The sequence below is a fragment of the Triticum urartu genome, chromosome 5A, assembly GCF_056163025.1.
Source record: "Triticum urartu cultivar PI428250 chromosome 5A, HENAU_Tu73, whole genome shotgun sequence".
In the NCBI taxonomy this organism is placed as follows: Eukaryota; Viridiplantae; Streptophyta; class Magnoliopsida; order Poales; family Poaceae; genus Triticum; species Triticum urartu.
Genome location: NC_141877.1, coordinates 109,388,178 through 109,460,266, shown reverse-complemented (window position 1 = coordinate 109,460,266; position 72,089 = coordinate 109,388,178).

Genomic DNA, 72,089 nt, shown 5'->3' with positions numbered 1-72,089 from the left:
TTCACATTAAATAGGGCACCATCTAAATCCGTTGAGACGACACCGTATGAACTATGGTTTGGCAAGAAACCTAAGCTGTCATTTCTTAAAGTTTGAGGTTGCAATGCTTATGTGAAAATGTTTCAACCTGATAAGCTCAAACCCAAATCGGAGAAGTGCGTCTTCATAGGATACCCAAAGGAAAATGTTGGGTACACCTTCTATCACAGATCCGAAGGCAAGATATCCGTTGCTGAGAATGGATCCTTTCTAGAGAAGGAGTTTCTCTCGAAAGAAGTGAGTGGGAGGAAAGTAGAACTTGATGAGGTAACTGTACCTGCTCCCTTATTGGAAAGTAGTTCATCACAGAAATCTGTTCCTGTGACTACTACACCAATTAGTGAGGAAGCCAATGATGATGATCATGTAACTTCAGATCAAGTTACTACCGAACCTCGTAGGTAAACCAGAGTGATATCCGCACCAGAGTGGTACGATAATCCTGTTCTAGAGGTCATGTTACTTGACCATGACGAGCCGTACGAACTATGAGGAAGCGATGGTGAGCCCAGATTCCGCGAAATGGCTTGAGGCCATGAAATCTGAGATGAGATCCATGTATGAGAACAAAGTATGGACTTTGATTGACTTGCCCAATGATCGGCGAGCCATTGAGATTAAATGGATTTCAAGAGGAAGACGGACGCTGATAGTAGTGTTACTATCTACAAAGCTAGAATTGTCGCAAAAGGTTTTCAACAAGTTCAAGGTGTTGACTACGATGAGAGTTTCTCACTCGTATCTATGCTTAAGTCTGTCCGAATCATGTTAGCAATTGCCGCATTTTATGAAATCTGGCAAATGGATAAACAAAACTACATTCCTTAATGGATTTATTAAAGAAGAGTTGTATATGATGCAACCAGAAGGTTTTGTCAATCCTAAAGGTACTAACAAAATATGCAAGCTCCAGCGATCCATCTATGGACGGGTGCAAGCATCTCGGAGTTGGAATATGCGCTTTGATAAGTTGATCAAAGCATATAGTTTTATACAGACTTGCGGTGAAACCTGTATTTACAAGAAAGTGAGTGGGAGCACTACAACATTTCTGATAAGTATATGTGAATGAGATATTGTTGATCGGAGATAATGTAGAATTATTCTGCAAAGCATAAAGGAATGTTTGAAAGGATTTTTTCAAAGAAAGACCTCGGTGAAGCTGCTTACATATTGAGCATCAAGATCTATAGAGATAGATCAAGACGCTTGATAAGTTTTTCAATGAGTACATACCTTGACAAGATTTTGAAGTAGTTCAAAATGGAACAGTCAAAGAAAGAGTTCTTGCCTGTGTTACAAGGTGTGAAGTTAAGTACAACTCAAAACCCGACCACAGCAGAAGATAGAGAGAGAATGAAAGTCATTCCCTATGCCTCAGCCATAGGTTCTATAAAGTATGCCATGCTGTGTACCAGACCTATTGTATACCCTGCCCTGATTTTGGCAAGGGAGTACAATAGTGATCTAGGAGTAGATCACTGGACATTGGTCAAAATATCCTTAGTGGAATAAGGATATGTTTCTCGATTATGGAGGTGACAAAAGGTCTGTCATAAAGGGTTACATCGATGCAAGTTTTGACACTGATCTAGATGACTCAAAGTCTCAATCTGGACACATATTGAAAGTGGGAGCAATTAGCTAAAGTAGCTCCGTGCAGAACATTGTTGACATAGAAATATGCAAAATACTTACGGATCTGAATGTGGCAGACCCGTTGACTAAACTTCTCTCACAAGAAAAACATGATCACACCTTAGTACTCTTTGGGTGTTAATCACATAGCAATGTGAACTAGATTATTGACTCTAGTAAACCCTTTGGGTGTTGGTCGCATGTCGATGTGAACTATGGGTGTTAATCACATGGTGATGTGAACTATCGGTATTAAATCACATGGCGATGTGAACTAGAATATTGACTCTAGTGCAAGTGGGAGACTGAAGGAAATATGCCCTAGAGGCAATTATAAAGTTATTATTTATTTCCTTATATCATGATAAATGTTTATTATTCATGCTAGAATTGTATTAACCGGAAACATAATACATGTGTGAATACATAGACAAACAGAGTGTCACTAGTATGCCTCTACTTGACTAGCTCGTTGATCAAAGATGGTTATGTTTCCTAACCATAGACATGAGTTGTCATTTAATTAACGGGATCACATCATTAGGAGAATGATGTGATTGACTTGACCCATTCCATTAGCTTAGCACTTGATCGTTTAGTTTGTTGCTATTGCTTTCTTCATAACTTATACATGTTCCTATGACTATGAGATTATGCAACTCCCGTTTACCGGAGGAACACTTTGTGTGCTACCAAACGTCACAACATAACTGGGTGATTATAAAGGTGCTCTACAGGTGTCTCCGAAGGTACTTGTTGGGTTGACGTATTTCGAGATTAGGATTTGTCACTCCGACTGTCGGAGAGGTATCTCTGGGCCCTCTCGGTAATGCACATCACTTAAGCCTTGCAAGCATTGCAAATAATGAGGTAGTTGTGGGATGATGTATTACGGAACGAGTAAAGAGACTTGCCGGTAACGAGATTGAACTAGGTATTGAGATACCGACGACCGAATCTCGGGCAAATAGCATACCGATGACAAAGGAAACAACGTATGTTGTTATGCGGTCTGACCGATAAAGATCTTCGTAGAATATGTGGGAGCCAATATGAGCATCCAGGTTCCGCTATTGGTTATTGACCGGAGACGTGTCTCGGTCATGTCTACATAGTTCTCGAACCCATAGGGTCCGCACGCTTAAAGTTCGATGATGGTTATATTATGAGTTTATGTGTTTTGATGTACCGAAGGAGTTCGGAGTCCCGGATGAGATCGGGGACATGACGAGGAGTCTCGAAATGGTCGAGACGTAAAGATCGATATATTGGACGACTATATTTGTACTTCGGAAAGGTTCCGAGTGATTCGGGTATTTTTCGGAGTATCAGAGAGTTACGAGAATTCGCTGGGGAGTATATGGGCCTTATTGGGCCATACGGGAATAGAGGAGAGAGGCCAAAGGGAAGGAGGCGCGTGCCCCCCTCTGGTCTGAATTAGACAAGGGGTGCAGCCCACTTTTCATTGTTCCTCTCCCCCTCTTTCCTTCTCTCCTACTCCAACAAGGGAAGGAGGAGTCCTACTCCCGGTGGGAGTAGGACTCCCCCCTTGGCGCGCCCTCCTCCTTGGCTGGCCACCTCCCCCCCCTTGCTCCTTTGGGGCACCCCAGAGACACAACAAGTTGATCTTCGTGATTGTTCCTTAGCCGTGTGCGGTGCCCCCTTCCACCATATTCCACCTCGGTCATATCGTAGCGGTGCTTAGGCGAAGCCCTGCGTCGGTAGCAACATCATCACCGTCACCATGCCGTCGTGATGACGGAACTCTCCCGTGAAGCTCTGCTGGATCGGAGTTCGCGGGACGTCATCGAGCTGAACGTGTGCTGAACTCGGAGGTGCCGTGCGTTCGGTACTTGGATCGGTCGGATCGTAAAGACATACGACTACATAAACCGCGTTGTGCTAACGCTTCCGCTTTCGGTCTACGAGGGTACGTGGACAACACTCTCCCCTCTTGTTGCTATGCATCACCATGATCTTGCGTGTGCGTAGGAATTTTTTTGAAATTACTACGTTCCCCAACATCAAGTTCTCTACAACCGGACGTTTACAAATTCCCATCTGCCACATAACCGCGGACATGACTTTCAATAGTTCAAATCCTGCAGGGGTGTCCCAACTTAGCCTATCACAAGCTCTCACGGTCAATGAAGGATATTCCTTCTCCCGGGAAGACCCGATCAGTCTCGGGATCCCGGTTACAAGACATTTCGACAATGGTAAAACAAGACCAGCAAAGCCACCCGATGTGCCGACAATCCCGATAGGAGTCGCACGTATCTCGTTCTTAGGGCAACACCGGATCAGACAGGCTACGAGTAAAACCAGCCCCCGAGTTTCCCTGAGGTGGCCCCGCAGGCGGCTCGGATCGGACCAACACTTAGAGAAGCACTGGCCCCGGGGGGGGGGGGGGGGGTTAAAATAAAGATGACCCTCAGGAGTGCGACTCCTAAGGGAAAAGTAGGTGGTGGTGAGGCAAAAGGTAAAACCAAGGTTGGGCCTTACTGGAGGAGTTTCATTCAAAGCGAACCGTCAAGGGGTTCCCATAACACCCAACCATGCAAGGAACGCAAAATCAAGGAACATAACACCGGTATGATGGAAACTAGGGCGGCAAGAGTGGAACAAAACACCAGGCATAAGGCCGAGCCTTCCACCCTTCACCAATTATATAGATGCATTAAAGTAAAATATACAATAATGATATCCCAACATATCCATGTTCCAAACATGGAACAAACTTCATCTTCACCTGCAACTAGCAACGCTATAAGAGGGGCTGAGCAAAGTGGTAACATAGCCGAACAACGGTTTTCTAGGAAAGGTGGGTTAGAGGCTTGACATGGCAATATGGGAGGCATGATATAACAAGTGGTAGGTATCACTGCATAGAAATAGGGCGAGCAACTAGCAAGCAAAGATAGAAGTGATTTCAAGGGTATGGTTATCTTGCCTGAGATCCCACAAGGAAGAAGAACGATTCCATGAAGAAGACAAACGGACGAAGTCGAACGAATCCTCACAACTCCGAAACCGAAGCTAACGAGAGAAGCAACCTGGAAAGAAACAAGCAACATAGTAAACAACCATAAAATAAACATGGCATGATGCACAACCAAGTATGATGCATGTCCGGTTTAATGAGGCATGGCATGGCAAAGTGGACAAGCAAAACTACAAGTTAAGTGGAGCTCAATATGCAATGAGTTGCATATTGACGAAACACCACACAACTTATTTAGTTCTCTCTCGTTTAGGTACCCAACAATATTAAATGTTGTTAAACATGGCAAGAGGTGAAGCATATGAAAACTATCTATCTAGGCAAGTTTAAATGAGGCGGGAACAACAAGCAACAAGTCTAGAAAAATCCTCATGTGAATATTTTATATTTGGTACTGTTCTGCCCTAAACCATATTTTAGAGTTTTTAAACATGCAAAGTACTGCCACCATGTTAAACTAGGCATTTTTCTACCCCATTTACATATAAAGTTTATTAAATTCGGAGCTACAGTTAATTAGATATGAAATAAACCATTTTAGCATGGCATTTGAGCAAAATATAAGCAAACATCATTTTTAACATTTCAAACATGGATGAAAGTGGCATATTATGAAACTAGATGAAATTCTAGTCATTTTTCATATATAAAACATTTTAATATGTTGCACGTTTCATCAGTTATTAAATGCATGAAGTAAGAGGACTTTTCTGTAAAACTGGTGGTCTCTGGATAATGCTAAAAATGCAGATCTGAAAAAAAGTAAGCGGGCCGAATCTGGCTGGCCCGATAGAGAGAAGGGGCTGCTGCTCACATGGGCTGGCAAAACACACAGAATTGGGCCGCGATCGCGCTGGGCCTTGGGAGAGGGGGCGCGCTGGGCCGACGGGGAAGTAGCACGGCCCACCGGACCTGACTAAGGGAGTCCTGGATTAGGGGGTCTCCGGACAGCCGGACTATATCCTTTGGCCGGACTGTCGGACTATGAAGATACAAGATTGAATACTTCGTACCGTGTCCGGATGGGACTCTACTTGGCATGGAAGGCAAGCTAGGAAATACGGATATGTATATCTCCTCCTTTGTAACCGACCTTGTGTAACCCTAGCCCCCTCCGGTGTCTATATAAACCGGAGGGTTTTAGTCCGTAGGACAACATACAATCATACCACAGGCTAGCTTTTAGGGTTTAGCCTCTCCTGTCTCGTGGTAGATCAACTCTTGTACTACTCATATCATCAAGAATAAATCAAGCAGGACGTAGGGTTTACCTCCATCAAGAGGGCCTGAACCTGGGTAAAACATCGTGTCCCCTGCCTCCTGTTACCATCCGCCTTAGACGCACAGTTCGGGACCCCCTACCCGAGATCCGCCGGTTTTGACACCGACATTGGTGCTTTCATTGAGAGTTCCTCCGTGTCGTCGCCATCAGGCTTGATGGTTCCTTCAATCATCGATAGCGATGCAGTCCAGGGTGAGACTTTTCTCCCCGGACAGATCTTTGTATTCGGCGGCTTCGCACTGCGGGCCAACTCGCTTGGCCATCTGGAGTAGATCGAAAGTTACGCCCCTGGCCACCAGGTCAGGTTTGGAAGCTTAAACTACACGACCATTATCCGCGGAGACTTGATCTTCGACGGATTTGAGCCCCTGCCGAGTGCGCCACACGGACTCGATGAGCATGATTTAGCTCTACCATCGGACAGTGTTCAGGAGATCGCACCGGCAACTACTCCGACCTTCAATTCGGAGCCAATCGCGCCATCCATGGACGGGTCGATAGACCCCGCCACAGAGGCCGTACTCTCAACGGTGATCGAGCCGAGGATCAACCTTACCCTTCATGGGAGCCGTGACGCCGAACTACCAGATTCTTCCCTGGCCACGGACTCCGAACCGCCTGCACCCGTGCCTATCGAATCCGACTAGGCGCCGATCATGGAGTTTACCTCCGCGGACATCTTTCAGCACTCGCCCTTCGGCGACATACTGAACTCATTAAGGTCTCTCTCCTTGTCAGGAGAGTCCTGGCCGAACTATGTCCGACAGGATTGGGATGCGGATGACGAAGAAATTCGCCGCCCACCCACCACCCACTTAGTAGCCACTGCCGACGATTTAACCGACATGCTCGACTTTGACTCCGAAGACATCGACGGTATGGACGACGATGCAGGAGACGAACAGGAACCACTGCCCACAGGGCACTGGACGCCCACTTCATCACATGACGTATACATGGTGGACACACCCAAAGAAAACAACGACGAGGAACGGAAGGACGCAGCGAAGGGTTGTTCCCTCGAGAAGCAGTCAAAGCGGCGGCGTAAGCGCCGCTCCAAATCCCGCCTCGGTAGAAACAACGATCACATAGACCCAGCGTTAGAGCAGGGTGAACCATCGCCCGACCACGGCAACACGGAGAATCAAACCAAACAACCCAACCCCGTCGAAGATAATAGTCCGGACGACGTCACACCGGACAAGCACCCGGGGCAACAGAATGCCCATCAAAGGCTGGTTGCCACTGCGAGGAGTCTGAAAAAGCAGAAGCAAAGGCTCAGGGCTGCACAAGACACACTCAAAATCAGATGGAGTGAAGTACTCAACACTGCAGCGAAGTACGACAGTAATCGCCACACCAAGAGCTACCCGAAGTGAAAGTTGCTACCTGAATTCGATGAGGAGGCCTTAGATCCTCCGCAATTAAAAAATAAAACGGCCATGTGGTCGGATAGACGACCTCGAAGCCAATATAGAGCGGCAAACGACGCCGCACATAAACCAGTACGCGATCCGCGTAAAGGCTCGCGTCAACAGGACGACGCAACCAGATCCATCTACGGACCATGCAAGCGTGCTCCAGCATGCAATGCAACACAACAAACATCCGAACACCACGGTACACCCAAATACAGGGGTGCCGCACACCCCCTATGTTTCACCGACGAGGTGCTGGACCATGAATTTCCAGAGGGATTCAAACCCGTAAACATAGAGGCGTACGACGGAACAATAGACCCTGGGATCTGGATTGAGGACTACATCCTCCATATCCATATGGCTCGAGGAGACGATCTCCACGCCATCAAGTACTTACCCCTCAAGCTCAAAGGGCCAGCTTGGCACTGGCTTAAAAGCCTCCCCGAAAACTCTATCGAAAGCTGGGAAGAGCTCGAAGACGCTTTTCGGCAAATTTTCAAGGGACCTATGTCCGACCACCGGATGCAAATGATTTAAGTCATATAACTCAACAGCCCGGTGAGTTAGCCCGAAAGCTTTGGAACAGGTTCCTCACTAAAAAGAACCAAATAGTCGACTGTCCGGACACTGAAGCCTTAGCAGCTTTCAAGCACAGCGTTCGAGACGAATGGCTTGCCGGACACCTCGGCCAAGAAAAGCCGAGAACAATGGCAGCATTAACAAGCCTCATGACCCGCTTTTGCGCGGGCGAGGACAACTGGTTAGCCCGATGCAGCACCAGCGACCCAAGTACATCCAAAGTCAGGGATGGAAACGAGAAATTATGACGCAGCAAAAATAAGCGCCGGAATAAAGAAGACAACCCGAAGAGCACGACGGTAAACGCCGGATTCAGAAGCTCTCGGCCAGGTCAGCAAAAGCCGCCCTCCAAAGGCAACAGAGACGAACTGTCCAGCCTAAACAAAATTCTGGACCAAATATGTCAGATCCATAGCACCCCCGATAAACTTGCAAATCATTCCCACAGATAATGTTGGGTCTTCAAACAGTCCGGCAAGCTCAACGCCGAACACAAGGGGCAGGATACACCAAGCAAAGACGAGGACGAGCCTCGCAAGCAAAGCATAGGGGAACAGAAGAAATTCCCTCCAGAAGTCAAAGCAGTCAACATGTTACACATGATAAAAGGGAGAAACAAAGCGGCACCCCTAGAGAAACATGCCCCAGGGCCTATCACCGCAGAGCTCCGCCACCGGTCGTCCCAACTGATCACCTTTGAGCATCGGGATTAGTCGGCAATTATCCAGCGTGCAGGATGGGCTGCCTTGGTACTAGATCTAATACGGATACCAGTTCACACGAGTCCTGATGGACGGCGACAATAGTTTAAATCTGATATATCAGGACACAGTCCGCAAAATGGGGATAGACCCAACACAAATTTGCCGCAACAATGCTACCTTTAAAGGAGTAACGCCAGGCCCAGAGGCTCATTGCAAGGGCTCCCTGCTACTAGAGGTTATATTCTGCTTCCCGGATAACTTCCGCAGCAAAAATTTAACCTTCCACGTCGCTCCGTTCCAAAGTGGCTATCAAGCACTACTCGGACGCGAAGCTTTCGCTCGCTTTAACGCAATACCGCATTACGCTTCCCTCACGCTTAAGATGCCCGGTCCATGCGGCATCATTACAGTAAATGGAAATATTGAGCGCTCCTTGCGCCCCGAAGACAGTGCGGCCGCCTTGGCAGCCGTACACTAAACGGCCTCACCAACTCAAGCATTTGACAGGTCATTAAGACCACGGACGCGGTTAGACGAGTCCGGCGCAACTATATGTAATTAATACAGGTTTGATGGCCATACCCCTAGTACAAGAGAAGGGGCTCAACGTGTGCAAACAAGTGGCAATTAGGCTCAATCTTACTCATCTTGAATTGTACATGGTTTCTTTAGTATAACCTGCTTTTTTTACATGACAACTTTTTCAACTAAGTTCCTCTCTTTTACAGATGACCATCGTGCTACACCCGTCCAGGATACGGCACAATGGAGACACAGGCGCATACGTGCAGCAGGGACCCGTTCCAAGGATTCTTTTTAGATTAAGACCCTGTGTAAAACTTTTTTACTGTCTCTTGTTGATACACATCCCTCGAATTCTCAGTGCAATTGAGAAGGATGCTGATGTCTTGGCATGTGGCCATGTCAGAATAATGCACGTACCTGGACACTAGGGCTTATTACAAAGGGCACTGTTTAGGCCCGCTTTACACCATAAAGACCGAATACCTTAGGGAGTGTTTGGCGTCGCGAGTTTGGCCTTATATGCATCAGCTCCGAATCATGTCTTTGGTCAAATGTTGGGTTTGCCCGGCTCCTGTGTTTTGCTACCTTACGTTCCGCTCTATCGGCTAAGGTGGCACCAGGAGAACTACTGCGATTGTGCCCCGGTTCATCCGGACGAGCACCTCAGTAGAGAAAGCCGAAAACTGACTGTCATGATATAGCGTGAGACTGGTCAACCACTCGATGACCTATTGGAATCTTCGGGATTCCTCCACCTTAACGAAGGGCCGTTTCCCGGCCAGGCATGTACGCACCCCGAATTCGGATGAGTGCAAAGCCACCAGGGGCTATATAGTAGCCCCACTGTCGAACTCCTCTGGCTAAGTGAAAGTGTTAAAGCATATAGTCCGGTTGCCTAGTTTGCTGCGCTATCACCTTCTTAATGGACCAAGACATTGGATCAAGTGTGAACACGCATCTTTTGCGAACACCCCTGCATTATATGCGTGGGGGCTGAAGCCGACGACTGCAATCTTTCAGGTTATACACATGTATACATAAACGGCTGCACATGAGGCATCATAATTCTTTCGGGCAAAAGTATAAATACAGCCTTGATAAATTTAATAAAACATTGTGTTTACAATGGGAATACATGTCACTCAAACATAATATTCTTCAAGAACTGGGCCTCTATCGAACGAGCACCTTCAAGAACTTCTTCAAAATAGTGCTCGACAGCCACTTGGCCTATGGCCGAACCCTGCGCCGCGACAATGGTGGCATCCATCTCCGCCCAGTATGTTTTGACACGGGCAAGGGCCATCCGCGAGCCTTCTATGCATGCCGACCTCTTCATCGCATTAATGCGCGGCACCGCACCAAGGAACTACTGCACCAAGCTAAAATTGCTGTTCGGCTTTGGCCTTTCCGGCCATAGATGATCCACAACAGACCTCATGGCGAGTCCGGACAATCTATTCAGCTCGGCCCATTCGGCAAGCTGATCAGTCAATGGAAGCAGACGCTCTAGAACGTTAAATTGCGACCCGAATAGCTTGTCCACTTCACGATCTGTTTGATCTCGGAAGTATTCGACCGCATCAACAGCACTCGCCGCCAAGTCCAGATATGCGTCTGCCGAACTCCATAGCCGATCCAGAGGGGCATACCGAAGATCTCCAAACTTCGTCCGCAGCATAAAGGGCTTCCCAGCCACAATATCCCCGGCTTCATGCAGTTCCTCCTTCTTCGCTCTCATTGGAGAGCGGGTGTCCTTGGTCGCCATCGTGGCCTTTTCCAGGTCCGTCGCCTTCGCCCGGTTTTCTTCTTCAAGAAGCCGGCAGCGTTCGGCAGTATCTTTTAACTTTATAGTCATCTTGGCCATTTTTTCTTTGCTCTTGCTATGCATGGCCTTCTCGGCTCTTAACTCTTCGGCCGCCTTTAAAGCGGCCGCATTACTACTCCTTGCTTGCTCCTTGGCTCGGGCAAGCTCCGCCCGAAGGGTCTCCACGGTGGCAGCTCCATCTGCAGTCACAACATATTAAAGATACTGGCATCACACTACTCTTACTATGTGACATTCACCAGAAACATCACCTACCCTGTGCCTCGTCAAGCCACTTGTTAACAAGCTCGATGTTGGCATCCGCCGCATCCAGTTGCCGCTTTAGTTCGGCAACCCCATCAGTCCGGCTAGCCACCGGAGCTTCAACCACCTGCACATCAAGGCGGTCTGGTTATTACCTGGGACTACGATCCTCTGTTTGCCGCCGTTCTTGACGACAACCAGAGTCTTAGTGGCTACTATCTACAGAGGGCACACCTAAAAATGTGCGGTACTATCACAAATATATATCATTTCACGTACCTCAGAACCCATCAGTAGACTCATAAAGGCTTCGTGCAACCCGCTTTCGGCAGACAAAATCCTTTCAATCACCGTATCCATCAACGTACGGTGCTCTTCTGAGATAGTCGCTCGCTCTAGCAGACCCTTCAGTACGTCCGACCGCATACCAGATGGTGCCGAACTCTTTTGATTGCTCTCTTCAAGAGCTGGATACTGGGGACTTCGGGTGGCCATAGGATTACCTTCTAGCCTTGCCAGATCAGGAGAAACCCTCCGTGACGACACTTCAAGGTTGCCCGCTTCTTGAGCTGGGGAGTCCGGGGGAGGCGTTTCGGTCTCCATCATCTCCAGAAGAAGATCCCCCGAAGATGAGCTCTGCTGAGAAGGGCTAAGATCCGAACTGCATGATAGATGCTTCGGTTATTTTCCTCAGAGGTAAGGTAGAATATCTTCAATATTAAGTACTTTTTGATTACTTACAGCTCGTTAGAGGGCTGATCCCCGCGCGGAATTTGTGCGGCAAGAGCACCCTCCGAGGCAGGACCCTCTGGTGGAGATTTCTTCTCCTGTTTAAAAACCTTGGTTTCCGGATCTTCAGAGGTAGTCCTCTTCCTTCCCCGAGGCGGGAGAATGTCATATTCTTCCCCTTGGTTATCCTCCCTCATGAAGGCACTCATTCCCTCGGTTGAAATAGGTAGCGGTGGAGGCCCGCTTTTGCCCTCTTTATTCCCCCCTTCATCTTCCTTTGAGGGCACTGGGCGAGGTGTTGGCTCGAGCATCTTTTCTAGCACCGGATTGTCCAAGCCTTCAGGAAGGGGGGCCGAATACCGGATCATCTTCGCCTTTGCTACCCAGTCCTGGTCAAAGAGCGATTCTTCAGAATGATGTCATGATAAATAAAAAGACAGTGTGTTTGGCTAGGGGATTACTTACTTGGGCCGCGGTGCGGTTGCTTCTCAGGCCCACGTCCTCGGTAGTGTCCGGACACTCTATTTGGGGTCCGAAGAACGATTTGTACATCTCCTCGTGCGTCAGGCCGAGGAAATTCTGAATAGTGCGCGGTCCTTCCGGGTTGAATTCCCACATGCGGAGTGGCCGACGTTTGCAAGGCTGGACTCGACGAACCAGCATAACTTGCATTACCATAACCAAACTGAAATCTCCCTCGAAGAGATCTCGGATGCGGCTCTGCAGTATGGGCACATCCTTGGCTGGACCCCAGCTCAGTCCCCTGCTGATTCATGACATCAATTGTGGTGGAGGGCCCAAGCGAAAGGTGGGGGAAGCTACCCACTTGGCACTTCTGGGAGCTGTTATGTAGAACCACTCCTGTTGCCATAATCCGGACACCTCTGGAAAGGAACCCTTTGGCCATGGAGCACCAACGATCTTGCTTATTAATGCGCCTCCGCACGCTGTGTGCTGCCCCTCGACCATCTTCGGCTTCACATCAAAAGTCTTGAGCCACAGGCCGAAGTGAGGGGTAATGCGGAGGAAGGCCTCACATACGACAATAAATGTCGAGATGTGAAGAAGGGAATCCGGGGCTAGATCGTGAAAATCTAGCCCATAATAGAACATCAGACCCCTAACTAAGGGATCCAGAGTGAGGCCTAGTCCTCGGAGGAAGTGGGAGATGAACACAACGTTCTCGTTGGGTTCGGGAGTAGGCATGACCTGCCCTCGGGCAGGCAGCCGATGCGAAACTTCGGCGGTCAGGTATCTAGCCTCCCTCAACTTCTTGATATCCTCCTCCGTGACGGAGGAAGGCATCCATCGTCCTTGAAGGCTGGATCCAGACATGATTTAAGGTCCGAAGCACCTGACCTGGGCTTTGTGTGTTAGAACTCGAGGCGGGGGAAGGATTCGATTGAGCGCGGGAGGGAAAAAAAGTAAAAGCCTTGTCCCTTTATAAAGAGGGTGAATATCAAGCGTCCTCCTCGTGGCCGTTTGGGACTTGCCTAAAATCTAGGAGTCCTAGGCACGGTTGGGTTACCCACGTCTGTATTGATGAGAATCCCGTAATAAGGGGAACACGATCTCTGCTTTGACAAGACGTGTCAAGAAACCGCCTCGCATTATGTGTGGGGCTGGTTAAGGAAAAACGGTTCGAATAATTACCGAGCCATGGCGTGATGTCATGCTGCCGAAACATGTCAGCAGATTAGATTTGTGGAAATATTATTCTCTCTACGGTGGTATGTGGAACTTATTTTTCAGGGTCAGACACTATCCTTGTATTCAAACTCTTCTGTGGTGTATGCGGAGGAGGAACCCGCCTTGCAATGCCGAAGACAACACTGCGCGCCGGACTCATCGTCATTGAAGCCTGGTTCAGGGGCTACTGAGGGAGTCCTGGATTAGGTGGTCTCCGGACAGCCGTACTATATCCTTTTGTCGGACTGTCGGACTATGAAGATACAAGATTGAAGACTTCGTCCTGTGTCCGGATGGGACTCTACTTGGCGTGGAAGGCAAGCTAGGCAATACGGATATGTATATCTCCTCCTTTGTAACCGACCTTGTGTAACCCTAGCCCCCTCCGGTGTCTATATAAACTGGAGGGTTTTAGTCCGTAGGACAACATACAATCATACCATAGGCTAGCTTTTAGGGTTTAGCCTCTCCGATCTCGTGGTAGATCAACTCTTGTACTACTCATATCATCAAGAATAAATCAAGCAGGACATAGGGTTTACCTCCATCAAGAGGGCCCGAACCTGGGTAAAACATTGTGTCCCCTGCCTCCTGTTACCATCTGCCTTAGACGCACAGTTCGGGACCCCCTACCCGAGATCCGCCGGTTTTGACACTGACATTGACCGATGTGGTCAACGCGGATGCTCGACGCTCGACGACTCGCGCGAGCTCGATGCAGAGCATGACGCGGCAACAGCTGCAGGTGAGCTGGGCAGGCGACGGTTCGACGCGGGCAGCGAGACGACGAGCGAGCGGCTCCTGGCGAGGCTGGTCCAACCGCGGTGCGGCAGGACTTTGAGCACGGGGAGTTAATGGCGTCATCTTCGAGCTCTCTGATGGCGACGACAGCGCATGATGGGTGAGGACGGAGGAGATCCGGGGCGGCACGGTCTTGGGCATTCGGATCCACCGGCCAAGATGAGGCAAGGGAGGTGCCATGGATGAAGTTGCTCCGACAGGGCATGGGACTTTGGCAACGAGATCCGCGGGGATCATGAGGCAGGCGACGATCTTGATGGCCGGCGGCGCCATGGGGCTCCTGTGCAGAGAACGAGAGAGACTTGAACGCAGGGAGCTAGAGAGCCAAGAGAAACGAACGAGAGGAGAGGGAGAAGAAGCATGGGCAGCGGGGCACTCATCTCCGGCAATGGCAGCGCTCCAAACGGTGGCGGTGGCGCTCGTGGCTCCAGCGTGGAGGCCTCGGGCTCCTCTCGAGCGGGCACGCAACTGACTGCTGGCGGTTGCGGGAGCTCAAGGGGCTCTCTTGGCCGTTAGATGCATTATCCGGCGGTCAGGATTGATAGGAGGGGCTGGATCTGGTTTGGTGGATTGGGGAAAACAAGATAGGAAGGCTGGCTGCATGTGGGTGGGCTCAGGTGGGATCCCGAGGAAGATGCTGCTGGCGGCGGCGCGAGGGACAACTGCCTATTATCTAGGGTTTGTCTAGAAATGGACAAAGGGGACACTATATATAGCAATTCAGATCAGTCTAGGGCAGTTAGGTCCCTCCGATCGTAATCGGACGTTCTGAGATAATTAGCTTAGGAGAGTCAAAGAAGAAACCAAAGATGTTTTGTAGATGTTTGGGGATGATCCGGACCCATCGATAACGACAACCCGGGTCGGGTCTGGGACAGCTTTCGGACGCGCGCGTGAGGAGGGCCGCAGGCTGACGAGAGAGGTAGGTTGGGCTGGCGGTAGGTAGTGGACCATGTAGACGGTCTAGGGAGGAAAAAGAGGAAAGCCCGGCAATAGTTTTCGGAGACCGAAAACGTCCGACGTTAGACCGGCTATAATGCCGCTATAGTTAACCGTTGGGGTGTCAAACGGACTCCGAATACGATGAAACTTGACAGACGGTCTATCTAGACTATAATAAGACCGCACGCCAACTTTCATCCCATTCTGAGAACATTTTCTGGCCACTTATAAAATAATATTTCAGACGTGCCGCAGGCGCGTGCAAGTGTGCCTGGGCTCAGAACAGACAACGGACGGAACCGGGGGAACCCGGACGAATGCAAGTTTTGAAAACATGATGATGCAATGCACATGATGACATGGCAAAATGCAACACACAAGCAAATGACAAGGCAACAACAACGAATAACTGGAAGACACCTGGCACAACGGTCTCGGGGCGTCACACCACTCATGATAAAGTTTTCTAGGGATAGAAACTTCTAATTCTAGCTTTTCTTCATAGGATTGCATTAAGGCATCAACGATATGTTTGGTAAAAGCTTTATTTTGATCATAAGCATGAGGAGAATTTGGCACAGATTGATACAAGGAAATACAATCTATCATAGAGCAATTGTCATAATTAAATTCCTTGAAATCCAAAATAGTGGGTTCATTGCTATGTAAAGTCTTGACCTCTTCAATCCCACTTTTACCAATTTTTGCATCAAGATCTAAAAACTTGGAATCATTGGGACGCATTTTAGCTAAAGTTGACTCATCTCCGGTCCCATCATTATCAAGATTCATATTGCAAATCAAAGATTTAATAGGAGACACATCGATCACTTTTAGATCTTCATCCTTATTATTGTGAAAACTAGAAGAACACGCTCTTATAAAGCAATCTTTTTTAGCACGCATCCTAGCGGTTCTTTCTTTGCACTTGTCAATGGAAATTCTCATAGATTTGAGAGACTCATTGATATCATGCTTAGGTGGAATAGATCTAAGTTTCAAAGAATCAACATCAAGAGAAATTCTCTCCATGTTCCTAGACAACTCATCAATCTTAGGCAATTTTTCTTCAAGCAAAGCATTGAAATTCTTTTGCGAAATCATAAATTCTTTAACACTAGTCTCAAAATCATAGGGCATCTTATTAAAATTTCCATAAGAATTTTTGTAGGAATTACCATAATTATTAGAGGAATTACTAGGAAACAACCTAGGATTAAAGTTTCCTACCAAAATTGTTCCTACCAAAAAAATTCACATCCATAGATTCATTATTATTCTCAATCAAAGTAGACAACTGTATATCATTAGGATCAGAAGAAACACTCTTATTAGCAAACAATTTCATAAGTTCATCCATCTTTCCACTCAAAACATTAATCTCTTCTATCACATGAACCTTTTTACTAGTAGATCTTTCGGTGTGCCATTGAGAATAATTAACCATAATATTATCTAGGAGTTTCGTAGCTTATCCTAAAGTGATTTCCATAAAAGTGCCTCCCGCGGCCGAATCTAAAAGATTTCTAGAAGCAAAATTCAATCCAGCATAAAAAATTTGTATGATTATCCATAAGTTTAATCCATGTGTAGGGCAATTACGTATCATTAATTTCATCCTCTCCCAAGCTTGTGCAACATGCTCATGATCAAGTTGCTTAAACTTCATAATATCGTTTCTAAGAGAGATGATCTTAGTGGGAGGAAAATACTTAGAGATAAAAGCATCTTTGCACTTATTCCATGAATCAATACTATTTTTAGGCAAAGACGAAAACCAAGTTTTAGCACGATCTCTAGGAGAAAATGGAAATAGCTTCAATTTAACAATATCATTATCCACATCTTTCTACTTTTGCATATCACACAAATCAACAAAGATGTTTCGATGGGTAGCGACATCTTTACTAGGAAGGCCAGAAAACGGATCTTTCATTACAAGATTCAGCAAAGCAGTATTAATTTCACAAGATTCAACATCGGTAAGAGGAGCAATCGGAGTGATAATAAAATCATTATTGTTGGTATTGGAAAAGTCACACAATTTAGTATTTTGTTGAGCCATCGTGACAAACAGTCCAACACACAAGCACACAAGAAGCAAGCAAAAAGAGGCGAACGGAAAAGAGGGCGAATGGAAAAGAGGGCGAATAAAACGGCAAGGGTGAAGTGGGGGAGAGGAAAACGAGAGGCAAATGGCAAATAATGTAATACGAGGGATAAGAGTTTGTGATGGGTACTTGGTATGTCTGACTTGTGCGTAGATCTCCCCGGCAACGGTGCCAGAAATGGCTTGTTGACGGGAGATCAAATCTTGACTTGACTTGGTGCAGCCTCCCTGGCAACGGCACCAGAAATCTTTCTTGCTACCTCTTGAGCATGAGTTGGTTTTCCCTTGAAGAGGAAAGGGTGATGCAGCAAAGTAGCGTAAGTATTTCCCTCAGTTTTTGAGAACCAAGGTATCAATCTAGTAGGAGGTAACACGCAAGTCCCTAGTACCTGCACAAACAAACAGAACCTCGCAACCAACGCGATAAAGGGGTTGTCAATCCCTTCATGGTCACTTACGAAAGTGAGATCTAATAGAGATAATAAGATAAATATTTTTGGTATTTTTATTGTATAGATTGGAAAATAAAGATTGCAAAATAAACAACGATAGAAATAGCAAGTAGATAGGAAAATAATATGATGGAAGATAGACCCGGGGGCCATAGGTTTCACTAGTGGCTTCTCTCAAGATAGAAAATTCTATGGTGGGTGAACAAATTACTATAGAGCAATTGATAGAAAATCGCATAGTTATGATAATATATAGGCATGATCATGTATATAGGCGTCACGTCCGCGACAAGTAGACCGAAATGATTCTGCATCTACTACTATTACTCCACACATCGACCGCTATCCAGCATGCATCTAGAGTATTAAGTTCATAAGAACAGAGTAACACATTAGGCAAGATGACATGATGTAAAGGGATAAACTCAAGCAATATGATATAAACCCCATTTTTTTATCCTCGATGGCAACAATACAATACGTGCCTTGCGGCCCCTGTTGTCACTGGGAAAGGACACCGCAAGATTGAACCCAAAGCTAAGCACTTTTCCCATTGCAAGAAAGATCAATCTAGTAGGCCAAACCAAACTGATAATTCGAAGAGACTTGCAAAGATATTAAATCATGCATAAAAGAATTTAGAGAAGAATCAAATATTTTTCATAGATAATCTTGATCATAAACCCACAATTCATCGGATCTCGACAAACACACCGCAAAAAGAATTACATCGAATAGATCTCTAAGAGAATCGATGAGAACTTTGTATTGAGATCCAAAGAGAGAGAAGAAGCCATGTAGCTAATAACTGTGGACCCGAAGGTCTGTGGTAAACTACTCACACATCATCAGAGTGGCTATGGTGTTGATGTAGAAGCCCTCCGTGATCGATTCCCCCTCCGGCAGAGCGCCGGAAAAGGCCCCAAGATGGGATCTCACGGGTACAGAAGGTTGTGGCGGTGGAAATAGGGTTTCGTGGTGCTCTCGGATGTTTTCGGGGTATATGAGTATATACAGGTGAAATAAGTAGGTCAACGGAGCCACGAGGGGTCCACGAGGGTGGGGGCCGCGCATACACGCCCTAGGCGCGCCCTCCTACCTCGTGGCCGCCTCGTTTCTTCCTTTACGTCCACTCCAAGTCTCCTGGATTGCGTTTGTTCCAAAAATAACTCTTCTGAAGGTTTCATTCCGTTTGGATTCCGTTTGATATTCCTTTTCCGCGAAACATTGAAATAGGCAAAAAACAGCAATTTGCACTGGGCCTTTGGTTAGTAGGTTAGTCCCAAAAATAATATAAAAAGGTATATTAAAGCCCATTAAACATCCAAAACAGATAATATAATAGCATGGAACAATAAAAAATTATAGATACGTTGGAGACGTATCAATAACTCAAATATTCACCTCGACGATCAGATCGTAGAAACTTTATTTTCTTGTGACAATGATTTTACACTTCACTTTGAAATTCTTTGAACTTTTCAAATGTTTCCAACTTATGTTTCATTAACTAGATATACCCATATCTGCTCAAATCATCTGTGAAGGTTAGAAAATAACGATACCCATCGCAAGCCTCAACACTCATCGGACCGCATACATCAGTATGTATTATTTCCAACAAGTGAGTTGCTCGCTCCATTATTCCGGAGAATGGAGTCTTAATCATCTTGCCCATGAGGCATGGTTCACAAGCATCAAGTGATTCCAAAAGCCCATTAGCATGGAGTTTCTTCATGCGCTTTACACCAATATGACCTAAACGGCAGTGCCACAAATAAGTTGCACTATCATTATTAACTTTGCATCTTTTGGCTTCAATATTATGAATCTTTGTATCACTACAATCGAGATTCAACAAAAATAGACCACTCATCAAGGGCGCATGACCATAAAAGATATTACTCATACAAATTGAACAACCATTATTCTCTGATTTAAATGAATAACCGTCTCGCATCAAACAAGATCCAGATATAATGTTCATTCTCAACGCTGGCACCAAATAACAATTATTTAGGTCTAAAACTAACCCCGATAGTATATGTAGAGGTAACGTGCCAACGGCGATCACATCGACTTTGGAACCATTTCCCACACGCATTGTCACCTCGTCCTTAGCCAATCTTCATTTAATCCGTAGCCCCTGTTTCGAGTTGCAAATATGAGCAACAGAACTAGTATCAAACACACAGGCACTACTACGAGCATTAGTAAGGTACACATCAATAACATGTATATCAAATATACCTTTCACTTTGCCATCCTTCTTATCCGTCAAATACTTGGGGCAGTTCCGCTTCCAGTGACTAGTCCCTTTGCAGTAGAAGCACTCAGTTTCAGGCTTAGGTCCAGACTTGGGCTTCTTCCCTTGAGCAGCAACTTGCTTGCTGTTCTTCTTGAAGTTTCCCTTCTTCCCTTTTCCCTTTTTCTTGAAACTAGTGGTCTTGTTAACCATCAACACTTGATGCTCCTTCTTGATTTCTACCTCTGCAGCCTTTAGCATCGCGAAGAGCTCAGGAATTGTATTTTCCATCCCTTGCACATTATAGTTCATCACAAAGCCTTTATAGCTTGGTGGCAGTGATTGAAGAACTCTGTCAATGACACTATCATCAGGAAGATTAACTCCCAGTTGAGTCAAGTGGTTATGATACCCAGTCATTTTGAGTATATGTTCACTGATAGAACTATTCTCCTCCATCTTGCAGCTATAGAACTTTGGAGACTTCATATCACTCATCTCGGGCATTTGCTTGAAATATTAACTTCAACTCCTAGAACATCTCATATGCTCCATGACGTTCAAAACGTCTTTGAAGTCCCGATTCAAAGCCGTAAAGCATGGCACACCGAACTATTGAGTGTCATCAGCTTTGCTCTGCCAGACGTTCATAACTTTCAGAGTTGTTCCTGCAGCGGGTCTTGCAGCTAGCGGTGCTTCCAGGATGTAATTCTTCTGTGAAGCAATGAGGATAATCCTCAAGTTACAGACCCAGTCCGTGTAGTTGCTACCATCATCTTTCAACTTAGCTTTCTCTAGGAACGCATTAAAATTCAAGGGAACGATAGCACGGGTCATTGATCTACAACAACATAGATATGCAAAAACTATTAGGTACTAAGTTCATGATAAATTAAAGTTCAATTAATAATATTACTTAAGAACTCCCACTTAGATAGACATCCCTCTAGTCATCTAAATGATCACGTGATCCATATAAACTAAACCATGTCCGATCATCACGTGAGATGGAGTAGTTTTCAATGGTGAACAACACTATGTTGATCATATCTACTATACGATTCACATTCGACCTTTTGGTCTCAGTGTTCCGAGGCCATATCTGCATATGCTAGGCTCGTCAAGTTTAACCCGAGTATTCTGCACGTGCAAAACTGGCTTGCACCCGTTGTATGTGAACGTAGAGCTTATCACACCCGATCATCACGTGGTGTCTCGGCACAACGAGCTGTAGCAACAGTTCATACTAAGGGAGAACACTTATACCTTGAAATTTAGTGAGGGATCATTGAGGGAGTCCTGGATTAGGGGGTCTCCGGACAGCCAGACTATATCCTTTGTCCGGACTGTTGGACTATGAAGATACAAGATTGAAGACTTCGTCCCGTGTCCGGATGGGACTCTACTTGGCGTGGAAGGCAAGCTAGGCAATACGGATAGACATATCTCCTCCTTTGTAACCGACCTTGTGTAACCCTAGCCTCCTCCGGTGTCTATATAAACCGGAGGGTTTTAGTCCGTAGGACAACATACAATCATACCATAGGCTAGCTTCTAGGGTTTAGCCTCTCTGATCTCGTGGTAGACCAACTCTTGTACTACTCATATTATCAAGAATAATCAAGCAGGACGTAGGGTTTTACCTCCATCAAGAGGGCCCGAACCTGGGTAAAACATCATGTCCCCTGCCTCCTGTTACCATCCACCTTAGACGCACAGTTCGGGACCCCCTACTCAAGATCCGCCGATTTTGACACCGACATTGGTGCTTTCATTGAAAGTTCCACTGTGTCATCGCCGTAAGGAAGGATGCCTCGTCTCATTGTTAAAAACAACATTATCGCCTGGGGAGCCCTGGCTATCGGCCAAACCCTCCGGCTAGGCAGTTTCATCATGACCGCCCGTTCGGCTGCTGCACCGATGATGACTTCTCGGGTCATCGAAAACAGCCTCCACGTCGGCTCGGAATTCACCGAGCAGATGGATCCAATGGAGCTCTCCTCCCTAAACGAGCTCTTGGATCGCATCGCTGGCTTGGGAGTCACTACGGACTATGATCAGATTGGGCTTAAACCCGATCAAAGGGAGATTAACTCTCCACCGGTCACCCATCATATCACGGTGGTGGAGGAACAATGCGGCGATTCTCCCTCTATCTTGAGGAATAACTATGTCCGGATTCCTGAGCTCTCCGAGCCGGATACCCGTTTACAGGAGGACATCACCCAAGCCCTGAACCTAGAGTCAGGCAGTGGGCCAGACTTATCGGGCAACACTCCGGAACCCAAACTTCCAAGATTGGAAACTCCTCGGCCCCTGGGTCTCAGATCGGGTAGGGGTTCGGACTCAAATAAACCCACCCACCCAGACATAAATGATCTTTCCCACATCAGGCAAGAGCCCCATGAAACAGTACATCATTATTGGGCCAGATTCCTCCTTGTGATGAACAAGGTTAAGGACTGTCACGAGGAAGACGCAGTCTCATTTTTCTGCAATAATTGCATGGACAAGGGAATCCTTAACGCCTTAAGTCGCCGTGACATATCATGCTTCGCTGACTTGGCGTCCATAGTACGAAAGTACTGTGCGATGGAAAGCGCCTGGAAAACCAAAACGAAATTTTGGGATAATCTGGCTCGGAATATACACCCAGTCCGAAGTAAAAGGGTGCACTATCATAAGACACCCGAGTTTGTTACAAAGAAACAAAAACCCTCTACATGGCATGGAACCGTATTGGAGGGATGGCTTAACGGACCCTACAAAAACAGCCTCCATCGGGGCACAGTTAAACCCCGCCGTGGATGCCGCACTACGAGAGTTCGTGCGCAAGAATTGGGATATATTCGCCTGGGACCGCTCAGACATGCCAGGAATCCCACGCAGGCTGGCCGAGCATAGCCTCAATATTCTAAAGGGATTCAAGCCGGTCAAGCAGACTCTTCGGCGTTTCTCTGAACCTAAGAGACAAGCTATTGGAGAGGAACTAGCCAAGTTATTGGAGGCCGGATTCATTAGAGAAATAAAACACCCGGACTGGCTAGCAAACCTGGTGATGGTACCAAAGAAGGACAAATCCTGGCGCCTATGTGTCGATTTCAAGGACCTCAACAAGGCTTGCCCAAAGGATCCCTTCCCCCTCCCCCGCATTGATCAAATTATTGATGCTACCGCAGGACACGAGTCATTGTGTTTCCTCGATGCATACCCCGGCTACCACAAAATCAAGATGGCGGAGTCTGACCAAGCCGCAACGGCATTTATCACACCATACGGCCCCTTCTGTTTCAACACAATGCCTTTCGGGCTCAAAAACGCCGGCGCAACATATCAGCGCATGATTCAGACATGTCTGGAGAAACAGATCAGCAAAGTAGTAGAGGCATACGTAGATGATGTGGTCGTCAAAACCAAACACATCGACTCTCTAATAGACGACTTGAGGCTCACATTCGATAACCTTCGAACATACGACATCAAGCTCAATCCGGAAAAATGCGTTTTTGGCGTACCAGCCAGAAAGCTCATGGGCTTCATTGTCTCTAGCAGAGGAATTGAAGCTAATCCGGCCAAGATCCGAGCTCTGTCATAGTTGGCTATCCCAACGGACCTGAAACTAATCCAGAAATTAACTGGATGTGTGGCGGCTCTAAGCCGCTTTATCTCCCACTTAGGAGAAAAGTCATTACCCCTTTATCGCCTCCTTCGGTGCACCGAACACTTCGAGTGGACGGACGCTGCCACAACCGGATTGGAAGAAATAAAAGCCATACTGGCAACCAACCCAATCCTGGCCGCGCCAAACATCGGCGAACCAATGCTGTTGTACATTGCGGCAACTCATCAGGTTGTAAGCGCAGTGCTCGTCGTCGAACGAGAAACGGACGGACATAAATTCCCTCTTCAAAAGCCGGTATATTATGTATCCACTGTCCTCACTCCATGCAAATCACGGTACCCACATTATCAAAAGATAGCCTATGCGGTATTCATGGCATCTCGGAAACTGCGACACTACTTTCAAGAGTGTTCGATTACAGTAGCCTCGGAAGTGCCACTTAATGATATTATAAACAACCGCGACGCCACGGGCCGGATTGCCAAATGGGCCATTGAGCTCCTCCCGTTCAACATAACATACAAACCTCGGCGAGCCATTAAATCACAAGTATTAGCTGACTTTGTCACCGAATGGATGGAAGCCGAACTCCCTAAAGAGTACGGCGCATACTCCAATTGGATCATGCACTTTGACGACTCCAAAATGTTGGCTGGTCTGGGGGCTGGCATCGTCCTGACGTCCCCAACCAGAGATACAGTTCAATACGTATTACAGATACTGTATACAGACTCCAACAACGCAGCCTGATACGAAGCCCTGTTACATGGTCTTCGGATGGCAGTTTCCATGGGCATTCAACGCCTGGAGGTGCATGGGGATTCGAACCTCGCGATATCCCAAATAAATGGAGACTTCGATGCCAAGGATCCGAAGATGGCGGCTTATCGAAACACCGTCCTAAAGATGTCAGCTCGGTTCGAGGGGCTCGAATTTCACCATGTGGCTCGGGAAAACAATCAGGCGGCAGATATCCTCGCCCGCATCGGCGCAAAACGCGATGCGGTCCCCCCAACATCTTTTTGGAGAGGTTGTTTAAGCCATCCGTGATATGGGAAGGGGACACCGGTAACAATAATACGGACCCGGCCAAACTGCCCGATACCGAACACTCTGACATAATTGGAGGCTCTGCCACCGAAATAACACCTTCAACCCACGTAATAATGGCCATCATCGCCTCATGGACAGAACCATTCCTGGCCTACCTAACTAGGCAGGAACTTCCCGAGGACCAAAATGAGGCACGCTGCATAGTGCGGCGATCCAAAGCCTACAGGGTCCACGAGGGAGAGCTGTATAAAAAAAGCACTACTGGAGTTCTTCAAAGGTGCATCTCCAAAGATGAAGGGCGTAAGCTCTTGGCAGAAATTCACGCCGGACTCGGCGGCCACCACGCTGCAGCCTGGGCCCTTGTAAGCAAGGCCTTCCGTACAGGTTTTTATTGGCCGACGGCCCGGGCAGACGCACAAGACTTGGTCCAACACTGCGTCGGTTGCCAGCTTTTTGCAAACCGAAGCCACATGCCACCCACCGCCCTCCAAACAATCCCCATTACCTGGCCCTTTGCGGTCTGGGGGCTTGACATGGTTGGACCCCTTAAAGGGGGAACCCATAAGAAAAAAATACTTACTGGTCATGGTGGATAAATTCACCAAATGGATAGAAGCCAAACCTGTTAAAACAGCCGAATCCGGACCGGTGATAGACTTCATATCCGGGGTTGTACACCATTATGGTGTCCCCCACAATATCATCACTGACAACGGCTCGAACTTCACGGCCGACGAGGTAAAACTCTGGTGCAGCAACATGGGCATCAAGCTCGATTATGCTTCCGTCTATCACCCACAAACCAACAGCCAAGTTGAGCGAGCGAATGGTCTTATCATGAGCGGCATTAAACCCAGATTAGTGCGGTCCTTAAAGGAGTCTAACACGCACCGGGTAGAGGAGCTCGACTCCGTACTCTGGGGGCTGCGGACCACGCCGAATCGTACTACCGGATACACACCCTTCTTTATGGTGTACGACGCAGAGGCAGTTCTGCCCTGCGACATAATTCATGACTCACCTCGAGTGCACATGTACGAAGAAAGAGAAGCCGAGCTCGATCGGCAGGACAGTCTGGACACCCTGGAGGAGGAGCGCGACGTGGCAAAAGCCCGTTCCACATTCTATCAGCAACAGGCTCGCACATACCAAAGCAGAGAAGTATCGGCCAAAACTTATAATGTTGGCGAGTTAGTTCTACGCCTGCCGAAGAAGAAAAAGACCAAGCTCGAGCCCAAATGGGAAGGTCCCTTCATTATTGACCAAGTTCTGACCGGTGGAGCATACCGTCTGCGGGATGCATCGAATAATCGACTTGAGCCGAACCCATGGAACGCAGCCAGGCTCCGAAGATTCTACGCCTAGCGCCGGACTCTATGTTCGTCTCCTTCCTCTGTCCATTTTTTGCATTTACATTATCTGTCTTTTTTCCGTTTCTTTCTTTCTTTCTTTCTTTTATTCTTTCTCAAGGCCTTCAAGGGCCAACTTGTGCCTTGCTTGCACATTATTGACGTGCTAACCGCGCTCATTATACCTGGGGGCTTCTTACACAGAAGCTTAATTATTTATCTGGGCTTCATGCCCCGCACATGTGTTATTCTTCCACATGTACCTTTTCTTCGCCATTATGTGCATCGATATGACTTAAGTTTTGGCCAAGTTGGGTTGCCTGGCTCTTGTATTCATGCCCTACGTTCCCGTTAATTCGGCTAGGGCATAAGGGGAGCACCTCTGCGATTGTTACTGCTGGGTCAGCTGGATGTGTACCTCAGACTGGGTGAAGCCGAAAGCTAGCGTTCTTAAGGGAATATTCGGTCGGTGAACAAAAGATGATTTTTATTTATTTTCCATTTGTGCCCCCAGATGTTTTTTCCCGCGTTTCCTCTCGCAGTCCAGACATGCACTTTAGGGCATGCGTACCCAGGGAAAGGAACCCTTAACGGAACTATTCTCCCTGGAAGATGTTTCTTACTACCCATGTAATATAACATAACTAGTTGGGCACTTGTCTTTTCAAGCACTAATGACCCCTATGCCTGGTTTCCACGCATACCCCAGTTCTTATATAACTGAGCGGTATTCGGACACACTCCGGACTATTGAGTCCCGAGGTTGAAGCGAAAAGGTCCGCCATGACAAATGATTTACAATGCGGCTGGAAGGCATTATACATGTCACTTTAATTACATAGTCATGTAGACTGACAAAATTCCTCTTCTATACCATCCAACAGGCTGTCTAGCCTACAATCCTGTTGGGAATACTTTGCGGCTAATTCTACTTGCCCATACACTAAGCTAACGGGGATCTCTTTCCCATCGGGCCCCATAGGTCCGACCTCGGCCATGTGGTTTGGGTCAGCCTTGGTATACCGCGTCTTCACCATGGCCCAGGCTTCCCTGGCACCTTGACGGCAGGCCGATATCTTCCATAATCAGAAGCGCCGCCGTGCTCCCTTGAGCTTCTCAACAAGCTCTCCAATGCCTTCTGACAGGGAGATGGATGGCCATAAGGCCTGGGCAATACCTTGCATCACCTGCCAAACTTGTTCGTGCAGTTGTGAAAGCTCGGGTAGACGATCACCCACTGACCCAGGCATCCCCTCCGCGGGATGACCCGTCAGCATACCTATAGACATAACTCTGTTAGCCGGCTTCTTTGCCACCCCCTTTTAAGGGACCGTTCAAGCACTTACTGAAAATGCCGCATCGAAGCCGCTTATTCTCCTTCTCGGAGTCCGCAAGCTGGGCTCGAACATCTTTCAGTTCCACGCTCAGCTTGGTATTGGCGTCTTGGAGATTGTTTTTCTCCCGCCTGACCTCAGTCAGCACGCGTTCGCCGGCCTTTAGCTGTCGTACGACATGCTGCTCCTCCAGATTCTCTCTGGATTCATCTGCAACATCTATTGTTAGATCTGCAGCCACGCCGCACACTATATGGTAACCATCATTCTTTGAAACAAACGTTATCAGCTGGGGACTTTTTAGCCTCCTTCAATGCGGCAACGGCGGCCTGAAGTTGGGTCTTGCATTCCTCCAGCTCCTGTGACAGTCGAGTATTCTTCTCTGTAAGAACCTGCATAATGGATGATCCTTAAATAAGTTCCGCTAACTGTTTCAAGTCTCAGGGGCTAATAATACACATAATCGTCAGATTTGCTTACCCGTACATCCCTTACATACTAGTCCGTGGCTCTGGCTAGACCATTTTGAGCAGCACGGAGGTACGCGTCTCCAGAATTGAAGGCATCAAATGCCTCTGGTGAGAAGCAAGCGTCACAGAGTACGGCCCGACGACGCCTATGATTCATGGCGCTCTCCACTTCTGAATTTGTAGCGGATAGTCTATCCGCATCCTCTGTAGGGGGAGTATCCGGCATCCGCCCCATGTCGGCTTCCGCCTCTATGTCCGGTCCTGGAGCCCGACTGGTGGAAGCATGATCGGCAGCCTCACCGGACATATTCCGGCGAGCGTTTTTTCTGTTAAAGAAACATGGACGTCATTACATTTTGAGAAAGACGACGACCACGGAGCGGGGTTGTTGTCATACCTCCGCGCCAGCGTCTCCGTCCTGACCGCCCTCCTTTTTGGCCTACCCGGCCTCGGTGCCTCTTGTTGGCGAGTTGCTGCGGGTTCGGCACGGTGTCTTGAATGCCTTCCCTGTAAAACACCATATGTATATGGCAGGTGAAGTGTCTAAAAGGGGATCCTAGTTTTTGGAGTTGGGATTTTGGTTTTTCTTACGAGCGACGCAGGGAGCAGTCCGGGATAGTCGGCCGTAATGGCCACCATGGCATCATCACAGCTCAATTGATAGAACTGCCGGTCTATCAGCTCCACGAATATGTCCGGATCTTCTTTGAGTCCGGGACCGAGGGCCCGGTCGAGGTCCTCTGGTTGTGGAGACGGGCTGTTGACCTCCCTTATGGCTTTTCGCAGTTCCTGCCATAAAATGGCAAGGTCAGTACCTACGCCAAAGAATGTGGGAAGAATGGAAGTAAGGAGAAATAACTCACCCAATTTGGAGGGTTATACATGGAGAATCCATCCCGTGGCTTGATGCGGATGAACTCCTCTTCCTCTCCCTTGAACAGCTCGGACATGATTTTTGCTAGAGCAGCAGCGTTGTCCGGACCCCTACGCCCACAACGGGTGGCATCGTCTTCCCCGTTAAAACACCACAGGGGGTGCCCTCGATATTGAAGTGGCTGCACTCCCCGCATTATGCATATTGACATAACCTCGATTACTGTCAATCCTGATTGAGCCAGCGCTTTAATCCGGTTCATCAGGTAAAGGACTTCTCCATTTTCTTCCTCCTGGGGGCTCCGTGGGCGCCAGCTTCGGCGTTTCTTTAGAGGAGCATTGTTGAACTCAGGAAGACCCCGCCGAACAGGGCCCGAAAGGGGGATGTCCTCCATATAAAACCATTCCGAAGGCCAGTCCTCGGAAATCTTCTTCGGAGTACCGGACAGGTATCCAGTTTCGGCGATGCGCCATATTTCGGCTCCGCCCACTTGATAAAGTGACCCCTCCTGCGTGTGTGGGACGAGGCAAAATAACCTTTTCCACAGCTCGAAATGAGCCTCACAGCCCAGGAATAACTCGCAGAGGGCAACATAGCCGGCGATGTGTAATATGGAAGCAGGGGTGAAATTATGCAGTTGGAGGCCGTAAAACTCCAGGAGCCCGCGGAGGAACGTATGAATTTGAAATCCGAGTCCCCTTAATAAGTAAGGAACAAGGCATACCCGCTCCCCCGTAGAGGGACTGGGGAAGCTCTCCGCTTGCTCCCCGCCATTGTAGGTGGCGAGCCCGGCTCGGACGGGAACCATATATGCTGGAGGGAGAAATCCCTTAGTCTGCAGTTCGACTAATCGACTGTGTGGGATAGAACATCTCTCCCAATCACCAGGCTTAGGGCGAGGAGGAGCTGCGGTTGTCGGCCATGCTGGAGTGGATTTTTCCGAAGCGTGCTCCGATGGATTCTCGCTGGGGGAGGATGATATGGATTGGATCTAAGAATCCCCATCCCTTTAATAGACAATTTATTTATCTGGCTAGGGGGGCGAATGTAAAAACACCCTGGCTCCTCGTATTCATTCGACGCGTCGAAGATAGCCCTTATTGGGCACAAAAGCCAAGAGGACCAACATTTATGGGGCCGGACACTGCTTAACAAACATTCAAAATCTGGAGAAGAACCCGCCTTGCAATGCTGAAGACAATACTGCGTGTCGGACTTGACGTCATTGAAGCCTGGTTCGGGGGCTACTGAGGGAGTCCTGGATTAGGGGGTCTCCGGACAACCGGACTATATCCTTTGGCCGGACTGTTGGACTATGAAGATACAAGATTGAAGACTTCGTCCCGTGTCCGGATGGGACTCTACTTGGTGTGGAAGGCAAGCTAGGTAATACGGATAGGCATATCTCCTCCTTTGTAACTGACCTTGTGTAACCCTAGCCTCCTCCGGTGTCTATATAAACCGGAGGGTTTTAGTCCGTAGGACAACATACAATCATACCATAGGCTAGCTTCTAGGGTTTAGCCTCTGATCTCGTGGTAGATCAACTCTTGTACTACTCATATTATCAAGAATAATCAAGCAGGACGTAGGGTTTTACCTCCATCAAGAGGGCTCGAACCTGGGTAAAACATCGTGTCCCCTGCCTCCTGTTACCATCCACCTTAGACGCATAGTTCGGGACCCCCTACCCGAGATCCGCTGGTTTTGACACCGACAATCATCTTATAATGCTACCGCCGTACTTAGAAAAATAAGATGCATAAAGGATAAACATCACGTGCAATCAAAATATGTGACATGATATGGCCATCATCATCTTGTGCCTTTGATCTCCATCTCCAAAGCATCATCATGATCTCCATCGTCACCGGCTTGGCACCTTGATCTCCATTGTAGCATCGTTGTCGTCTTGCCAACTATTGCTTCTATGACTATCGCTACCGCTTAGTGATAAAGTAAAGCAATTACATGGCGATTGCATTTCATACAATAAAGCGACAACCTTAAGGCTCCTGCCAGTTGCCGATAACTTTTACAAAACATGATCATCTCATGCAACAATTTATATCTCATCACGTCTTGACCATATCATATCACAACATGCCCTGCAAAAACAAGTTATACGTCCTCTACTTTGTTGTTGCAAGTTTTACGTGCCTGCTATGGGCTTCTAGCAAGAACCATTCTTACCTACGCATCAAAACCACAATGGTTTTTCGTCAAGTGTGTTGTTTTAACCTTCAACATGGACCGTCCGTAGGCAGACTCGATTCAACTAAAGTTGGAGAAACAGACACCCGCCAGCCACCTGTGTGGAAAGCAGGTCGGTAGAACCAGTCTCATGAACGCGGTCGTGTAATGTTGGTCCGGGCCGCTTCATCCAACAATACCGCCGAATCAAAGTAAGACGTTGGTGGTAAGCAGTATGACTATTATCGCCCATAACTCTTTGTGTTCTACTCGTGCAAATCATCTACGCATAGACTTGGCTCGGATGCCACTATTGGGGAACATAGCATGCAATTTCAAAAAAATTCCTACGATCACGCAAGATCTATCTAGGAGATGCATAGCAACGAGACGGGGAGAGTGTGTCCACGTACCCTCGTAGACCGAAAGCGGAAGCGTTAGGTTAACGCGGTTGATGTAGTCGAACGTCTTCACGATCCACCGATCCAAGTACCGAACGTATGGCACCTCCGTGTTCAGCACATGTTCAGCATGATGGCGTGCTGACGGTGATGGTGATGTGATCCGCGTAGGGCTTCGCCTAAGCACTACGACGCTATGACTAGAGGAGTAAACTGAAGGAAATATGCCCTAGAGGCAATAATAAAGTTGTTATTTATATTTGCTTATATCATGATAAATGTTTATTATTCATGCTAGAATTGTATTAACCGGAAACCTAGTACATGTGTGGATACATAGACAAACAGAGTGTCCCTAGTATGCCTCTACTAGACTAGCTCGTTAATCAAAGATGGTTAAGTTTCCTAACCATAGACATGTGTTGTCATTTGATGAATGGGATCACATCATTAGAGAATGATGTGATGGACAAGACCCATCTGTTAGCTTAGCATAATGATCGTTTAGTTTAATTGTTATTGCTTTCTTCATGACTTATACATGTTCCTCTGGCTATGAGATTATGCAACTCCCGAATACCGGAGGAACACCTTGTGTGCTATCAAACGTCACAACGTAACTGGGTGATTATAAAGATGCTCTATAGGTGTCTCCGATGGTGTTTGTTGAGTTGGCATAGATCTAGATTAGGATTGGCCACTCCGTGTATCGGAGAGGTATCTCCGGGAGTTAATCTTCCTGATGATAGTGTCATTGACAGAGTTCTTCAATCACTGCCACCGATCTATAAAAGCTTCATGATGAACTATAATATGCAAGGGAATGATAAGACAATTCCGGAGCTCTTCACGATGCTAAAAGTTGTGTAGGTATGAATCAAGAAGGAGCATCAATTGTTGATGGTTAACAAGACCACTAGTTTCAAGAAGAAGGGTAAAGGGAAGAAGGGGAACTTCAAGAAGAACGACAAGCAAGTTGCTGCTCAAGTGAAGAAGCCCAAGTCTAGAACTAAGCCTAAGATTGAGTGCTTCTACTGCAAAGGGACTGGTCACTGGAAGCGGAACTGCCCCAAGTATTTGGTGGATAAGACGGATGGCAAAGTGAAAGGTATATTTGATATACATGTTATTGATGTGTACCTTACTAATGCTCTTAGTAGCGCTTGTGTATTTGATACTGGTTCTATTGCTCATATTTGCAACTCGAAACAGGGGCTATGGATTAAACAAAGATTGGCTAAGGATGAGGTGACGATGCGTGTGGGAAATGGTTCTAAAGTCGATGTGATTGCTGTCGGCACGCTACCTCTACATCACCTGTCGGGATTAGTTTTAGACCTGAATAATTGTTATTTGGTGCCAGCGTTGAGCATGAACATTATATCTGGATCTTGTTTGATGCGAGACAGTTATTCATTTAAATCAGAGAATAATGGTTGTTCTATTTATATGAGTAATACCTTTTATGGTCATGCACCCTTGATGAGTGGTCTATTTTTGTTGAATCTCGATAGTAGTGATACACATATTCATAGTATTGAAGCCAAAAGATACAGGTTTAATAATGATAGTGCAACTTATTTGTGGCACTGCCGTTTAGGTCATATTGGTGCAAAATGCAAGAAAAAACTCCATGCTGATGGACTTTTGGAATCACTTGTTTATGAATCACTTGATGCTTGCGAACCATGCCTCATGGGCAAGATGGCTAAGACTCCGTTCTCCGGAACAATGGAACGAGCAACAGACTTGTTGGAAGTAATACTGTCGGTGTCAAAACCGGCGGATCTCGGGTAGGGGGTCTCGAACTGTGCGTCTAAGGTTGATGGTAACATGAGACAGGGGACACGATGTTTACCTAGGTTCGGGCCCTCTCTATGGAGGTAATACCCTACTTCCTGCTTGATTGATCTTGATGAATATGAGTGTTACAAGAGTTGATCTACCACGAGATCGTAATAGCTAAAGCCTAGAAGTCTAGCCTGTATGAATACGGTATTGAGTATCCCCTATTCGGACTAAGTCCTCCGGTTTATATAGACACCGGGGGATCTAGGGTTACATAGAGTTGGTTACATAATATGGAATCTTCATAGTTGTTCGCCAAGCTTGCCTTCCATGCCAAGGAGAGTCCCATCCGGACACGGGTACAGTCTTCGGTCTTCATATCTTCACAGCCCATCAGTCCGGCCCATAGATAACAGGCCGGACGCCCGAGGACCCCTTAGTCCAGGACTCCCTCAGTAGCCCCTGAACCTGGCTTCAATGACAAGGTATCTGGCACGTAGTGCTGTCTTCGGCATTGCAAGGCGGGTTCCTCCTTCCGAACTTCAAAAAATAGTCTTCGTACGAAACGAATGTGTCCGGATCTACAATGCACAGCTGTAGAGGGTATAGCACTTTCATGAATCCGATTTGCTGACAACTTTAATAATGTGACGTCACGCCTTCTCGGCCTTTATTTCGAACCGTTTCTTGTCCCGCCGTTCCACGTTCTGGGGGCGTGGTTTTTACTGGCACATCTTGTCGAAGCAGGGATCGTGCCCCCTCATTGCGGGATTTTCATCAATACGGGCGTGGGTAACCCAACCGTCCTGCGGGAAAGATTCCTTAGGAATAGGCTGGTTCTTAGGCTTTAGGAGGAGGCGTTCAATACTGGAGGCCTTTATAAAGGAACCAAGGGCCATCTTTTTTACGCCAAACTTCTCCTCAGCCTTCCCAACCCCGAGTTCCAACACCCAAGGTTCGACTCCATTGCTTTCAGCCTTCCCATCATGTCCGGATCCAGCTCCCAAGGCCGATGGGTGGCTTCCTCCGTTACAGAGGAGGATATTGCAAAGCTTTGGGCAGCCAGATATCTGACTGCAGAGATCCACCATCGGCTTCCTGCTCATGGACAAGTTATTCCTACCCCCAGATCCGGCGAGAGGGTTGTGTTCATCCCCCACTTCCTCCGGGGGTTAGGGTTTGCGCTTCACCCCTTTGTCTGGGGGCTAATGTTTTATTACGAACAGGATTTTCACGACCTTGCCCCGGACTCGATTCTCCATGTCTCGGCGTTTATCACTACATGCGAGGCCTTCCTTCAAATCCCCCCACACTTCGGCTTATGGCTCAAGACCTTTAGTGTGAAACCGAAGATAGCCCTCGGGGAACAGGTGGAGTGCGGCGGTGCTACAATCAGCCAACCCGCCAACACTCCCTGGCCAAAAGGTTCCTTTACCGAGACTTCCAATTACTGGCAGCGGGAGTGGTTTTACATTACAGAGCCCCACAGTACTAAGTGGGTTGCTGCACCCACTTTCCGTCCTGGCCCACCGTCACTGCTTGCATCATGGGTCAACAAGGGGCTGGACTGGGGATCGGTTGATGAAGTGCAGACCTTACAAAGCCGCATCCGAACCCTCCCCGAGAGAGATATCAATCTTGTTAGTGTGATTCAAGTGATGTTAGTCTGCCAAACCCTGCCCTGCCAGCGCAGGCTGAGGGAGTCATGGACTAAGGGGTCCTCGGGCGTCCGGCCTGTTATCTATGGGTCGGACTGATGGGTTGTGAAGATATGAAGATCGAAGACGGTGCCCGTGTCCGGATGGGACTCTCCTTGGCCTGGAAGGCAAGCTTGGTGAACAACTATGAAAATTCCATATTATGTAACCGACTCTATGTAACCCTAGATCCCCCGGTGTCTATATAAACCGAAGGACTTAGTCCGGATAGGGGATACTCAATACCGTAGTCATACAGGCTAGACTTCTAGGGTTTAGCCATTATGATCTCGTGGTAGATCAACTCTTGTAATACTCGTATTCATCAATATCAATCAAGCAAGACGTAGGGTATTACCTCCATCAGGAGGGCCCGAACCTGGGTAAAGCTTCCTGTCCCCTGTCTCCTGTTACCATCAACCTTAGACGCACAGTTCGGGACCCCCTACCCGAGATCCGCTGGTTTTGACACCACATTGGTGCTTTCATTGAGAGTTCCACTGTGCCGTCGTCGCAGAGGTTGATGGCTCGACTTATCGTCAAGGAAAATATTACCTCCGGAGGAGCTCTGGTCTCGGGCCAAACCCTCCGACTGGGCGATTTTACCATGATCGCCCGCTCGGCCTCTAAGCCAGCGAGGATGACCTCTCGAGTCATCGAAAACGCATCTGCGTTGATTCTGAATACGCCAAATGGATGGATCCAATGGAGTTATCGTCTTTGAATGAACTCCTAGATCGCATTAACGCCTTGGGAGTCGCTACCGACTACAATCGGATTGGGCTTAAACCCGACCAGAGAGAGATTAATTCTCCACCGATCACCCACCAGATAGCGGTAGTCGAGGAGCAAGATAACCCTTCCTCTACATTGAGGACGAATTATGTTCGGATCTCCGACCTCGAGAAGCCGGACACCAACTGGCAGAAGGACACGCCTTTCCCTCTAAACTTAGAGTCGGACGGTAGGCTTCAAAAATCATAAGATACTCCGGAGCCTGGACTGTTCAGTCTGGAAAAACCTCAGGCTCCAGATCATCAATCGGGTCAGGGTTCAGATCCAATTACACCCACCCACCCAGACATAAGTGCTCTCGCAAGCACAAAACAATAGTCTCGAGAAACGGTCCACCACTTCTAGGCTAGATTTCTCCTTGTCAAGGACAAGGTCAAGGATTGCCGCGACAAGGACGCGATATCAGCGTTCCGCAATAACTGCACGAACGAAGGACTCCTCAAACGCCATTAGTCGCCACCGCATACTACACTTCGCTGACTTGGCAACTATTGTACAGAAGTACAACACAATGGAGAGCACCTGGAGAAATCACACAGTTTGGGAGCTATCGGCCCCAACTCAACCACTGGTCCAGGCAAAAAGGGTGCATCCCTGTAACACGCCCGGACCAATAGCCAAGAAATACAAACCCATTACGCGACGCGGAACCGTTCTGGAGGGATGGCTTGATGGCCCCTGCAAAATACACACCACACCGGATATTATATCAGCCCACAGCCTTAGAGCATGTTGGATACTCCAGCAGGTAGCCAAAACGGTGAGGACATCCTCACCAAGGACATCCTGGAGCAACACCCTCCAGAAGACGATGAACCCAGAGTTCTGACAGTCTTTGAGACATTCACTTCAAACAATAGGCACAAAAGGGCACTCCGCGAACTCGCCGAAGTCTGCCAGATCGCAACAATAAACCCCTGGAACGACACAACGATAAGCTTTATCGCTGGCGACGAACCAAAACACAGGACAGTCCGAGCACCAGCCTCCTTGGTTCTCAGCCCAATTGTGGATGGCTTTCAGCTCACCAAGATTCTCATGGACGGCGGCAGCGGATTAAACCTCATCTATGAGGATACAATACGAAAGATGGAAATAGACAGGAGCCGCATTGAGCAAAGCAGCACGACCTTCCGAGGAATCATTCCCAGTCGGGAGGCACGGTGTGCGGGAAAAATCACACTCGACGTGGTATTCAGCACACTGGAGAACTATCGGTCCGAAGAAATAACTTTTCAGGTGGCCCCCTTCAACAGCGGATATCACACCCTCTTTGGGCGAGATGCATTCATGCGCTTTCGCGCAATACCCCATTACGGGTACATGAAGCTTAAGATGCCCATGCCCAACGGCATAATCACTGTAGTTAGTGATCCGGACATAGCACTCCGCGCTGAGAATAAAACCGCATCCCTGGCCCTTGAGGCATTAACTGAAGCCCTCGTGGCCGAAGAATTAACCGCGCTGCACTCCACGGTGGACAGAGATGATGTGGTCCTAGACAAACGACCCAAATTCACCTCATTCAAGCCGGCAGAAGAAATAGTCAAATTCCAAGTCCACCCAACTGACCCAAAGAAGACAACATCCATAGGAGCACAACTAGACCCAATGGTTGACGCCGCTCTACGAGAGTTCCTACGCGAGAATTGGGATATATTCGCCTGGCACCCTTCTGACTGCCAGGAATCCCACGCGAGTTGGCCGAACATAGCTTCAATATATTGAAGGGACACAAACCGGTCAAGCAAACACTGCGGCGCTTCTCCGAACCCAAATGCCAAGCTATGGGGAAGAGCTTGCCAAGCTAATCGAGGCCGGATTCATTAGAGAAATAAAACATCCAGACTGGCTGGCAAATTTGGTGATGGTACCAAATGTAGCGACCAGACCTCAAACGGTCCAATCTCTGTGCTCCGGTGTCATCCCTGGATCAGTAATGCTGACACCACACATCACTGAGTATAGAACCACGACCTAAAACTCCTTAATCGTCGTCTGAAAAGCCTGCAACATTAACATTGCAGCCCGAAAACGGGTCGGCACATGGAATATGCTGGCAAGGTAACACATAGAGAGTAATGGAATGAAACAGCTGTACTATATGCATATTTGGCTGGTGGAAAGCTCTATGGTTACAATTTTGCGAAAAGCCAATTTTTCCCTACTGCAAAGGAATAAATTTATTTAACTATCATGGTGGTTGTTAAACATTGAGAATGGTTGACAGCATTCTCAATCCCAATTAAACATCATTAAACAAGCTCGTCAAACTTAATTTTATAGTAACATGTTGAGATTCACATGATAATCCAAGTACTAGCTACTCAAGATGTCCATGACGGGGACACGGCTAACCATGATTAGTTTATACACTCTGCAGAGGTTTGCGCACTTTTCCCCACAAGACTCAATCTCCTCCATTGGATTTCTCGCACTACAGGGTGTTTGAGAAACGGATGACCGAGACATAGTCTTTCAGAAGCGCTAGCACCTTACGATCGGGTAGACCGTACCACCTACATCCCCAACATCTGCTAGTCTACCACCGTAAGAGTTCGCACGACTTAGTCAACTATGCTAGAGCCCATAATAGCTTGTGGCTGCACACGGAAGTTCCTAGCATGAATAATCTCATGATCCCTTTGAGCCTGGGTGGCGGTACAAAAGAAAACAGGCAATCCTGGAATACCCAGGTACCTCAATCCACCTAGATGTGTATTTAAGTTGCCACCTTAGATAAACTATTGATTTAAAAGAAATCTCACATCTGTCATGGATATCACTCACCCAATCCACGTCTACTAGCATAACATAGCAATAGTAAGCAAACGTAGAAGTAACTCCCAAGGTTTGATAATAAACAGGTAATAGGTACTACCTCAACTACTTCCCAAACCCACAATTTAATTAGATCCTAATCATGCAATGTGTAGAGATTGATCTAATGCAATAAAACTAGGTAGTAGAAAGTATGATCAAAGTGTTACTTGCCTTGCTGATGATCCGGGAAACCTAGTGATTCGAAGTAACAAGCGGCGCACTCCGGGTACTCTATCACAAACAAACAAGCATACAATAAGTACTCAACTAATGCATAGGTAAAACTCAAATAAGAGATCTAACCAGAAAGTTCAACTTAAGAACTCCAGTTGGCAAAAAGAATCAAATCGAACGAAGCAACAAAAGACAAACGGCAAAAGAAAAAGGCTTCGATTACTATTTTGGATCTAGGGCAATTTTTACAGAAACAAAAACTTGTTTAAGTTGCTTAAACGGAAAGAGGATTTCGAGACGAAACTCCAGGTGCTTGAATTGCCTGATTCCGATAAACGAGAGAAAAGTTATACTAAAACGAAAGTCGGATCAGAAATTGCGATCAGAAAAATCACGGATTTTATCCGAGAAAAAGAAAGCGACGAAGAGTTTAACGAACGAACGTTCGTTAACTGGATCTAAATGACGAACACGTTCGTTAAAATGAACGAACGAGCGAACGCTCACTAAATAGACTAAACCGAAAATAAAACCGATCTAATAAAAAACAAAATCTAAAAAAAATAAACCGCGGCTTTTAAAAAAAACCGGGAGGTTTTCTAAAGAAAACCGCTGGCGACGGCGGCTACCTCGGGCGGCAGGGCGGCTTCGGCGAGCGGCGCGGCCGCGGCGAGGCGGCGCGGGGCGGTGGCGAGGCGGCGGGGCGACGCGGGGCGGCGCGGCGGCGGCGGTGGCAGGGCGGCGGCTAGGGTTAGGGTTAGGGCGCGGGTGGGCTGGTGTGCTGCGGCGGGGCTCGGGCGGTGCTATTTAAATGCTGCCCCGGGCGGAGTCCCGCTCGGGTATGGCCCGGAGTCGGTTCGGTCTTTTTTTTAAAAATTAATTCTGCGCAGAAAAACAAATAAAAGAAATACTAAACGGACTCCAAAAATCTCGAAATAAATTTTCCCCGGCTTCTAAAATCAAGCCGCACATGATGAACATTTATTTGGGGCCTAAATGCAATTTTGAAAAACGCGCATTTTTCCTAAATTCAAATAAAATAGCAAATAAAACCAAAAAGAATCTTATTTGATTTTTTATTAAATCCTCAATATTTCTTTATTTTGGGAAAGTCATTTTATTCCCTCTCTCATATTTTTGTAATAGAAATTATTGAAGATAAAATAAATAAAATCAAATGATCCTATTTTCAAAATTTGAGACAACTCAAATATGAAAATAACGAAATCCCCAACTCTCTCCGAGGGTCCTTGAGTTGCGAAAAATTTCTAGGATCAACCAAAATGCAATAAATATGATATGCAATGATGATCTACTGTATAACATTCCAAATTGAAAATTTGGGATGTTACACCAAAGAAGGACAAATCCTGGCGCATGTGTGTCGATTTTAAAGACCTCAACAAGGCATGCCCCAAGGATCCCTTCCCCCTCCCCGCATTGATCTAATCATTGACGCCACCGCAGGACATGACTCACTGTGTTTTGTTGACGCATATTCCGGATACCATCAAATCAAAATGAAGGAATCCGATCAAGCTGCAATTGCATTCATCACCCCATATGGGCCATTCTGCTTCAACACTATGCCCTTCGGGCTCAAGAACGCCGGCGCCACATACCAATGCATGATTCAAACATGCCTAGAGAAACAGATCGGCAAGACAGTTGAAGCTTACGTGGACGACGTCGTCATCAAAACTAGGCACGTCGTAACACTAATAGACGATTTACGTCGCACGTTCGACAACCTCCGCATGTATGACTTTAAGCTCAATCCGGAGAAGTGCGTTTTCGGCGTCCCTGCTGGAAAATTGCTAGGCCTCATCGTTTCCAATAGAGGAATTGAAGCAAACCTAGCCAAAATCCGGGCTTTGTCACAATTGGCTAAGCCAACAGACCTTAAACAAGTTCAAAAATTCACGGGTTGCGTAGCAGCTCTAAGCCTCTTTATCTCCAGATTGGGAGAAAAAGCACTGCCACTCTATCACCTTCTACGGCGAACCGACCACTTCGAGTGGATGGACGTTGCAACAGCCGGACTGGAGGAAATAAAAACCCTTCTTGCGAGAAATCCAATCCTGGCAGCACCAAACGCCGGCGAACCGATGTTATTATACATATCGGCAACACATCAGGTGGTGAGTGTCGTACTCGTCGTTGAACGAGAACATGAAGGACATAAATTCCCGCTTTAGAAGCCAGTATACTACGTATCTACTGTCCTTACACCATGCAAATCCCGGTACCCTCATTATCAAAAGATAGCATACGCGGTCTTCATGGCATCCCGAAAGCTCCGTCACTACTTCCAGGAGTGTTCGATCACGGTGACCTCCAAAGTACCACTCAATGACATTATAAACAACCGCGATGCCACGGGCCGGATTGCCAAATGGGCCATCGAGCTCCTCCCATTTGACATTACATATAAGCCACGTCGAGCTATCAAATCCCAAGTATTGGCCAACTTCATCGCCGAATGGACAGAGGCTGAACTCCCTAAAGAGTATGGCAAGTACTCCAATTGGGTCATGTATTTCGACGGCTCCAAAATGCTGGCAGGGTTAGGAGCGAGCGTCGTTTTAACATCCCCTACTGGAGACGTCGTCCAGTACGTTCTCCAAATACTATACACAGACTCCAATAATGCAGCCGAACACAAGGCCTTATTGCATGGACTCCGGATGGCCGTCTCCATGGGCATACAATGCCTAGAAGTACGCGGGGACTCAAACCTTGCAATATCTCAAATAAATGGAGATTTCGACACCAAAGATCCGAAGATGGCAAAGTACCGTGTCGGATCACGGGTTCCGGCAAAACCCTCGAGGTTCGAACACTAGGGTGCGCGCGAAGGTTTTCTCCCTATTGATCCACGCCCTAGCTCGCTAAGATCTCGTGGATGCACTCGACGAACTCACAAGACAAAGACACAAGATTTATACTGGTTCGGGCCACCGTTGTGGTGTAATACCCTACTCCAGTGTGGTGGTGGTGGATTGCCTCTTGGGCTAATGATGAACAGTACAAATGGAAGAACAACCTCCTGAGGTTGAGGTGTTCTTGTGCTTGGTGAACTTGTGTGGGTGAGATCCTCTGAATGAGTTCTCCCTCTCCTCTTTACTCGTCCTTCTCCTTTTCTCTTATTGTTGAATCCCCCCTATTGTGGTGGCTAGTTCTGCTTATATAGGCCCTGGTCCTCTCCCCAAATATTGAGCGGGAAGGGAGCCAACAACGACCAATTTGAAAGGGGACAACTAGTACATCTTATCCTGAAAAAAGCAGTCTTCGCCTGCAAAAGGCTCTGGTGGTGACGCCGTCTTGGGCTCCACGGTGACCTCCGTCTTGCCGTCCTACTGGTCTTGGTCTCGTTGCACCGATATGGAAACCTTTCCTTGATGCCTCGGTACTCCGCGCTTGCGCTTGCCCCCTTGGCACCAAAGAGGAAGCAAGGACGCTACGCGTGATGGCGCTCGCCTGGTCTCGATTGTCATGGCTCACGTCACGAGGACCTCGTGAGGTTTGCCTTGCCTTGATCTTTCCGCCCCTCGTGAGTCTGCCTGGCGAGGCCGCTCCTGAGGAGGTCTTGCCTCATCCGCCTCGCGAGGCTTGGCCCCTCGCGAGGGTCTTGAATACCTCATCGATGAAGATGGGCCGTACAGACCTGCCAGCCCAACCACGCCATGGGCCACAGGCAGGCAAGTCTGGGGACCCCTGTTCCCAGAATGCCGATAGTAGCCCCCGGGCCCAAGGCACGCTCGGGCTTGCTTCAGGGCGAAGCCAAAGGTCAAGCGCGGAGCACCGCGGGCCCCAAAAGCCTGCAGCCTCGATTGACGTGTGGCGGTTGATTGGACGTGGGTGTCTCCGCTTCCCCATGCTGCCTTGGCAACTGCCCGACTTGACAAGTCCCTGTGACATGCAAGGAAAACCATCATTACCTGTGATCGTGGGGGGGCGCTGGTTGGCCTTCTTCCGCTATAAATGAGGAAGGGGGCGGAGCCCCCGTCCCCCACTTCTTCCCATTCCACTTGCTTCTTCTTCCCCCGCTCTACTGCTAGTAGCAACTTCAATGCCGCCGATCCGAAGGTTCTCAGCTGACGAGAAGGGAAATATTCCGCTTGACATGCCGGCGCTGCTTCCGCCAAAGAAGAGGTCGGTCCACCGCCGCGATGCTGCGGCGATGCAGGTGGTGACGAGGCCTTGGTGCGAGTGGCCTCCTCCTGGGTATCCACTGCCCTTGCATGCCCAAGCCGAGGGCTCGGGAGGAAGGAGCAACGAGCGCCGGCGCGCGCACCGCATCCAAGGTCGACTCGCTGCGGCGACGAGTGCCGTCGCTCCTGGAGCCCATGCGCGGGCTGCTCACGCAAGCTCGTGCTGTGGGAGGCGATGCCCCCCAAGCTCCTGGATCCGCTTCCCGCGCTTCTTCTCTGACGTGATGCCTCCAAGGGGGCCTCTTGAACTCTGGTTGCAGCATGCCGACTGCGACGCTCCGGCGACCAGAGCAGAGGTTGAAGCAGTCTCCACCGGCAAGATCTTCATGTCCCGTGGCTGGGGCGAGGTCGCGTGGGTTTGCCGTGCGGAGGGCGCCCTCATGGTCCACTTCGAGTATGACGGCGCCTCCACACTGTTCTTCAAGGTCTTCGACGCGGAGGGTCGCCGCTTGGAGTGTTTCCCCGAAGGGGAGCGCCAGGACGAGGCATGCCCGACTCGCGGCTGCTCCATCAGCAGCGACTCTTGGGAGTCCAGCGGTTCTCCTGAGCTCTACGAGACTCCGAAGACGAGCGAGAACAGCTACGTGCCCCCGAGCTCTCCTTGCGCCCGAAACAGGGCCGCAAGGTCCGGCCGCCGCCGTTGCTAATCTGGATGGGTGTCAGGACCCCTATCCTAAGTCACACCGTTCTAGCATGTAACACATCATATCACTTTGCGGCCTCACGCACGGTATTCCCACGGGTGCCACCTTACCTGGCCCGGGACTGTTTGCGCCTTTTGGCTCACGTATATGATAGTGTTGTTAGTATCCATATGACAGAGAACCCGGGCCGACATGACTAGTCGTGAACCCAAAGTGGCGCTAACTTATGGGGACAGACATACATGAACTGGCATCGAACGTGTCGGTCATCAGCGTGTGAATACGGGCTGTAGCAACTGGGCTAACAGGACTCCGGGAACCCGGGTTGTAGCAGGCTAGCAGGACTCCGGAATTCATCGCATGACATTTCCCTGAAGGGACAGACACAGGAACGAAGTGGATCACATGCCGGCCAGTCTAAGTGTTCCGGAGCAGTAGCAACTGGGCTAACAGGACTCCAGTAAACCGGGCTGTAGCATACTACCATGGCTCAGTGGAAGCACTAGACTACATTTCCCCATAAGAGAGGCTACCAAGGATAGACAACTAGGTTGTCGGATCCCACACATACCAAGCATTTCAATCATACACACAATATGCTCGATATGTGTAAATACAACATGGCATCACAACAAAACTCTACGACTCAAAGTATTTATTCCTAAGACTCCGAAGAGTCAGATATTACAAACATGGGTCTCATGACCCAGCATTCAAGTCATACAAGCAATAAGCACAAGCGGAAGCTTAACTTATCTGAGTACAGACAACTACAAAAGAAAAGGATGAGAAGCCTGACTATCTACAAGACCCTCCCAAGGGTATAAGATCATAGCTGAGGTAACAAGCTAAATGTCGAAGTCCAAGCGGAACTACTAGCGAGACTGAAGTCTCTTTGCAAAACATAAAATAAGCAAACGTGAGTACAACTGTACCCAGCAAGACTTACATCAGAACTAAATACATATGCATCATTATCAACAAAGGGGGTGGTGGAGTTTAACTGCAGCAAGCCAGCTTTGACTCAGTGGCTATCCTATACTACGACTGCAGGCAACTCTTTGAGATGGCGCACACGAGTCCACATATTCACCATATCAATACACTGCTATGGATCCGCTCCTGTCTCCCTACGAGAACGCCATCCATAGCACTCATGCTTATCTTGTGCATTTTAGAGTATCCACTTTCACTTGTCTATGAACTGTACAGGCAACCCAGAAGTCCTTTACCGCGGACACGGCTATTCGAATAGATCATTTATAACCCTGCAGGGGTGTACTTCTTCACACACTCTCTCGCCACTTACCACCATGTACACGTCGTGTATCTTGGCAACCTTGAAGCAGAAGCCTGGCGAGGGAGTCGGCCATGACCTGACTAACCACACAAGTCTCTAGTCCAGGTTTATCGCCTATTCGGGTTCCATCCATGAGGAGATCCAGCCGGGGTTTCGCTCACAGCCCCAAACGATGTGTGCAGGGTTCCCGAGGCACCAAACGGGCACCCGATACACCGGGCCATGGTGTATCTACCGCATCATAGCCTACCCCTAGGGTCAGCGCTATGCACGGCCTCCAACACATATCCTACAAACACCAGAAACTAGTTGCAACTCCTGGACAGAGATCAAGGCGATTAATAAGTCGAGAGAGTCAATTAAGGATCCCAATGTGTGGTAGTAGTTGTTCATGGATCACAAACACAGAACTCAGTTCCTGAGGATGGTTTCAATGAGACAACCCACCATATACTCCTACATGGCCTCTCGCTGCTACCTTTACCAAATCATGTTCACACACTTAGCTCACACATAGTAGGACATGTTCATCACCATTCCAATTCATTCCCGATGAATCAGACCTGACTCAACTCTAAGCAGTAGCAGGCATGACAAACAAGCATGAATGAGTAGGCACATCAGGGCCCAAACAACTCCTACTCATGCTAGTGAGTTTCATCTATTTACTGTGGCAATGACAGGTCATGCAGAGGAAAAGGGGTTCAGCTACCGCAGCATGTAACAGTTGAGTCGATGTTGTCCTAATGCAGTAAAAGAGAGCATGAGCGAGAGAGTGGGATTGTATCGGAATGAACAAAGGGGTTTTGCTTACCTGGCACTTCTGAAGATGATATAGCTCTTCATCAGTGTCATTGATCACACCGTCGAAACCACGTCTACTAAGAGGGGACAAATACCGTCAACAGAGAAGGAACACAATCAATGCACTGTAACAATATGATGCATGATCATGACATGTCAACATGCTGGTGTTTGGGCTAATGCAACTAGCAACCATTTAAATGAAGTCCATATGAACCAAGGGTTCATATGCAAACTCCATATTTAGCATTTAAAATGCCATTATCATGTTTTCACTTATACAATGGGTATAAGTTGGTTGAACATGCATGAAAGTAGCATAAATGGTTAGATCACATTTTTCTGATAATTTTTCATATATAATTTATTTCATTTGGAGCTATAGATTAATTTCTATGAATTTTTGAAGTTTTGGATATTTTTTGGAATTTCCTGATTATTAATAAATCCAAAAAATGTATTACTACATCAGCATGACGTCAACAGGTCAAAGGCGCCAGCCCAGGTCAAACCTGGTGGCTGGGACCCACATGTCGGTGTAACAACTAACTAACAGAGTTAGTTAGTGTTAGGTTAGCACTAACCTAGGTTAATTAGGGCCTGGGCCCACTTGTTGGTGAGTCAACCAACTAACTAGGTTAATTGGCGCTAACTTCTCTAACACCTAGACTAAACAAGGGCATGGCCCACACCTTAGTCAACCATGGCGGTCAAACTGGGGTCAATCCCCGGTCAGCGGGGTCAAACCCATCGACAACTCGACGCCGGTGAGGCCCGAGACGGCAGCGCGGCTCAGAAATCACCCACGGGCGTCCAAAAGGGCGGCGGAGAGGCTCTACGGGGAGCTGGCGATCATGTGCATCTAACGGGGCAACCGGGAGCAGCTGGGGTGGACCGAGCTTGTCGGAAGCGAGCTCGCAGCGGCGGCCGGAGTTCGGGTGAGCTCGGGTTGGAGCTAGGGGGCATGTGGGGAGGAGCCGCTGGTGGCTACGGGCTCCTACAGACGCCCTGGTTGTGGTGACGCGCTCATATGCAGTGCGGGTGGGCTCTAACCACTACGACGTCATGGCCGGCGGCGAGGAACTCTCGAGCTCGACGGAGCCCGTGGTTAGAGGAAGAAACTGGCATCGGGGAGAGAGAGGTTCGGTGCGGAGGCTCACAGCGAGCCCAGCGAGCACAAGGGTGAGGTCGGGGATGCTCACAGAAGAGGGGGACGAGGCAGAGCATCTTGGCGTTACGGCGAGGCGTGGGGTGGTCGGTGGCCGCGGTGGAGCTCGTCGGCGCGCTGCGAGGCGCTCGGTGGTTGCGCGCACGAGGGACAGAGAAGGGGGAGGCGACCAGAGAGAGGGGGAAATGGAAGAGGGGAAGCTGGGCGTCTCCGTGGCAAGTCTAGAGGGGTTGGGGCTGCGCGGCTGAAGGAGGAGGTGGCACGGCGTCGTCGGCGCGCATGCCACGCATCTGTCTGTCCTCCTGGCAGGAGGAAGAAGACCACTCAGCCCCTAGTGGGCCGGGCCTCTTCTGCCAGGTAAGGCCCAGGTGAGGTTTCTGTCTTTTCTTAGTTTCTGTTCTGTTTTCTATTATTCTGTAAGCTTTATGGCTTTATTAAAAATACCAAAACAATATCAAAAATCATGAAACTTCTCATGCCCATTGTTTGGAATATTTCCAACAGTAAACATTTTAGTTTATGATTATTTGGACATTTAAAATATTTTATAGTATTTAAATGCCCAAATGCAAATAGAGTATTATTTAATCCAGTGACCTTATGCTGTCCTAGAAAATTGTGCACCATTTTTGTCAGAGGTTCTAGACCAAGGCAAAGATGATGAACATTTTAGAAGGGCATTTCAGGTTCATTGAAAGAATTCTAGTAAACCCTAGTTGGTTTAAGTGGTGCTGGGGTTTTCTGTCATCCCCACTTCGACTTTCTGGGAGATGTAAACATGATGAACACATGAAAGGCTAGCCTAGTGCATACCAGAACTAGGGATGTGACAACTCACCCCTACTAAAGAAGAATCTCTTCCCGAGATTCAGGCGTAGGGTAAGATGAAGGGGGGGGACGCAACTAACACAAACTCCATGATCCGGGTTGCACTTCACAAGAACGTTGATTCGATCATCATCTTTGTCTCGACATCTTTCTCCGAGAACTCCATCTAACATGACAACGTGAGGAAAGGGAGAATTTTAGAAGAATCAATTTTCCTGGGGTTCGAGCAACTTTGGATCATCTTAATGATCACAAGATCAACTCACGGGATGGAACATAGAAACATCTCTGGAGCTGAGAGGCAAAACATACATCAGGAGGGACGGAAGGAACAATTTGATGAGGGTTTCAAATAGCGAGGAAAAATTGCCAAGATTCCATAATGGGGCACCTTAAGGAAGGTGACTCGTAGAATTATTACCTTAAGTGGCAAAAAGTATTACTTTTGATCCATAGATCATTGAAACTCCTTATACCAGCCTAAGGCAAATCACAATCGATCGTTTGAGGGAGCTCGGAAGAATGGCATACTCAAACTAGGATGGATGATGTGGACTACCTTGTTGAATACATCGCAATGGATGATTTTGCTTATCATCAGAAATGGATGGGATCTGTGGTAGGACCACTTTGAAGATGATCCTAATCAGTAATTATTGAGAAAGGTAGTCCATAGGGGATGGCACAATGGTGGTGCAAGCTGGGAACAAAATACAATGCTGGGAATGATTCTAGTAACTGGGGAGAAACCCAACAGACGAGAGTGATTCCACTGTTTGAATGGTTCTAGCATAATCGAGGAAACCGAGATCACAATGACCCCTGAGGAACAACTTCTAGAATAAGTTGCACTAAATCCTCATGGAGAAGATGGTCAAATAGCTCAATCAAGACACTACAATGATAGATCTTCCGGTTAGGTGTGTCGGCCAGAACATCAACCTTGTCGGGACCTACATCATAGATCTTGGAAAAGTTCCAACCGTCATATCTGCCTGAGATTCAGATATGGTTAATAACAGGTTATTCCAAACTCATCGAGTCTAGAAGAAAATGAAAGTTTGCAACACAAATCGATGAGATGGCATTGCGAGATTCTCGGGAAATGAATTACGATAGTAAGCTCCAAAACATGAGCTGGTTCTGCTACACATAGGTGAACACGCTGTCCGAGACAAGCATGATCACATGGTAGTTTGCAATAAAACACTACCGAGTTCTGATTGGGAACCATCATTGAGATAACGAAGTCTTGTGCATATCCGTCCGGGCCCTTCAGGATTGGCGCATGAACTTCTTTTCTTTGAACAAATCAATCAGTGGCTTGGTGTGCTAGGGAATACATATGGAGTGGAGGTAATTAATCTACCAAACCATAGAATACATTCGCACATGCATAATTGACTTGGGATGGTACCAGAGGAAACAAAAACAATCTTTCTCGAACTCACGGCGGCAACTAGCACCAAATGCGCATGAATTCGAGGGAGTCACTTCTTCCATCCAAGCATAAGCTTCATGAACGAAACACGAAGGCATTGCTTACAAGGTTTCCAACACTAGGTTGATGTTCAACATAAATCACGCGGGAGACAAAATGTTGCTGATGGGCTCAACAACAACTCATCGGAATTTTCCATATCACTGGATTTCCACCATCATGTGAACAATGTGATAGTATTGGTCAGACCAAAAGAATGTAACGGTGTATGCTCGAGGGATCAACCATGAGTAAGACAACATTACGATTATCGTTGGTTCTGATTTGATTTGACAATAGCCCATGCGCAAATCAAAGATTGGATAAGACAATAGCACCGACAATTGATCACGAGGATCAATCGATGAAGATATCATCTTTCTTCAACAAACACACAACACACAAGGATATCCCTTTGGAATGAACTAAGTTAGACAAGCTTTTATCTTCCAACTCTCCAAGTTGTTGTTTGGCTTAACCAACTAGCTCAGGGGTATCCCACACAGATTCTTGGAGAATGGGTGGTTTGGAGGAAAACCAACATGATCACAAACTCAACATAGCGGTTAGGTGACAACCTGGTAATACTTCCGAGAAGATATTCGGAACATCACGAACCACCGATATGTTACTAAGCTCGAGAACAATCTTGCTTTTCAGGGCAAGACGATATGATCAAAAGAGTGAGGGATTGACACAATCCTAACTCATTGACCGAAGAGTGCACCAGAAATAAGGACTAGGTAGCACAATCTATCTTAGAATGATGATTCAATAACCAACACGCTAAGAATGAGAATATTGTCCATTCACTACAAAGCAACTAGTTGCTAGGAGTATTGATTTCACACATTACGGTTCACTTGTCGGTATTTTGGTTGCACAACACGGAACCGAGGAGCGAATGATGATGGTGAGAAGTATCACTGCGTCAAGAATTCATAAGAGTTGGTGCAATTATCATGACATTCCTGACATCAAGAGGGCAATACTTCTGGGTAGAATAGAATCAAAAGCTGGATTGGCATTTGATCTGCGGAATACAACTTCTTTGACCCAAGTCTAGATATGGATGAGGTACTGGAGTTTGTTTCTCCTAGTCATTTTGAAATAGAACGGCTCGACGGACCACAAGGATAATAGACACTGACAAACACGATGGCACAACTATTCCTGACTATCACTTGATAGACGGAGGTCAGGATACAACTAAAGAGGGTCAACTCAAAGGAACATATGTTTTCTGAGTTTTGGATGCATAGATTAGTATGTTGAACAAAGCTCAACATATTTCCTCCGGATAACCCATGCAGAAAGGTTGATCTGGCAGAGTCACAATATAGAACCGAGAACTCATTAAGAGCACTCTGGTTGTGATCTTTTGGTTCAAAGAACTTCTGCCATAAGCGGTTCATGGTATTTGGGAGAAGGAAATGTTTGAAATATGCCCTAGAGGAAATAATAAAATGGTTATTATTGTATTTCCTTGTTCATGATAATTGTCTATTGTTCATGCTATAATTGTATTAACTGGAAACCGTAATACATGTGTGAATACATAGACCACAACATGTCCCTATGAAGCATCTAGTTGACTAGCTCGTTGATCAATAGATGGTTATGGTTTCCTGACCATGGACATTGGATGTCGTTGATAACGAGATCACATCATTAGGAGAATGATGTGATGGACAAGACCCAATCCTAAGCATAGCACAAGATCGTATAGTTCGTCTACTAAAGCTTTTCTAATGTCAAGTATCATTTCCTTAGACCATGAGATTGTGCAACTCCCGGATACCGTAGGAATGCTTTGGGTGTGCCAAACGTCACAACGTAACTGGGTGGCTATAAGGGCACACTACGAGTATCTCCGAAAGTGTCTGTTGAGTTGGCACGAATCGACACTGGGATTTGTCACTCCGTGTGACGGAGAGGTATCTCTGGGCCCACTCGGTAATGCATCATCATAATGAGCTCAATGTGACTAATGAGTTAGCCACGGTATCATGCGTTATGGAACGAGTAAAGAGACTTGCCGGTAACGAGATTGAACAAGGTATAGGGATATCGACGATCGAATCTCGAGCAAGTAACATACCGATAGACAAAGGGAATTGTATATGGGATTGATTGAATCCCCGACATCGTGGTTCATCCGATGAGATCATCGTGGAACATGTGGGAGCCAATATGGGTATCCAGATCCCGCTGTTGGTTATTGGATGGAGAGATGTCTCGATCATGTCTGTATGGTTCCCGAACCAGTAGGGTCTAAACACTTAAGGTTCGGTGACGCTAGAGTTGTTATGGGAAATAGTATGTGGTTACCGAAGGTTGTTCGGAGTCCCGGATGAGATCCCGGACGTGATGAGGAGTTCCAGAATGGTCCGGAGGTGAAGATCGATATATTGGACAAAGGATATTGGAGTCCGAAATTGTTTCGGCGGTATCGGGTGACGACCAGCGTGTCCGAAAGTGGTTTCGGAGGCCCCGGCAAGTGTTGGGGGGCCTTATGGGCCAAGGGGAAGGGGCACACCAGCCCACTAAGGGGCTATGCGCCCCTCCCACCCCATCTCACGTAACCAGGAGAGGTGGGGGCGCCTCCCCTAGGGCAGCCTCTCCTCCTGGCTTGGGGGCAAGTCTCCTAGGGGTGGGGGTGCCCAAAACCCATCTAGGGTTCCCTCCCTAGCCACCGCCCCTCCCCTAGATGGGATCTGAAGGGTCCGGCCCCCTCTCCCCTTCTCCTATAAATAGTGGGGGTGGGAGGGCTGCCAGAAGACCGAGACCCTTCCCCTGGCGCAACCCCACCCCTCTCCTACACCTCCTCCTCCTCCGTAGCGCTTGGCGAAGCCCTGCCGGAGAACCACGAGCTCCATCACCACCATGCCGTCGTGCTGTCGGAGTTCTCCCTCAACTTCTCCTCTCCCCTTGCTCGATCAAGAAGGAGGAGACGTCCCCAGGCTGTACGTGTGTTGAACGCGGAGGCGCCATTGTTCGGCGCTTAGATCGGAATCGACCGCGATCTGAATCGCTGCGTGTACGACTCCACCAACCGCGTTCTTGTAACCCTTCCGCTTAGCGATCTTCAAGGGTATGAAGATGCACTCCCTCTCTCTCGTTGCTAGTATCTCCTAGATTGATCTTGGTGACATGTAGGAAAATTTTGAATTATTGCTACGTTCGCCAACAGTGGCAACATGAGCTAGGTCTATGCGTAGATTCTATGCACGAGTAGAACACAAAGTAGTTGTGGGTGATGATTTGTTCAATTTGCTTGCCTTTACTAGTCTTATCTTGATTCGGCGGCATTGTGGGATGAAGCGGCCCGGATCGACCTTACACATACACTTGCGTGAGACAGGTTCCACCGAATGACATGCACTTGATGCATAAGGTGGCTAGCGGTTGTCTGTCTCTCCCACTTTAGTCGGATCAGATTCGATGAAGAGGGTCCTTATGAAGGGTAAATAGCAATTGGCATATCACCGTTGTGGCTTTTGCGTAGGTAAGAAACGTTCTTGCTAGAAACCCATAACAACCACATAAAACATGCAACAACAATTAGAGGACGTCTAACTTGTTTTGCAGGGTATGCTATGTGATGTGATATGGCCAAAAGGATGTGACGAATTATATATATGTGATGTATGAGATTGATCATGTTCTTGTAATAGGAATCACGACTTGCATTTCGATGAGTATGACAGCCGGCAGGAGCCATAGGAGTTGTCTTAATTTATTGTATGACCCGCGTGTCAATGAAAAACTCCATGCAATTACTTGACTTCATTGATAACCGTTAGCCATAGTAGTAGAAGTAATAGTTGACGAGACAACTTCATGAAGACACGATGATGGAGATCAGGGCGTCATGCCGGTGACGAAGGTGATCTTGCCGCGCCTCGAAGATGGAGATCAAAAGGCACAAGATGATATTGGCCATATCATGGCACTTTATGATTTTCATGTGATGTTTGTCATGTTTACATCTCATTTGCTTAGAACGACGGTAGCATAAATAAGATTATCCCTCGCTAAAATTTCAAGAAAGTGTTCCCCCTAACTGTGCACCGTTGCGAAGGTTCGTTGTTTCGAAGCACCATGTGATGATCGTGTGTGATAGATTCTAACGTTCGCATACAACGGGTGTAAGCCAAATTTACACATGCGAAACACTTAGGTTGACTTGACGAGCCTAGCATGTACAGACATGGCCCCGGAACACAAGAGACCAAAAGGTCGAACATGAGTCGTATAGTAGATACGATCAACATGAAGATGTTAACCGATGATGACTAGTCCGTCTCACATGATGATCGGACACGGCCTGGTTGACTCGGATCATGTATCACTTAGATGACTAGAGGGATGTCTATCTAAGTGGGAGTTCATTAAATAATTAGATGAACTTAATTATCATGAACATAGTCAAAAGGTCTTTGCAAATTATGTCATAGCTTACACTTTAGTTCTACTGTTTAAGATATGTTCCTAGAGAAAATTTAGTTGAAAGTTGATAGTATAAATTATGCGGACTGGGTCCGTCAACTGAGGATTATCCTCATTGCTGCGCAGAAGGCTTATGTCCTTAATGCACCGCTCGGTGTGCTGAACCTCGAGCGTCGTCTGTAGATGTTGGGAAACATCTAACATACATGTTTTGATGACTACGTGATAGTTTAGTGCGTAATGCTAACATTTTAGAATTGTGGCACCAAAGACGTTTTTGAAACTTCGCAGAACATATGAGATGTTCCAAAGACCGAAATTGGGATTTCAGACTAGTGCCCACGTCAAGGGGTATGAGACCTCCGACAAGTTTCTTAAGCCTGCAAACTAAGGGAGAAAAGCTCAATTGTTGAGCATGTGCTCAGATTGTTTGAGTACTACAATTTCTTGAATCGAGTGGGAGTTAAACTTCCAGATGAGATAGTGATGGTTCTCCATAGTCACTGCCACCAAGCTTTTAGAGATTCGTGATGAACTATAACATATCAGGGATAGACATGATGATCCTTGAGCAATTCGCGATGTTTGACACCGCGAAAGTAGAAATCAAGTAGGAGCATCAATTGTTGATGGTTAAACCACTAGTTTCAAGAAGGGCAAGGGAAAGAAGGGATACTTCATGAAACGGCAAATCAGTTTCTGCTCTAGTGAGGAAACCCAAGGTTGTACCCAAACCCAAGACTAAGTGCTTCTGTAATGAGGGGAACGGTCACTGAAGCAGAACTACTCTAGATACTTGGTAGATGAGAAGGCTGGCAAGGTCGACAGAAGTATTTTGAATATACGTTATATTATTGTGTACTTTACTAGTACTCCTAGTAGCACCAGGGTAATAAATACCGGTTCGGTTGCTAAGTGTTAGTAACTCGAAATAAAAGGCTGCGGAGACTAGCTAAAGGCGAGATGACAATATGTGTTGGAAGTGTTTCCAAGGTTGATGTGATCAAACATCGCACGCTCCCTCTACCATCGGGATTGGTGTTAAACGTAAATAATTGTTATTTGGTGTTTGCGTTGAGCATAGACATGATTGGATTATGTTCATCGCAATACGGTTATTCATTTAAGGAGAATAATGGTTACTCTGTTTATTTGAATAATACCTTCAATGGTCTTGAACCTAAAATGAATGGTTTATTGAATCTCGATCATAGTGATACACATGTTCATGCCAAAAGATATAAGATAGTAATGATAGTACCACATACTTGTGGCACTCCCATTTGAGTCATGTTGGTATAAAACGCATGAAGAAGCTCCATGTTGATGGATCTTTGAACTCACTCGTTTTTGAAAAGATTGAGACATGTGAACCATGTCTATTGGTAGATATGCATGAAGAATCTCCATACAGATGGATCGTTTGGACTCATTTGATTTTGAATCACTTGAGACATGCAAATCATACCACATGGGCAAGATGAATGAAAGGCCTCGTTTTCAGTAAGATGGAATAGAAAGCAACTTGTTGGAAGTAATACATTTTGATGTGTGTAGTCCAATGAGTGCTGAGGCACGCAGTGGATATCGTTATGTTCTTACTTCACAGATGATTTGAGTAGATGCTGAGTATATTTACTTGATGAAACACAAGTCTGAATTATTGAAAGGTTTAAGTAATTTCAGAGTGAAGTTGAAGATCATCATGACAAGAGGATAAAATATCTATGATATGATCATAGAGATGAATATCTGAGTTACGATTTTGGCACACAATTAAGACATTGTGGAAATTGTTTCACAACTAATAACGCCAGGAACACCATATTGTGATGGTGTGTCCGAACATCATAACTGCACCCTATTGGATATGGTCCATACCATGATGTCTCTTATCGAATTACCACTATTGTTTATGGGTTAGGCATTAAAGACAACCGCATTCACTTTAAATAGGGCACCACGCAATTCCATTGAGACGACACCATGTGAACTATGGTTTAGAAAAACCTAAGCTATCATTTCTTAAAAGTTTGGGCCTGCGACGCTTATGTGAAAAAGTTTTAGGCTGATAAGCTCAAACCCAAAGTGGATAAATGCATCTTCATAGATGATACGTCCATTTTGCATCATGCTTTTATATCAATATTTACTGCATTATGGGCTGTTATTACACATTATGTCACAATACTTATGTCTATTCTCTCTTATTTTACAAGGTTTACATAAAGAGGGAGAATGCCGACAGCTGGGATTCTGGCTGGAAAAGGAGCAAATATTAGAGACCTATTCTGCATAGCTCCTTCATGGGCCCCCTGGTGGCCCTCCGGTGACCATCTTCTGCTATATGGACTCTTTCAATGGGAAAAAAAATCTTAAGCCATCTTCTCGGACGAAACTCGGCCGCCACGAGGCGGAACCAATCTAGGGTTCTGGCGGGGCTGTTCTACCGGGGAAACTTCCCTCCCGGAGGGGGAAACCATCGCCATCATCATCACCAACACTCCTCTCATCGGGAGAGGGCAATCTCCATCAACATCTTCATCAGCACCATCTCATCTCAAAACCCTAGTTCATCTCTTGTATCCAATTCTTGTCTCCAAGTCCGGGATTGGTGCTAGTAGGTTGCTAGTAGTGTTAATTACTCCTTGTAGTTGATGCTAGTTGGTTTAATTGGTGGAAGATCATATGTTCAGATCCTATATGCACATTAATACCCCTCTGATTATGAACATGTTTATGCTTTGTGAGTAGTTACTTTTGTTCCTGAGGACATGGCAGAAGTCTTGCTATTAGTAGTCATGTGAATTTGGTATTCGTTCGATATTTTGATGAGATTTATGTTGTCTCTCCTCTAGTGGTGTTATGTGAACGTCGACTACATGACACTTCACCATTGTTTGGGGCTAGAGGAAGGCATTGGGAATTAATAAGTAGATGATGGGTTGCTAGAGTGACAGAAGCTTAAACCCTAGTTTATGCGTTGCTTCGTAAGGGGTTGATTTGGATCCATATGTTTCATGCTATGGTTAGGTTTACCTTAATACTTTTGTTGTATCTGTGGATGCTTGCAATAGAGGTTAATCATAAGTGGGATGCTTGTCCAATTAAGGGAAGCACCCAAGCACCGGTCCACCCACATACCAAATTATCAAAGTACCGAACGCGAATCATATGAGCGTGATGAAAACTAGCTTGACGATATTCCCATGTGTCCTCGGGAGTGCTTTACATCATATAAGAGTTTGTCCAGGCTTGTCCTTTGCTACAAAAGTATTAGGCCACCTTGCTGCACTTTATTTAATTTTGTTACTTGTTGCTCGTTACCAATTATCCTATCACAAAACTATCTGTTACCCCTTATTTCAGTACTTGCAGAGAATACCTTGCTGGAAACCGCTTATCATTTCCTTCTGCTCCTCATTGGTCTGACACTCTTACTTATCTAAAAGACTACGATAGATCCCCTATACTTGTGGGTCATCAAGACTCTTTTCTGGCGCCGTTGCCGGGGAGTGAAGCGCCTTTGGTAGGTGGAATTTGGTAAGGAAAAATTTATATAGTGTGCTCAAATTTACTGTCACTTGTTACTATGGAAAGTAATCCTCTGAGGGGCTTGTTCGGGGTATCTTCACCCCAACCAGTAGAGCAAAGAGTTTCTCCTCAACCTATTGAACCTACTGAAAATGAAAATGCTTGCTTTGAAATTCCTTTGGGTATGGTAGAAAAACTGCTAGCTAATCCTTTTTTAGGAGATGGAACAAAACATCCTGATGAACATCTAATATATGTGGATGAATTTTGTGGATTAGTTAAGCTTGCAGGTGTACCCGGAGATGTTGTTAAGAAGAAGGTCTTCTCTTTATCTTTGAGGGGAGATGCATCGACATGGTATAGGCTATGTGATGATATGGAGTCTTGGAACTACAAACGATTGAAATTGGAATTTCATCAAAAGTTTTATCTTATGCATCTTGTTCATCGTGATCGCAATTATATATATAATTTTTGGCCTCGCGAAGGAGAAAGCATCGCTCAAGCTTGGGGGAGGCTTAAATCAATGTTATATTCATGCCCCAATCATGAGCTCTCAAGAGAAATAATTATTCAAAAAATTTATGCTCGGCTTTCTGATAACAATCGCACCATGCTTGATACTTCTTGTGCTGGCTCTTTTATGATGAAGACTATTGAATTCAAATGGGATTTATTGGAAAGAATTAAACGCAACTCCGAAGATTGGGACCTCGACAATGGTAAGGAGTCAGGTATGACACCTAGTTTTGATTGTGTTAAATATTTTGTGGATACCGATATTTTTCATAAATTTAGCACTAAATATGGACTTGACTCTGAGATAATAGCTTCTTTCTATGAATCTTTTGCTGCCTATGTTGATCTCCCCAAGCAGAAGTGGTTTAAATGTCATCCTCCCATAGAAGTAAAAGTAGCTGCACCTATTAAAGTTGAAGAAAAGACTATTACTTATAATGATCCTATTGTTCCTACTTCTTATGTTGAGAAACCACCTTTCCCTGTTAGGATAAAGGATCATGCTAAAGCTTCAACTGTGGTTTGTAAAAGCAATATTAAAACATACACACCTCCTAAGCAAGTTAAAGTTGAACCTAATATTGCTATTGTTAAAGATCTCTTGTCTGATAATATAGATGGGCATGTTATTAATTTCTGTGATGAAACTGCTAGAATTGCTAAACCCCGTGATACAGATAAACCTAGACCTATGGTAGGTATGCCTGTTATTTTTGTTAAAATAGGAGATCATTGTTATCATGGCTTATGTGATATGGGGGCTAGTGCTAGTGGAATACCTATTGACTTATACAACGAAATTATGCATGACATTGCACCTATTGAGTTAGAAGATATTGATGTCACAATTAAACTTGCTAATAGAGATACTATTTCACCAATGGGAATTGTTAGAGATGTTGAAGTCTTGTGTGGGAAAACTAAATATCCTGCTGATTTTCTTATTCTTGGTTCCCCACAAGATAACTTTTGTCCCATTATATTTGGTAGACCCTTCTTAAATATTGTTAATGCTACCATAGATTGTAAAAGGGATGTTGTTACTATCGGTTTAGATGATATGACTCATGAATTTAATTTTTCTAAATTTAGTAGACAACATCGTGAAGAAGAATTACCTAGTAAAGATGAAATTATTGGTCTTGCCTCTATTGCCGTACCCCCTAGTGATCCTTTAGAACAATATTTGCTAGACCATGAAAATGATATGTTTATGAATGAAAGAAGGGAATTAGATGAAGTGTTCTTTAAACAAGAACCTATTATGAAACATAATTTACCTGTTGAAATCCTAGGAGATCCTCCTCCACCCAAGGGTGATCCCGTGTTTGAGCTTAAACCGTTACCGGATACTCTTAAATATGCTTATCTTGATGAGAAAAAGATATATCATGTTATTATTAGTGCTAACCTTTCAGAACATGAAGAATAGAGATTATTGAAAATTCTGAAGAAGCACTGTGCTGCTATTGGGTATATTCTTGATGATCTTAAGGGCATTAGTCCCACTCTATGCCAACATAAAATTAATTTGGAAGAAGATGCTAAACTAGTTCGTGATCATCAGCACCGATTGAATCCTAAAGTGAAAGAAGTGGTAAGAAAGGAGATACTAAAGCTCCTTGAGTCAGGTATAATTTACCCCGTTGCTGACAGTCAGTGGGTAAGCCCTGTCCATTGTGTCCCTAAGAAGGGAGGTATTACTGTTGTTCCTAATGATAAAGATGAATTGATTCCTCAAAGAATTATTACTGGTTATAGAATGGTAATTGATTTCCGCAAATTAAATAAGGCTATTAAAAAGGATCATTACCCCTTACCTTTTATCGATCAAATGCTAGAAAGATTATCCAAACATATACATTTTTGCTTTCTAGATGGTTATTCTGGCTTCTCTCAAATACCTGTATCAGCCAAAGATCAATCAAAGACTACTTTTACATGCCCTTTTGGTACTTTTGCTTATAGACGTATGCCTCTTGGTTTATGCAATGCACCTGCTACCTTTTAAAGATGCATGATGGCTATATTCTCTGACTTTTGTGAAAAGATTTGTGAGGTTTTCATGGACGACTTTTCCGTCTATGGATCTTCTTTTGATGATTGCTTGAGCAACCTTGATCGAGTTTTGCAGAGATGTGAAGAAACTAATCTTGTCTTGAATTGGGAAAAGTGCCACTTTATGGTTAATAAAGGTATTGTCTTTGGGCATAAAGTTTCTGAAAGAGGTATTGAAGTTGATAAAGCCAAGGTTGATGCTATTGAGAAGATGCCATGTCCCAAGGACATCATAGGTATAAGAAGCTTCCTTGGTCATGCCGGTTTTTATAGGAGGTTCATTAAGGACTTCTCAAAAATTTCTCGGCCTCTGAATAATTTATTACAAAAAGATATACCATTTGTATTTGATGATGATTGTGTAGAAGCATTTGAAATACTTAAGAAAACATTGATCTCTGCACCTATTGTTCAACCACCTGATTGGAATTTACCCTTTGAAATTATGTGTGATGCTAGTGATTATGCTGTTTGATCTGTTCTAGGACAAAGAGTTGATAAGAAACTAAATGTTATTCAATATGCTAGTAAAACTCTAGACAATGCTCAAAGAAATTATGCTACTACTGAAAAATAATTCTTAGCAGTTGTATTTGCTTGTGATAAGTTTAGACCTTATATTGTTGATTCTAAAGTAACTATTCACACTGATCATGCTGCTATTAAGTATCTTATGGAAAAGAAAGATGCTAAACCTAGACTTATTAGATGGGTTCTCTTGCTACAAGAATTTGATTTACATATTGTTGATAGAAAAGGAGCTGAGAACCCCGTTGTAGACAACTTGTCTAGGTTAGAAAATGTGCTTGATGACCCACTACCTATTGATGATAGCTTTCCTGATGAGCAATTAAATATCATAAATGCTTCTCATATTGCTCCATGGTATGTTGATTATGCTAATTACATTGTTGCTAAGTTTATACCACCTAGTTTCACATACCAGCAAAAGAAAAGGTTCTTTTATGATTTGAGGCATTACTTTTGGGAAGACCCACATCTTTATAAAGGAGTAGATGGTGTTATTAGACGTTGTGTACCTGAGCATGAACAGGAACAGATCTTACGCAAGTGTCACTCCGAAGCTTATGGAGGACACCATGCTAGAGATAGAACTGCACATAAGGTACTGCAATCTGGTTTTTATTGGCCTACTCTCTTCAAGGATGCCCGTAAGTTTGTCTTATCTTGTGATGAATGTCAAAGAGTTGGTAATATTAGTAGACGTCAAGAAACGCCTATGAATTATTCACTTGTTATTGAACCATTTGATGTTTGGGGCTTTGACTATATGGGACCTTTTCCTTCCTCTAATGGTTATACACATATTTTAGTTGTTGTTGATTACGTTACTAAGTGGGTAGAAGCTATTCCAACTAGTAGTGCTGATCATAACACTTCTATTAAAATGCTTAAAAAAGTTATCTTTCCAAGGTTTGGAGTCCCTAGATATTTAATGACTGATGTGGTTCACATTTTATTCACGGTGTTTTCTGGCGGGGACCTTGGCGGACGAAACTCCGGGGTTATCTTTCTATTAAAATCATAAGCCATCTTCTCGGACGAAACTCCTCCGCCACGAGGCGGAACCTTGGCGGAACCAATCTAGGTTTCTGGCGGGGCTGTTCTGCAGGGGAAACTTCCCTCCCGGAGGGGGAAATCATCGCCATCGTCATCACCAACGCTCCTCTCATTGGGAGAGGGCAATCTCCATCAACATCTTCATCAGCACCATCTCATCTCAAAACCCTAGTTCATCTCTTGTATCCAATTCTTGTCTCCAAGTCCGGGATTGGTGCTAGTAGGTTGCTAGTAGTGTTAATTACTCCTTATAGTTGATGCTAGTTGGTTTAATTGGTGGAAGATCATATGTTCAGATCCTATATGCACATTAATACCCCTCTGATTATGAACATGTTTATGCTTTGTGAGTAGTTACTTTTGTTCTTGAGGACATGGGAGAAGTCTTGCTATTAGTAGTCATGTGAATTTGGTATTCGTTCGATATTTTGATGAGATGTATGTTGTCTCTCCTCTAGTGGTGTTATGTGAACGTCGACTACATGACACTTCACCATTGTTTGGGCCTAGAGGAAGGCATTGGGAAGTAATAAGTAGATGATGGGTTGCTAGAGTGACAGAAGCTTAAACCCTAGTTTATGCGTTGCTTCGTAAGGGGTTGATTTGGATCCATATGTTTCATGCTATGGTTAGGTTTACCTTAATACTTTTGTTGTATTTGCTGATGCTTGCGATAGAGGTTAATCATAAGTGGGATGCTTGTACAAGTAAGGGAAGCACCCAAGCACCGGTCCACCCACATACCAAAATATCAAAGTACCGAACGCGAATCATATGAGTGTGATGAAAACTAGCTTGACGATATTCCCATGTGTCCTCGGGAGCGCTTTACATCATATAAGAGTTTGTCCAGGCTTGTCCTTTGCTACAAAAGGATTGGGCCACCTTGCTGCACTTTATTTACTTTTGTTACTTGTTTCTCGTTACCAATTATCCTATCACAAAACTATCTGTTACCCCTTATTTCAGTACTTGCAGAGAATACCTTGCCGGAAACCGCTTATCATTTCCTTCTGCTCCTCGTTGGGTTCGATACTCTTACTTATTGAAAGGACTACGATAGATCCCCTATACTTGTGGGTCATCAATAGAATACCCAAAATAGTTGGGTATACCTCCTATTTCAGATCCGGAAGCAAAAGTGATTGTTTCTAGAAACGGGTCCTTTCTCGAGGAAAAGTTTCTCTCGAAAGAATTGAGTGGGAGGATGATGGAGACTTGATGAGGTTATTGAACCGTCACTTCAACTAGTGTGTAGCAGGGCATAGGAAGTTGTTCCTGTGGCACCTACACCAATTGAAGTGGAAGGTTATGATAGTGATCATGAAACTTCGGATCAAGTCACTACCAAACCTCATAGGTCGACAAGGATGCATACTACTTCAGAGTGGTATGTAAACCTATCTTGAAAGTCATGTTGCTAGACAACAATGAACCTACGAGCTATGGAGAAGCGATGGTGGACCCGGATTCCGACGAATGGCTCGAGGCCATAAAATCCGAGAGAGGATCCATGTATAAAAATAAAGGATAGACTTTGGAAGAACTACCTGATGGTCGTAAGGCTGTTGGGTGCAGATGGATTTTAAATGGAAGATGGACAATGATGGTAAGTGTCGCCATTAAGAAAGCTCGAGGAGTTGACTACGATGAGAAGTGAGTGGGAGCACTATAGAATTTTGACTACGATGAGACTTTCTCACTCGTAGCGATGCTAAGAGTCTGTTGGAATTATCTTAGCAGTTACTGCATTATTTATGAAATCTTGCAGATAGGATGTCAAAACATTGTTTCCTCGACGATTTTCTTGAGGAAAGGTTGTATGTGATACAACCAGAAGGTTTTGTCAATCCTGAAAGATGCTAACAAGTATGCAAAGCTCCAGCAATCCTTCTAAGGACTGGAGTAATCATCTCAGAGTTGGAATGTACGCTTTGATGAGATGATCAAAGATTTTGGGTTTATACAAAGTTTATGAGAAACTTGTATTTCCAAAGAAGTGAGTGGGAGCACTATAGAATTTTTGATGAGTATATGTTGTTAACATATTGTTGATCAGAAATGATGTAGAATTTCTGGAAAGCATACAGGGTTATTTGAAAAGTGTTTTTCAATGGAAAACCTGGATTAAGCTACTCGAACATTGAGCATCAAGATCTATAAGGACAGATCAAAAACGCTTAATAGTACTTTCAAATGAATACATACCGTGACAAGATTTTGAAGGAGTTCAAAATAGATCAACAAAGAAGGAGTTCTTGGTTGTGTTACAAGGTGTGAGTATTGAGTAAGACTCAAGACCTGACCATGGCAGAAGAGAGAGAAAGGACGAAGGTCGTCCCCTATGCTTTAGACGTAGGCTCTACAGTATGCTATGCTGTGTACCGCACCTGAAGTGTGCCTTGCCATGAGTCAGTCAAGGGGTACAAGAGTGATCCATGAATGGATCACATGACAACGGTCAAACTTATCCTTAGTAACTAGTGGACTAAGGAATTTTCTCGATTATGGAGGTGGTAAAGAGTTCGTCGTAAAGGGTTACGTCGATGCAAACTTTGACACTAATCCGGATGACTCTGAGTACTAAACCAGATTCGTATAGTAGAGCAGTTATTTGGAATAGATCCAAGTAGTGCGTGGTAGCTGCATCTACAAGATTACATAGAGATTTGTAAAGCACACATGGATCTAAAAGGTTCAGACCCATTGACTAATAAACCTCTCTCACAAGCGAGATATGAACAAACCCCGTGGGTGTTGGTTTTATTACAATCACATAGTGATGTGAACTAGATTATTGACTCTAGTGCAAGTGGGAGACTGTTGGAAATATGCCCTAGAGGCAATAATAAAATGGTTATTATTGTATTTCCTTGTTCATGATAATTGTCTATTGTTCATGTTATAATTGTATTAACTGGAAACCGTAATACATGTGTGAATACATAGACCACAACATGTCCCTAGTAAGCATCTAGTTGACTAGCTCGTTGATCAATAGATGGTTATGGTTTCCTGACCATGGACATTGGATGCCGTTGATAACGGGATCACATCATTAGGAGAATGATGTGATGGACAAGACCCAATGTCATATAGTTCGTCTGCTAAAGCTTTTCTAATGTCAAGTATCGTTTCCTTAGACCATGAGATTGTGCAACTCCCGGATACCGTAGGAATGCTTTGGGTGTGCCAAACGTCACAACGTAACTAGGTGGCTATAAAGGCACACTACGAGTATCTCCGAAAGTGTCTATTGAGTTGGCACGAATCGAGACTGGGATTTGTCGCTCCGTGTGACGGAGAGGTATCTCTGGGCCCACTCAGTAATGCATCATCATAATGAGCTCAATGTGACTAATGAGTTAGCCACGGGAACATGTGTTACGGAACGAGTAAAGAGACTTGCTGGTAATGAGATTGAACAAGGTATAGGGATATCGACGATCGAATCTCGGGCAAGTAACATACCGATAGACAAAGGGAATTGTATACGGGATTGATTGAATCCCCGACATCGTGGTTCATCCGATGAGATCATCGTGGAACATGTGGGAGCCAATATGGGTATCCAGATCCCGCTATTAGTTATTGACCGGAGAGATGTCTCGGTCAAGTCTGCATGGTTCCCGAACCCGTAGGGTCTACACACTTAAGGTTCGGTGACGCTAGAGTTGTTATGGGAAATAGTATGTGGCTACCGAAGGTTGTTCGGAGTCCCGTATGAGATCCCGGATGTGACGAGGAGTTCCGGAATGGTCCGGAGGTGAAGATTGATATATTGGACGAAGGGTATTGGAGTCCGAAATTGTTCCGGGGGTATCGGGTGACGACCAACATGTCCGAAAGTGGTTTCGGAGGCCTCAACAAGTGTTGGGGGGCCTTATGGGCCAAGGGGAAGGGGCACACCAGCCCACTAAGGGGCTGTGCGCCCCTCCCACCCCATCTCACGTAACCAGGAGAGGTGGGGGCACCTCCCGTAGGGTAGCCTCCCCTCCTGGCTTGGGGGGCAAGTCTCCTAGGGGTGGGGGCGCCCAAAACCCATCTAGGGTTCCCTCCATGGCCGCCGCCCCTCCCCTAGATGGGATATGAAGGGGTCGGCCTCCTCTCCCCTTCTCCTATAAATATTGGGGGTGGGAGGGCTGCCAGAAGACCGAGACCCTTCCCCTGGCGCAGCCCCTCCCCTCTCTCCTACACCTCCTCCTCCTCCGTAGCGCTTGGCGAAGCCCTGCCGGAGAACCACGAGCTCCATCACCACCACGTCGTCGTGCTGTTGGAGTTATCCCTCAACTTCTCCTATCCCCTTGCTGGATCAAGAAGGAGGAGATGTGCCCGGGCTGTGTGTGTGTTGAACGCGGAGGCGCCGTTGTTCGGCGCTTAGATTGGAATCGACCGCGTTCTGAATCGCTGCGTGTACGACTCCACCAACCGCGTTCTTGTAACGCTTCCGCTTAGCGATATTCAAGGGTATGAAGATGCACTCCCTCTCCCTCGTTACTAGTATCTCCTAGATTGATCTTGGTGACACGTAGGAAATTTTTGAATTATTGCTACGTTCCCCAACAGGAAATACCATGGACCTCGATGACTATCACAAAGGTTACTAATATCCTAAAGGAACTAGCAAACACTATCAACAGGAGGTGAGTGGAGTGAATCTCGGGTTTAAAACCCAGGAATAGAATACCTACTAACTAAATGGCATCACAGGATGCTTTCGAGAATGATGGGCAGAATCATCACACTGGTACACAAACATGGCTAGATTACTAGGTGATACTCTAGACACCTAGGGTCATAATAATAACTCCAACATATATGTCGAGACAATAGAATACCTCAACTCAGCAATTAGTGTGATTAACCTGGCCCAAAGGGACATCGGGAACAGAAAGAAGGGATTTGCAAATGCATCAGACTATTTAGAAACCTGGGATGACTCGGACAGCATAACGGCTGTAAATGCTCAAAAGGATTTGAGACATTCACAAGGATTTGCATAGTCACTTAACAACATCATATCAATGTTCTGGTTTAACTGACAACATACTAAAAGTAGTAGAAACTGAACTGAGACCTGGAACCAACAATCCTAAGATTCTACGGATTAGTAACACGTGAACCTGATAGAGAGATGAGATCCTAGTCCTTAACCCACGTAGGAAAGAAGAGGATGACTCAGATCAGAAGGCATAAGGTAAAGGAGTAAAAAGAGCCTTACGTTCCCTTCCACAATCAATTCCCTTATATAACTAAAGCATTTCTAGACTCGACTTCGACCAGTTTGGCTTGGTAATCCTACAGGCAGTCATGCTCTGATACCAAAGCTGTCAGGAACCCGATCCTAAGTCACATCGATCTAGCATATAACACATCATATCACTTTGTAGCCTCACACACGGTATTCCCACGGGTGCCACCTTTCCTGGCCCGGGACCATTTTTGCCTCTTGGCTCATGTATATGATAGTGTCGCTAGTATCCATATGACAGAGAACCCGGGCCAACATGACTAGTCATGAACTCAAAGTGGCGCTAACTTACGGGGACAGGCATAGATGAACTAGCATCGAACGTGTCGGTCATCAGCGTGTGAATCTGGGCTGTAGCAACTTGGCTAACAGGACTTCGGGAACCTGGGCTGTAGCAGGCTAGCAGGTCTCCGAAAGTCATCGCGTGACATTTCCCCGAAGGAACAAACACAGGAATGAAGTGGATCACATGCCGGCTAGTCTAAGTGTTCCGGAGCTGTAGAAACTGGGCTAACAGGACTCCGGTAAACAGGGCTGTAGAAGACTACCATGGCTCAGTGGAAGCACTCACTACAAAAAAATACATTTCCATGATGATACGTGTTTGTCACAGTAGGTCGCGTTTTCTGTCATGCATGTACATCCATGACAAATTTATGACAGAATCAAGATAGTCATACCTGTGTTGTCGTAGAAGTGTTCCATGACATTGCCAAAATTATCATCATGGAAGTGTCCACTGCCATGACGATAAATCGCGCGTCACAAAAGTGCTTTCGTCAAGGGTGACCGACACATGGCATCCACCGTAATGGAACGCCGTTAAGCTATCGTTTTGGGTTTTGGATCCGATAACCCGTTAACGGCCTGTGGTGAAACTGGCCCATAATGAACAGTGTATCACTTTATACCCATTAACGGCCCGTTATTCCATTGGGCCGTTTCCAGCCCAAGTTATCTTTTGGCCTTCTCAGGGCCCATTGATTCTTGGGCTCATTTGCAACATTCGGTTACATACAGCCCGTTACTATCATTTTCTGCTTGTGGCCCAAATTCAGCCCATCGTTACAGTCGGCCCGTTTGCAGACCGTTAATACGTTGGGCCGTTTTCATGTCAAAAAAAACCCGTTGGGCTGTTTTCATAGAGTTATCAAATACGGCATATTAACGGCCCATTATGGTCCACGAATAGTATGACCCATGATTGGCGAAATGATGATACGCCCCGTAGAAGGCCCATGGATCCTACATCCCGTATGAGGCCCATGGATAGTACGGCCTATAGAAGGCCCATGGATCGTACGACCCGTAGAAGGCCCATGGACCCTACGACCCGTAGAAGGCCCATGGACCCTAAGGCCCGTATAGAAGGCTGATAGATCCTACGGCCGGACGAAGGCCCATGGATCATACGTCCTGCAGGAGGCCCATGGTTACAACAGTCCGTGTGTTGCCATGATTATTTTGGCCTAGTTACCAAAAATAGGCTATTGTGGCGACTAGAAAAAAACAGAAAAAGAACTGCAGTGACTACAAGCAAACAACTAAACAAGACAATAAGGAAAAAAATAAGCAAGCAATTAACGCTAGCCTATTACCGCTATTACACATATTACATCCACTGGGCATCAAAGTTCGCCACCAGTGCAAATATAGGGAACAAAGCAGCACATTACATACACTGGCCGTCAAAATTGGCCACCAGTGCAAATAAACGCAGCAGCCAAACAAGAGCATAACTGAAACAACTTCAGAAGAGCTCAAGAAATGTTATCCTGGGTATCCACCATGCTGGCAATAAGCTTAGCAAGCTGATTAGCTTTGTCCTATTTGGCGCTAAAATCCTCCAACGCTTGCTGTTGCACCAGAAAGTATGCATCTGAATGCTCCAGGGACTTCCGCAGTCCTTCCGCTTCTTGTCGCAGCACAGCTGATCGATGTATTTCAGCTTGTAGTTGAGACTCAAGAAACCGAACTGATTCAGACAGTGAGTTTGAATAGCTTGTGCAAGCGGTAGTGGCCAGTAATTCTAACACTAAACCAAGACAGGACTTTGGGGTTGTCTCGCTGTCTTCAAGATAGTCTTCCTTCGCTGTTTTATCAGCTTTGTTGGAGACCAACAAGGATGTGTCACTATCTTGAACCTTATCTGCATTACTTCCTTTACCATTTCTTAATAAGGCACTCTTCCCTAATATTCTGTCAGCATTCTAAAAGAAGAAACAAGCAGACACATAACAAGTTTAGCATGTACTAGTATACGAAACTCATTTCAGTGAACTAGTTCATTAGTAAGGTGGACATGATTAAACTACCAAGTCTTCTATTGCCAAATACTAGTACATAATAAAAGCATCAAACAAACATATATCTATGTCCTATGGTCACTGCATTGTCTTGCCAAATCAAAATAGAGACACGGTTCAAATCATATCAGTTCAAGACAAAGCAGCAGTGAAAGAATACAAAGCGTGGGAAACTACACGGCACAACAAGATTTCAGATGGGTACCACGGGTCTACATGTACAACAACACTATTGGCTCTGTTGTGATGCAAGTAATTGGCATGATATGAAAGTCAACTATATACACAATTGAAATTGAAATCAACAGAGCTATTGATAAGAGCAAACCTATTAAAGAAACATGCGTGAACATACCTGCTGTACCATTGGAGTTTTGATTGGATCCTTCAATTTAAAAATAAGTTTGTATGAGTAAATACAGTGATACAAGAGCAAAGCAATCATAGTTAAAAAAGGTGCGCCTAAGCGAGCGCTTAAGCGCGCCTAGGCTCTAGGCGTTGGCAAAACAGATTGCGCATAACTATGCATAATCTGTGCATAACTGCGCATAAGCATGCACTTTGGTCAGTAAAGCGCAAGGCGGTGGCAAAACACACAATTAACGCCTAGCGCTTTTTTGAACTATGATAGCAATGGAATCTTAAATTAGAACAGTTGTTCTTCAGGTTTAGGCACTTGTTCTACAGGAACAGAGTACAGTCAGACGCAAGAATATAATACTTAAAAATAGAAAATGAGCTCATAGACCTTACCACATTCTTGGTTCGGGACCAGTACAGAACAAGGCGTTCCCAGTCATCATCCAGTAAATGTGTCTCAGGAGAACGTAAGGGAATTTGATGATTTTCTTTGCCGGTGAAGTACGTTTTCTTCAGGTAATTCCAATACTGCCACCAAGCATTCTTGAAGATAGCAGAGGTATTAGCACATGTTACCTCATCCCGAGTTTCCAAATCAGTCCTTCTCTATAGAGAAAAATGGGAAAATTTGTTGTATTATAACCATCATGGAGGTAGGATGTATGGGACGAAGCAAAGTAATTCCCATGAATAACATTACTTACACATAACTCCTGGACAAACACCTGCAACTGGCATTTTCCTTCATCTTCAGTATAATATATCCAAGATGGGAAGATACACACATATGATTTAACAACATCAAATGCGATAGATGCTAAACTACGACTAGCTGGTTGTGCTTCCTCCACAAGAATAGGCGTACTAATTGGTGGAGTTGGGGTTCGCCGTGATAGTACTGGCCCTTTGGGCACTGGAGCTGCCTTACTAACTGCTCTTGTTTGGGAGATCTATGGTGGAGATGGTGCTGTGTCAACATGAACTGGGTTACTATCGGCTGGGGTTGGGGTTAGATTGGGTGAAGCTGGTTCTCTGTCCGTCACAGTAGGGGTACAATCTAGGAGAGTTTGGGTTATGTGTGGTAGGGCTGGTTCTTGTGCATGTACAACCGGGGTGCTATCTCCACCAAGAGGTAGCACTGTTTTATTTGAAGACGTGTTTTTAGTCCGCTAGATACTGGCATCACCCGCTCCAATTCAAATGGCTGATAAACAGGAAACATAGTTGAATGTACAGACATTGTATGAGAGACAGATGCAATAGATAGTGTGGAAAAAAGAGGGCATGAAATAGTTGACATGTATATTGTTTAACTAAAACGAATAGCATGACATAATTTCACATATATGATGTCTATCTAAACTGGATAGCATAGCATAACAGAATTCAAAGATATGATGAAAAACTAAACAGGATCACATGACATAATTTACCTACATGTTATCTAAGTAATCAGGATCGCATCATTTAATTCACATATGTGATTTATATGCTAAACAAAGGGCATTCGATATGATGTCTGAACTAAGAACATGGTGTTGAATATTGTGTATATGATGTCTAAACTATGCAATGCAAGACACCGTATGCATGATATGAGAAGTATAACCATGCCAAGTTAGAGCATACACCTCAGTGGGGGAATAGGACTGCTCATCTGTCTCTGAATCCATCTCTGAGGAGCTATCGGGACCCAACAAGAGATCTACTTCGACAGGTAGCACTGTCTGCTCTGAAGGCCTTGTTTTCACTCCATATTTTTCCATCTCCCACCCAAACGGCTGATTCACAGGAAGAGTAGTTTAATGTACAAACATTGTCAACAAATGGAAATGTAATGAAGAAAAGGATGGACAAGATATCATTCAAATATATGATGCCTGGTTAAACAGGATGGCATTGCACATTTCACATATATTATGGCTGGCTAAAAGACATGAGACTGCATAATTCCCATATATGATATAGAAACTAAACAGGTGGCATTACAGAACATGTCTAAACTAAGCAGATGACATATATGATGTCAAAAGTAGGCACTGCAAGGCAACATATGCATGATATGACTAACATCATCATGCCAAGGTAGAGCAAACACCTTGCGGGGTAAATAGGAGTGGTCACCGGCGTCTGAATCCACCTCAGAACAGATATCATCCTCTGGATTACAATCTGGAGAGGGGTGGGGAGGGTTTTCCATTGAACCCACCATGGAGCGATGTCTGCGTGACATTGTATTGCCACGCAAAACTCTTCTCTTTTTCTCTACATGTTTAGCATGACTGTGTACAATATCTGACATGCATACGAAAAAATATGGTGATATTATGTAAGGAGAGCATGCATAAATTTAGAGTGATGGTAACAACCAGTGGATCAACGTTTTTCCATTGAACCAAAATAGCCCTAATGGATCGACGTGAATGTATAGTCATAAGTGATGCAACAAGTGTACAACCTCTTTGCCGTAGCCGTGTTGACCTCAGCATCATTGGGTTGGTCGCTGAAGCAGTTGAGGCAGAGGTGGCTGTCGGAGGTGTGGAGGAAGATCTGAGGAATCTGTAGACGGCGTCCAGGGCACTGCTCTGTTGTGATGGATCGTTCTGTCGTTGGAGCAGCTCCGGTGAGCCATAAGATGTCAAGGCTGAAGCAGCACAAGACAGACATCGTCAATCTCAAGTGGGATTCTAATAGCATCTCCAATAGATGATGTAAAATGGATGTAAAATTAACATCACCAAAAACCACCGGACTACAACAGATGAGGTAAAAACTGTTGACTCTGA